The 56,334-nt window shown below is 39.5% G+C and overlaps 3 protein-coding genes across 4 annotated transcripts in view; 1 reads left to right on the forward strand and 2 right to left on the reverse strand.

Moving 5' to 3' along the window:
• Nucleotides 1–4,602: 4,602 nt before the first annotated feature.
• On the reverse strand, nucleotides 4,603–36,519 carry wu:fc17b08 (ligand-dependent corepressor). Of its 2 annotated transcripts, none has more exons than XM_050070501.1 (7): nucleotides 36,125–36,513; nucleotides 23,762–23,827; nucleotides 22,200–22,279; nucleotides 21,807–21,939; nucleotides 21,188–21,508; nucleotides 20,964–21,060; nucleotides 4,603–11,715 (listed from the first exon to the last, which is right to left on the reverse strand). In XM_050070501.1, the coding sequence occupies exons 1-7, from the start codon at nucleotides 36,219–36,221 to the stop codon at nucleotides 6,549–6,551; spliced, it is 5,961 nt and encodes a 1,986-aa protein (XP_049926458.1). In that variant the 5' UTR covers nucleotides 36,222–36,513; the 3' UTR covers nucleotides 4,603–6,548. The 2 variants fall into 2 exon arrangements, with proteins under 2 accessions (XP_049926458.1, XP_049926459.1); XM_050070502.1 differs by lacking the exon at nucleotides 4,603–11,715 and adding an exon at nucleotides 11,903–18,933 and having other exon boundaries at nucleotides 36,125–36,519.
• Nucleotides 36,520–43,289: 6,770 nt separating this feature from the next.
• The window catches only part of st3gal7 (ST3 beta-galactoside alpha-2,3-sialyltransferase 7), an 18,213-nt gene continuing 5,168 nt past the window's right edge, over nucleotides 43,290–56,334 (forward strand). Inside the window, exons 1-2 of the mRNA XM_050070932.1 lie at nucleotides 43,290–43,402; nucleotides 43,490–43,664. Of these exons, the coding sequence (XP_049926889.1) occupies nucleotides 43,508–43,664 (157 nt within the window). The 5' untranslated portion in view covers nucleotides 43,290–43,402; nucleotides 43,490–43,507. The remainder of the gene's footprint in view (nucleotides 43,403–43,489; nucleotides 43,665–56,334) is intronic.
• The window catches only part of ankrd2 (ankyrin repeat domain 2 (stretch responsive muscle)), a 9,917-nt gene continuing 2,927 nt past the window's right edge, over nucleotides 49,345–56,334 (reverse strand). The window contains exons 2-9 of the mRNA XM_050070934.1: nucleotides 54,613–54,683; nucleotides 52,883–53,029; nucleotides 52,673–52,780; nucleotides 52,493–52,591; nucleotides 52,255–52,353; nucleotides 52,021–52,119; nucleotides 51,831–51,929; nucleotides 49,345–50,356 (exon numbers count right to left, since the gene is read on the reverse strand). Coding sequence (XP_049926891.1) covers nucleotides 50,240–50,356; nucleotides 51,831–51,929; nucleotides 52,021–52,119; nucleotides 52,255–52,353; nucleotides 52,493–52,591; nucleotides 52,673–52,780; nucleotides 52,883–53,029; nucleotides 54,613–54,648 — 804 coding nt within the window. The 5' untranslated portion in view covers nucleotides 54,649–54,683 and the 3' untranslated portion in view covers nucleotides 49,345–50,239. The remainder of the gene's footprint in view (nucleotides 50,357–51,830; nucleotides 51,930–52,020; nucleotides 52,120–52,254; nucleotides 52,354–52,492; nucleotides 52,592–52,672; nucleotides 52,781–52,882; nucleotides 53,030–54,612; nucleotides 54,684–56,334) is intronic.

The following is a 56,334-nucleotide window of genomic DNA, read 5'->3' on the forward strand; positions in this document are numbered from 1 at the left end:
AAAACGCCATAGTATAGTATGGCATTCAAAATATCATAGAAACGGCATAGTATAGTATGGCATTCAAAATGTCATGAAAACGGCATAGTATAGTATGGCATTCAAAATATCATAAAAACGTCATAGTATAGTATGGCATTCAAAATGTCATTAAAACGCCATAGTATAGTATGGCATACAAAATATCATAGAAATGTCAAAGTATAGTATGGCATTCAAAATGTCATAAAAACGGCATAGTATAGTATGGCATTCAAAATGTCATGAAAACATCATAGTATAGTATGGCATAAAACATGTCATAAAAATGTCATAGTATAGTATGGCATTCAAAATATCATAAAAAACGGCATAGCATAGTATGGCATTCAAAATATCATAAAAAACGGCATAGCATAGTATGGCATTCAAAATGTAGTAAAAAACGGCATAGCATAGTATGGCATTCAAAATGTAGTAACAAAGGCATAGTATAGTATGGCATAAAAAATATCATAAAAACGTCATAGTATGGTATGGCATACAAAATATCATAAAAAACGGCATAGTATAGTATGGCATTCAAAATGTAGTAACAAAGACATAGTATAGTATGGCATACAAAATACCATAAAAACGGCATAGTATAGTATGGCATACAAAATACCATAAAAACGGCATAGTGTAGTATGACATTCAAAATGTCATGAAAACGCCATAGTATAGTATGGCATTCAAAATATCATAAAAACGTCATAGTATAGTATGGCATTCAAAATGTCATTAAAACGCCATAGTATAGTCTGGCATTCAAAATGTCATAAAAACGGCATAGTATAGTATGGCATACAAAATATCATAGAAATGTCATAGTATAGCATGGCGTGAAAAAATGCCAGAAAAGCGGTCAAAGTATAGTATGGCATTCAAAATGTCATAAAAACGGCATAATATAGTATGGCATTCAAAATGTCATGAAAACATCATAGTATAGTATGGCATAAAACATGTCATAAAAATGTCATAGTATAGTATGGCATAAAACATGTCATAAAAATATCATAGTATAGTATGGCATTAAAAAAAAGTCATAAAACCATCAGTATAGTATGGCATAAAAAATCATGATAAAAACAGCACTTTATAGTAAGGAACAAAAAATGTCATAAAAACGGTCATAGTATAGTATGGCATAAAAAATGTCATAGTCTAATATAAAATAAATAATGTGATAAAAAACTTAATAGTATAGTATGGCATTTAAAATGTCATAAAACCGCCATACTATAGTATGGTATTCAAAATGTCATGAAAACGGCATAGTATAGTATGGCATACAAAATGTCATAAAAACGTCAAAGTATAGTATGGCATTCAAAATACCATAAAAACAGTCATACTATAGTATGGCATTCAAAATACCATAAAAACCGTCATACTATAGTATGGCATTCAAAATGTCATGAAAATGGCATAGTATAGTATGGCATACAAAATACCATAAAAATGGCATTGTATAGTATGGCATTCAAAATACCATAAAAACCGTCATACTATAGTATGGCATTCAAAATGTCATGAAAATGGCATAGTATAGTATGGCATACAAAATACCATAGAAACGGCATAGCATAGTATGGCATACAAAATATAAAAACGGCATAGTATAGTATGGCATTAAAAAAGTCATGAAAACGGTCATAGTGTAATATGGCATGAAAAATAATGTCATAAAAATGTCATAGTATAGTATGCCATAAAATTTCATAAAACATTTGAGTACAGTCGGGTATGCAAAAAAAAAGTTTCTGAAAAAAACAAGTCATATAAATGTTCTACACACGCCATTAAAATTGTTAAAAAGGAAAAAAGAAAGAAAAAAATCCCAATATAGTATATCATAAAAAATGTCAAATTATATTTGTTAATATGGTACATCATAAAATTTGTCATAGTACAAATTCACACCAACTTTAATGTAGACATTCTCTTGACAAATATACATGTTGAAAATAACCAACAAAATGTAATACCTGGAAAATAACATTTAAGACTTTTACAAAAATATTTCTAAGGGCCTTAACTGTTGCTAAATTAATTTATCCACTTTTAATATTTTTAAACATCCTGCAGAAAAACAGTTTTTATCAGAATTTATCAGAGACAAGCCCCCACCAAAACTGAGTAATTCGCTTGACTGGGAATTTATTGTGTGTCCCTGAATCCTGGCTGATATTTGTCAAGAGAGAAAGAGTTCAGGGCGGCTGAGAAACAATTTCCTTGACCTTGACTGTGATAGTAAAGGCAAAATGTTTGGATTCGTGCTAATTCAGAGAGAATCTTGGCTGTTCTGCTCAGACAAATGGATGACACAGAGTAACCTCCATGTAATTATCCGCAACCGCAAATACTTGCCATTCAAGAACCAGTGGTTTCCTGTGTGTTTTAAGGAGGGGTGACATTACATAGTTCCACTGGGCCCCACATTCCATCTACTGCATCATCCCATCTGGAACAGACGTGTCCCATAGATGGTCCCTCAGCTGTGGGACAAACAGATTTTCCCCTTAAGTAGGACAAGCAGAAAAGGAAAATGTCTGAATCGATTTGACTTTAGGACTAGTGCTGAAGATGCCAACAAATTAGTTAGCAACAATTCCAAAGACAAATTGTTCCCGGTCATGTCATGTGTAACATCAGGGATGGAAAAGAAAAGCTGCAGCATACTGTATTCAAGAGGAGAAAGAGGGTTTTAAAATTACTGCCACCTCTCAAGAAATTACTTAAAGCAGTAACTGATTATGTTGATCACCTCGAGGCAACAAACAAGCTGTAAACACAACAATGATATATCTGATCTCCTTATAAGTTGTTGCGGTCATCTTTGTAGCTCTGCTTTTGTGTCCATCAACCCCTGAGAAAAAAATACCTGTCTCTTTAGCTCGCATGATAAATGTTTAACTACGTTCACCAGTGAGACACTAAATTTGTCTGTTTGCAGGTTGGTACTGGGCTTGAGTAATGTAGTCAAATCTGAACACTGACATGATATATTCATGTCTTGATTTAATGTTCGAACAATTTCAGGTAATATCATCACTTTCAATGTCTCTCGCTGCTGAAAGTCCACAAATCTGCTTAGAAATCATAGCGAAAAAAATGTCATACTACAGTGTGCCATAAAAACGGTCAATTATAAAAAATGTCATAATAGTATATCATAAAAAAAATATAAAACATCAAAAATTAATTAAAAGAATGTCGTTGAATATATAGTATGCCACTCATTTTTATTTAAAAAAGTTATACTTAAGTATGTAATAAAAAAATATTAAAAACTCATAAAAAAATGTCATAGTATAGTATGCCATTTAACTTTTTATTTAAAGTCAATAAAACAGTTATGACAATTTTAATAAAAAAGGTTAAAAAATATCAAAGTATAGTATGACATAAAAAAAGTCAAACTGATTAAAAAAAGTCCTATTATGCCATAAAACCTTAAGTAATTAAAAAAAAGTAGTTTAGCATGTTATATTAAAAAAAATCACTTAAAAGTATTTTTTTTAAATGTCATTGTATAGTTTGCCACAAAAAATTGTTTTTTGTCATTCAAAATATTGTTTAACTCTGAACCTTGTCTGACAATCATCACCTTTCTCAGTTTTCCTCAGCAGCAAAGCACTCCAGTGAGAGTGAAATATCTGTGCTTGCCATATGGGTACACTGTAGAGACACTTTGGAGGGTCACTGAACAGTCAGTGCCTCAGGTGGAAAACACCCCTCACCTCAGCTGGGTCTGATCTTATTCTTACAGCTCAGTGGCCACAGATAACACGTGTATCTACTGTACAAGGGCTCTGCCTGCTGATGTTACCGGTGAACAACTCTTGTGTCCAAGATGGTAACACTGACAGGTTTGCTCAGTTCAGATGCTCTCATGGGTTGGTCCATTGTCTATGTGAAATACGTGAATAGGGTTTTAAAAGTGGTTAAAGAAAAGGGGATTTACTGTATTTCTGTTCTCTTTCAAGTTTAACTTGGATACAGAACATTTGCATTTCACCATTGAGGTGAATAAATCACCGTTTTTATTAATGTCATATTGGTTTAGGTGATAAGTCATTCATTCACACTGTTTTCTGCAGGGCCTGAGGTGATGGAGGCAAACTGTTCACCAATCTGTCCCACAGTGGGAGCTTCCTGTGGTGCTCAGGACTCTTGCCCATGAGCCGTATGGCAGGTTATGGCAAGTTCCTGCTTTGTGAAATGCCTTCATTGGCTACAGCAAGGCATTTCACAAAGCTGGAAACAGTCCTAAGGTGCACTGGTGCATCAACTGCATAGTTTTATTTAATATTTGCGTGGCAGGTTATTAAGATGTCAGTGTGCTTCAAATTAGGTGTTTATAGGATCTTCAAATGATGCCTGAAGACAGCAGTGTCACATTCAAGCAGCATTTGGCCAGGTGTGTGGAGGTGAGACAGTTGGCAGGGTTTGAACTTCAAAGCTGTCCACTGCAGCCATTCAGAAACACTTTTGCATTCAAATGTACAACCTAGTCGATTTCAAGCATACAGAGCCAGAGTAACACAGCGGTATAAATGAGCCAACAAACAAAGATAAAATTCAAACATCTTTATATCAACTCCAGCAAAAATACAAAGTTCTCAACATAAAGATGTATCATTCTTGGGATTACCACAAATAAAGCAGTTATTTCTTTCTAATATACAAAATCAAAATCTTTTAAATAGCAACTGTAAAGAATAAACATGTTCAAGTCTGGTATTTGGTGGGCTGTTTCAGATCCGCTAAATTCATTAGCCTACATGGAGTTCTTAAATAACAATAAAAACGTGACAGACATGTTTTGCATTTACAGATGATTTACCCTCTAAAGAGAAATGACCATAATAATAATAATAATAATAAAAAATAACACTGTCCTAAAAATGACAATTGACAAAACACTAATGTAAGTTACTACTGTGGAAGTTAAGAAACTTCACATTAGGAGAACATCTGCCTCACAATAATAAAAAATAATAACATAAAACTGCAACATACTTGGATACACAACTCAGAAGTGTGACTATCTACCCCGTCATATCCAACTTGTGTATAATCAGGGAAGGAATTTATCGCCCTGTAATGTGCTACCAATGCTTACCTCATACATATTAACCGACCAGATGTACATACTTTCAGTCTTTTGTTATCAGGGAAAATTGTTGCCAAAGTTATACACAAGCTAGTATCCAAACGTCAACTCAGATAGTTTTTTGACGAGCACTAAATGTGCATACAAAGTCTCCAATGAGGTTAATATTTTCAAAGCTCAGGGGCATAAATATTTATTTCTGGGTTTCACTTCTAGGTAGACAACAGCTCTAGGTTGCTAAAACTGTAACCACGTTAACAAGACTTAACACATGCAGAAGCAGGTAAAATACTCAGAGTGAAGTCACTATTATGAGCAGATAACAATGGGTGCAATGGTCAGAAGTGACTGCAAAGATACACAGTGATGGAAACTGACCCCAAAACGACATAAAAAATACAAACGTTTGTCATGACACATACAGAGCACAGCTGTCTGTTTTAACAATTCAGACTTGTATTTGCTTTTACATCTAATACAACTATAGGAAGAACAATATTAAGTTAATGCTCTGGGAGAAAACGGAATATAAAAATAAACCTGTCAGGTAAGAGAAAATCAGAAGATCTGAATGCCTCAGTCAACATGAGAATATACAGATGACACACGAGGCACATACTGTGTGGAACGGAAACTATTTGCACACGTTCTGTGAAGCAAATGAATGTTGACTGCCTCTCCAGGAGCTGGAAGTTGTTATAACTAAAGGGCAGGAGTTTTCACATTTAGCGACACATTCTATTACTTTACACTTCATAAATAAGGCACCGGGTCACAACAGTCACATATTCACAATGTTGTGATTGGAAGACAGGCTGGAGATACAAACTGCCTACTTACTGTACGTAAAAACATTTTCAAAAGCAGGTGTCCCTTCTCACAGCAAGCTCTCAACAGTAAATGCAGTGCATGCTATCATCTAGAAAAACTATTATATACAAAATGGCAAATAAAAGAAACAAAACAGGATGGTGAGTGAATGTAATGTCACCTCGATAACTGCATCAAAGCTTGATGTTTGTTATCCCGACTTCTAAAATGAGGTTTTAATAGGCCATTGTTATCTCCAGCTGTGTCGTAGAGTGCTGAAACAGAAAGCCAAACAGCAACTACATCTGATAGACACAATGTAGGACTTGTCTGTACGGTCGTCCCTGAACACAGAGCAAATGCTCAGCAAATAATCCATCACATTTGTATTTTCACACAAAAGCTTTACAAAAGCAGAAAATCACTTTCAAAATCTGTTCCTTCTTCACATGTTTGCCTACTGAAAAAGGTGTCCTCTCAAGAGTTTGGTGAAGAGTAGAAAATAGATACTTCTGGTCCTTCTGAATATATTCCAGATAAAAAGAAAATCACAAAAGTCCTCTTAATAAAGACGATCTCTCTCTGCAGGTGCCTTTCATTTTGTGAGAGATGTCCTGGTGCGCTTAGCTGGGGTCTCTGAAAGCTCCCGAGCTCTCTTGGCTGCTGATTTTGTCATGCTGCGTGGCAAAGAGGCCGCCTGCTTTCTCTTTGCGGGAGACTTTAAAGCCCCTCTCCTCGTCTGCGTGGGTCCCTCAGCTTTCCTGACGGGTTTAGGAGATGCAGTTTGGGGTTTTATGGACTTTGCAGCCCTCTTTGAAGCATGACTGGGGCTACTACTTGCAGGGACTACTGCCTCCATTTTCCTCTGGGATCTTGTTAGTACCTGGTCAGGTGAGGTTGGAGCCTTGACATCCGTGTTCTGCTGTGGGGTTTCAACAGCATTCTCTGTACCTTTGATTTCGGCAACAGTACTTTGTGACGAATCCTTTGTTTGGGTTTTTGCAGCATTCACTTTATTCACAGCAGGTTTTTCCACCTCCACTTTCTCAGCTTCAGTCTGCTTTTTATTGTCAACCTTGCTTTTAGATGTGTCTACAGGGTTATGTTCAGATATTTTAGGAGACCCTAGTCGTTGAGAACATCTCTTTGGCAATTCTTCTTTTTTAGTTGCATCTCTTGAAGCTCTACTACTGCTCTGAGGCTTGACTGTCTTCTGTTGAACAGGATGCTTTGTAGTTTTCTTGCCAGCCAATGCTTTCCTTCTTTCCATTTTTGCCGCCGATGCTTTCATTTGTTTACTGACAGGTAGGGGTGACTTCTGTGCCTTCAGAGATCGTTTCAGATTTGACTTTGTGGCAGACTTTTTGGTGGCCAGTGTTTTCATATTGTTGGTTTTTAAGGATTTTGAGGCCTCTTTGAGTCTCACATTGGTTTGCTGAACCTGCATCTTCTCTCGAATATTAGAGTACTTCCTCAAGATCCTTGCACTAGCTGGATTCTTTGATTTACCAGAGGATTTCTGGGATTCACCTATTTGTGCACGGGCTTTGGCAGAGGACTGGGACTTAGTCAAAGTCTGAGTAGTACTGGGAAGTTCTCTTTTCTCTTTCCCTTTGACTGCATTTGCCTCTTGCTCCAGCGCTTTAGCAATTAGTTTCTGACTCTTAGGGTTGCTCTTTACAGGAGAGGCGATGGCAAACTTTTTCAAATGTTTCTTTAAGCGCTCTGCCTGTAGGCTTGGAAATACCCCCTGAGAGGTCCCTGAAGCACTAGATGAGCTGTGGAAGCACAGCTGAGTTTCTGACGGAAGACGTGTATTCACCTTCTTGACAATGACAAGGGACTTTGTTTCTGTTGTTTCAAGGAACCAGCGACAAATACTAGTGAGATTAAAACCTTTCATGAAAAGCATTTGGACCGGTGAGTATTTCTGGTGCTCTGAGGACTTTGACTTTCGTGCCCTGCGTTTACTTTTCCATATAGCTGCCTGCCTGTCTGCTTTGTTTTTGTATTTTGTTACTGGCTGACCCTCTTTGTCCATTTGCACCCAGCCTTTTTGCATTTTATCATACTTAATGTTCAAATTTGTAATTAGTTGTTGGTTTTCTTCTCCATTCAGAGTCTCAAAGAATTTGTTAGTTTGCTTTGGGGGCTCAGGTCTTGGTGTGATGACAGGGAAGGCTGAGCTGTGGGACTCAACAGACATGAAAGACAATGGAGGGGGCTTCAGCTGAGCTTTGGTTACTCGTTCTGTCATTATTCTGGCATGGGAAGCTACGTCACTGTGTCTTCCAGCTGCAGTAACAGCACTGGTAGAGGGTACAGCCAATCTTTGTGACCTCAAAGCTAATTTCTTGTTGTCCACTGGTGATGACTGAGTAACAGACTGGTGGGATGTTTCAGCCTTACTGCTCTCACTTCTTAATGGCATTCTTGTGGGTTTGTTTGGTATGGAAGAACTGATATCATCCCCACTTCCAAACCTGTCTTGTAAAGATGCTACATTTGGCTTTTGGGGCAAAGAGACATCACTTGCTTCTGTCTCCTTTCGGAGAACTCGCTTACTTCTTAATGGCATAATCTGTGTTTGCACTTCAGTCTTTATAGGATTTTGTTTTTCTAATGGACTTGACACGTCACTGCTAAGTTGCTGCTTCTCATTCTTACTGTCGTCTACGAAAGCCTTTGTAGATCTTAGTTTATGTTTGGGCTGTGATCTATTTTCTACTTGGTTTGTTTGAATTTCTTCAAAGGTTGTCTCTACTGGTTTTTGTATTTCCTCAGAGGCTGTCTCCACTGGTTTATGTATACCTTCAGAGGCTGCCTCTACTGGTTTTTGTATTTCCTCAGAGGCTGCCTCTACTGGTTTTTGTATTTCTTCAGAGGTTGTCTCTACTGGTTTTTGTGTTTCCTCAGAGGTTGTCTCTACTGTTTTTTGTATTTCCTCAGAGGTTGTCTCTACTGGTTTCTGTATTTCTTCAGAGGTTGTCTCTACTGGTTTTTGTGTTTCCTCAGAGGTTGTCTCTACTGGTATTTGTATTTCCTCAGAGGTTGTCTCTACTGGTATTTTTATTTCCTCACAGGTTGTCTCTACTGGTTTTTGTATTTCCTCACAGGTTGTCTCTACCGTTTTTTTTATTTCTTCAGAGGTTGTCTCTACCAGTTTTTGTATTTCTTCAGAGGTTGTCTCTACTGTCTGAGTGTTTTCAATGTTTATTTCCACAGTTGTCTCTGGGACTGTGGGCTGTTCAGAGGTTGCAGGGGAAGACGACCTGACTGGAGAAGGAGAAGTAACAGAGAACAAGGAAGGAAGGGGGAGGGAGGGAAGTTGCTCTGTAGATGGAGGAGCATGGTTAGCAGTAGGTTTTGCAGATGAACTAGAAGTGATAGCGTTTGATTTGGGCAGCGATACTGGAGTTCCAGCTGGTTTCTGGCTAGCTGATCGAAGTTGCCGCTGATCAGAGAGGACAGGCAAACTATCCCGATCTCTCTTAACTCTCTTTTGTTTCTGGGTTTGTTTGGTCGTTGAGGGAACTTTTGATGTTGGGCTTGGTGGTGTGGCAGAAGATGAATCATTCACCTGCTGAGTTACAGGAGTACTCTCAATCGATTTTACAGCTACCTCTGTTTCAGGTGGATCGTTCTCCACATTTTTGTTTGCAATAGTTGAATCAACAGTTGATTTAACAGGAGATTTGTTGGGGACATTCTGACTTGATTTCACTGGGGTTTTAATAGGTGATGGGGTGCTGTTACCTGATCTACGACGCAGACTTCTGTCAGAGGCTGATATGGGTCTACCATTGACAAAACCCACTACCACATTTTTTGTTTTTCTTAACCGCTTTGGCAACTGCACTTCAGTCCCTTTTTTTCTGCGCCAAGGGGGTAATTCATTCGAGAGCACATCAATTGACTTGTTATACACGTCATCTTCATCATCCTCATCAGCATCATCTTCGTCAGTCTCTACAGGCAGAACACTGTCAGCTGTTTTGGATGCTTTACTTTCTGGCTCTTCCACTATCAGCTGCTCTGCTGAACCTGTGGTGTTGGACTTTTCTGTCTCTTCAAAGTTGTCATGGTGCACCTGTGTCTCTGGTTGAACTTCCTGAGGTTGATCATCTTGTATTTCCTCCCTTTTATTTTCCTCCCTTTCACCAATTTCTTCCTGAATTTGATGCACCGGTGATGGGGTGCTAGTCCGCTGGGGAACAGGCTCACTGTTGTGCAGTTCATCTGATGAAAGCTGAGGCTCATCTTTTTCTATGGTAATATCCTCTAATGGTTCCACTACTGTTTCTATGACTATTTGAGCTGTACTTTCACATATATCCGTCTCTTCAGGCTCAGGCTCGTTGTCTTTTTCTGCTTCAATTGGAGTCTGAGCAACACTTTCCTCACTTCCTGGTGTTGTCCCTGAATCTGCAGCTATATGCTGTTCTACATCTGTTTCTTTGTTTTTCGTTGGGGACCTTTTCGGGGATGAAGGAGCAGACTGCACGTTGCTCTGACACTGATCTGTCTGACTAGTTTCAACTATAATATCTACTTCACTGGCTGCTACCTCCACCATATCTCCTGTTCCTGGTATCACACTCTCATCAGACTCCTCTGTGGACATCTGTTGATTCATTGTCTCCCTGCATGCTCCAGCAAAAAGCATATCCACAGGTGGTACACCTTCAGGCTTCGAAAGTATTTGTTTCGGGGTGACCAATGTGATCAGCTCAGGCATTGGATTAGGACAGTTGCCCCTCCCAGCCAATGTACGGACAGTTTTTAACTCCCAGATTTCATCTGAATACATATGTCCTCTAGTGCTTTTTCTGGCATTGCGACGGGGGAGCATGCTGCGCCGACGTTCCTTGAAACACTCTGTAATTGGTTTGTCAATAAAAACAATGTCACAGTGGCCGAGATCAGGGTCAGGCATTACCCTACAAGCCGAGTCCCTGATCCGATGATCAGAGGATGGCCTGATGGTCTTCCTGGCAGTCCGTGGAGAGTCTGAAGGAATGGTCATGTGGACTGAAAACAGTCTTGCTGAATTATCTTTGGCATGTCCGAGAGTCTCTTTCTGCCTAGCTTGATGTGCTTGACTAGCCTGACTGTGTCTCTTCACAGAGGAGCTGAGTCTAGCGCTATGAGTCTCTGTTCTGCTGGATGAATTTGAGTTACCCTGTCTGTCCTCCAAAGTGTCTGAATGAGATGAAAGAGAAGTGTTGAGGACACATGACAACTTCTTGCCAGCTGCAACATTGCTGGTCATGATTTTCATCTTAAGAGGAGCATGATCACCATGACGGTTGTTGTCTGCATCTACTGGATTAGCAGCAGGAGTGACCAGAGCTTGGTTACTCCCTGACACAGGGCTGCGTAGATCCAAGGCAGGGCCAGAAGATGTTTTCAGCGACACTGCATTCTCTGGGGCTTGTTTCATTGCACTGCTTGGGATAGAATAGGACATAACCTGGACTTCTGACTTGGGAGTGGATTCAAACCTTAGCTCAGGGCATGACTTCTCAGGGGTGACTGCGCTGGATTTCACAGTGGAACAAGGAGTTCCCTGGATCCCAGAGGTAGAGTTAGAGGCTTGTTGTGTATTGGAAGATGCCAGTGCTTTGACCTCCGTCTGTAGAAAACCTATGGCATTTACTATCTGTCTCTGGTGGTGTGGACAGAGTTTGGCCATGAACTGTTCCAGCGTGGAGGTGGACTGCAGGTCTTTTGCCTTTGCAATGGGCAAGTCTGGATACTCACTGAGGGGGGAAAAGAACAAAATAGATGTAAATGCACATTAGGAAGAAGCAACACTGGTTTGTACTAATGATTGGTATGTGACTGTTAGACCTAGGTCTCTTTATCCATACAAGTCCATTATAAAGTTGTCAAACAGTGGTGGAGCTAAATGTTTGTGTGAAATAATTCACAAATGTATAACAACGCTTATCATTGCATATTTATTAGAAGAATAGGTGATTTTAAAAGTGAATCTTTCGTCCAGTGAACTTGACCAATTACATTGTTACAGCTATTACATTTTCTTCTTTGCACAGTGGTGCCTTTTGTTACAGTATACATCAAGAAATTCTTACACATGCACAAGACATTTAGTAATGGTGGCCCACTTTGATTAAAACAAGTCAAACACATGTTTATCACTTGAAAGAGCAAATACATTGGAGGGAAATACAGAGTACATCATTTTTTGTCAAGTTTTCATGTAGTTAATAGCTAGTGCAAAGGGTGACATTTAGATACAAGTGCTCAACAACGTAAGACAAATTAACAAGTAAAAGAAAAATCAAGCGCGATTGAAAATATGCAGAGTTAGTTATTCTGTTACCTGTGAGGTTTTGTTTGTGCCAATACAAATCTAATGTAGTCAGTCAACTGAGGGGGGGCATGTTTCTGTATTTCTGGCTAGAGTTTTCTTCCAGTGAGGTAGGTCTATTACAAAATCTTCCAAGACCTTTGGAGCATTTATACCATCACATTATGCCAAAAATATATGTATCTTATAACTGTGAAAAGTTTATTTTCTTTGTAAAAAAAAAAAAAAAAAAGTCCTTCCAAAGCTACACTGTGGTCTTGTAAGAAGAAAATAAACAAATGAAACCACGTCTGGATTCCTGAGGTGACACGTCACAAGGCTATGCTGAGTAATGAATAAGAGAAATAGCTTCGCCCACAGCGTGTGTTGCTGAGCAAGAGGTGCTGGCAACTGTAAAATGAACATGTGGTTAGAAAAAAAATATATTCTAATGAACATTGTCTAAAATTTGCTTAAAACAGATACTTAAAAACTAATTGTATATTTGTATACAACTTTTACTGCTGCATTGCCAAATATGCTACTGATAGTTTTATTTTGAAAATGTGAAGCTGAAATCTATAACCTTTCACATGTTGTCACCTTTAAAGCTACCGCAAGAATCATGAATATCTAGTGTTAAGCTTTCTGGGTAGCCTCTACTCGGTGCTAGTTTCCAGCTATATAAAAAAAGTGGCAAAGTTAAATTTGGATTTTTATAATTACTTTTTTGAACTGTCAAACACACAGGCAAATGTAGCTGTGTGTTTTAGTTTAAGTATACTCCAGGAGATGCATGGACAAACAGTGATTAAAAGCATTATAGATTTCAGCTTTTAAACCGCAAAGTTAACAATACAACCTTTGAAGTGGGCGGTGTGAATGCCCCTAATACAGTACATGAGAAGAGACTTAGGACTTTTTGTTGGCATGTTCAAAAATGCAGTTTCATGGTGTTACATTTACACTTTTTTTTAATAAATATGTGCTGTTTGAGGCACTGACCAGGAAAGAAACTTGTTAATTAAATATCCATTGGTCAACATCTTACCTACACTGAGGTTGTATTGACATTCATTGTGTGATAAAATATAAAAATAATAAAACAGTGAAAAGGTGTACTATGGGTTTTTTGGCTCCAAACACAAAATGATGATTTGTACAGCATGCCAAAATATCTCAGTTGTATTTTTTAGAGATTAAAAAATAAATTTTAGAGATTAAAAAATATAACATTTGCTGGAACTGGAACCTGACCAATTTTTTTTGCTAAGTTCATTAACTTCACATCCCTGCATACAAGGCATAAGGAGTAAAGTGGAGTACCTGAATAACAAGTGGTAAGTGTTTTGTCCCTGAGGGTTTTACTCTCTGTTTCACTTAGCGTTGCAGTAAGGAACTGACACAAAGCACATGCCTTTTTCTTCCAGAGGAATAAAATAACCAATCTAATAAGCAGAAGCAAACCAAACTCATTTCCACAATATTTCACAAGCACACAAACATGGATGTGTTAACTTATCCACAATGTTCATATACTGCACATTAGGGATATAAATAATCTGGCAACTACGAACTACTATATGTTATCAAACATCTTCAGTGAACCACTAACCAGATTTTGAACTGGTTACAGGATATTTCACGTTCACAGTTAATCTAGCCTATCAATACATTGTTGACTTGACGGTAAACACACCAACACTCGAGTATTTTCAATAAAACATCCTCAAAGATAAACTTCACCATTTACAACTAACTTCCCACTGACACATATAATTTAATCCAATCATGCAAAATATACCCAGTGTCATTCCTTTATACATTGTTAATGTTAAATCAAATATACACAATCTGTACATATCTTTATGGACAGGGGTACTCTTAAGTCATTTAGACTTGTATCCTCATACATTATATTAAATGAGCAAAAGATACCCAACTTATGTCAGAATAAAGTGGGACAATCTTAAATGTTATCCCTATACATCTATTATGTAAGACAGTTAAATATACCTTTTAATCGTTATCTACGTCTATAAACACTTATGTGAATAGATTTTTGTTTGATTAAAGCAGTCTACATTCATGGTTACTTAAGTGGTGATAAAACCATTAATTAATAAATACTGATTAATAAATACTGCATTAACAAAATAACTCCAAACATATCATAAGTTTGAGAAGGAACTTAAGGGGACATAAACTCTTTCCCCACTTTGGGAACATTAAGGTTTCTCCGTAGCAGGAGATCATCAAAAATGCTTTTGTCGCAACTGTCTGAACAACATCCCCACCCCAAAAAAGAAAAAAAAGTATTGAGACAAAGAAAACATTAAATAGATCAGGCTGCAATTAACTACAAGGATACACTGAAATATTTACATACAGTTGAACTTGACAGATTTTCTACTGTCCTTTATAACTTTCTGACAGCTTTTTTTTGTAAACTATTTGCCTTTGCTCGAAGAATTTTACAATAAACTGTGTTGTGTGCATGAGAAATTGCTACATTAAACAGCTATGAGAACAGTAGACTGTGATATGGGTTTTCCAGATGAGGTAGTCGACCATTAGATTTGCTACAATAGACAATAAGCACAAAAAATGTTTAACCTGTCAAACCCAAAGCGCTTGTTTATCTTATATATATTAATTAAAAATGCATTTAAAATGCATTTCTCTGAACGAGAGAGCTAAGAGTGACTTTTAATGCTGGATGATTGTCAATGCAAGAATAACTGAATTAATGAAAGTGAATCAGTGACTAGATTTTACTTAATTGTACTTAAAGTAACTGCTTTGTTTTACTTTTTCAACCGAGGCAAAGTTATTCAGACATTATGTGAATACATATAAAAATCATGAAATTTAGAGTGCTTGATTAGTTAAATATAATGAAGATTTTTACCTTGAAGTGAGAGGAAATGCAAATTGTAACAACAAATCAATGAAACAACAACAAATCAATGAAATCAAAGAATTTGGAGATAGTATACAAATACAACTAAGAATAAGAGAAGCCCAAAAAGTTAGGAAGTTTACCATCTAACATAAAGTTATTCTATTATTACAGTGCTTTTAACATACAAGTGTGCAAGTCCCTGAACTATACGTTATTGTTGAACCAACTCTCATTTAAGAATGTTTACAATCCAGACGATTTTATGTCATATATGCCAGCAAATATAATATCTGAGTTAAATGCTTGTAGTGAAGCTCCGATCATCAAAACATCGACTTTCTTCTAAGCAACATTGTGTACATCAAAAATCCTGAAGAATTCGCAACAAATAATAACCGAGATTTGCTAGAGCTGTGTATCGACCTGATAAAAGAATAATGGGTCATGATCCCATATTCTGGAATGTCCTGAGGTATTAGTGATAATGCACGATGAGGTGTCCTGATAGAGCAAGATAACGGACAAGACAGAGTCAAAAACATGGAGTTCTCTCTGCCGAGTCCACCAGGCAAAAATTCAATGAAAACGGCATATAATGGCAACACCGGACAGGCCTTATTTTAAGATTTTTAATACTAACCTTTATGTATGTAACAGCACCATGACCCAACCAAATCTATAATACTAATTTTAAGGAAATAGCATCAACCTGAGGTGTATTATAGCCAGGTAAAACAGAATTATCTCAAGGAAATGGCAGAGGAAAAGTGTTAACCCACACTCTTACATGGTGCTTCAAGATGCAGTTTTCCCCCCCAATTAAAAAATTGCTATAAATCCATAAAGCATAGTTGTGGGAGCAGTAATGACCTGTTAATAATCTGGGCTTGTTTATGACTAGTAATTAGAACCAATAAAAGGTTAATCAAATCTAAGTAAGTGTTTTGCAGTATGAGATAATTAAGATTATCACTTTTCCTCTCCACTGTGATGAGACATTTTCATTGAATTTTTGCGTTAGTAACATCAGAAATAGGTGGGTGTGGTTTGAGGCATGATTGTAACAGTAGCTAACTTGGCTAGCCAGCAAATGTAAGTAAGCTAGCACCGTCAGCCGGTACATTAGGCTCGAGCTGTTAATATTGCTTGATTAAAGTTTTGTTTTTTAATGACTTTGAGCTAAGAGCTGCTAAAAATGACAAAACTGCTCCTAGATTTTATTTAGACTCACACGAACACAGGACTGATGTTGTTTTCTACTTTACCTGAAGTTAACATTTTAAGATGTACCTGAATGTATTTCAGAGAGTTAGGAGTTGTCTGATACCAAGAGTTTGTTGTGACTGCGAATAAGTCGGGCACGTTAACACAGTTCCATTCACACAAACCAGGCGAGTGTTATTAAATGACCTGAAGAGACAATTCTTTATCATGTGCCATGGGCAAGCAAGATGTGTGTGTATGGTATGTACAGTATTTGTATAACATGTTCATACATAAATATGTACGAAATATTAATTATATATTTGCATTATTTTGGTGGTAAAAGAAAAAAAACCTGCCATTCTCATGACTTGGAGAAAGACATTCCCAGAGAAAATACCTGAAATCTGACAAACAAGCCCTGAATCACAAAAAACTGAAATGCCCCGAAGGTTCACACTGGCACTGAAATGCTACTGATAACTATTTAAGGTAGGTTGTGAAGACATCTGAGAGTAAAACACATACTTGTCAGTAAGACATCCTGAAATGTTACCTCAAAAGGGGGATTTGAGCGTGTTATCCTTCCCCGCTAGAGGTGACTCACATGAGGCAATGGTTTAGTTAAGCATATCTTTAGCTGAGGTATATTTATGCGTGTACAGTGATCTGTTATCTGATAGAGATATTATCTTTGACTGACAAGTACTGCATCCCAATCTGAAGTGATCCTGAGTGCAGTGAAGGCAATGAAAATAATAACACCGTTCACGTAGGACAGCAAGACACAGAGAAAAAAATAAAGGTGGAAAACATGTGTCATGCTCGTGAAGATAAACTTAATTTGGATTTAAAAAGGAGAGTGGAATCTGGATGACACATCATGCTATTCCAACAAACTAGAATAATAAATAAATATTTTGGATATAGTGTTTGGAATTAATATATACTCTGAATATATTAGTGTTTTATTTTCTTACATCTCCAGTGTCCATTTCAGTCACAGATGTGCATTTGCAAAACAATGACAGAAGCCTTCGCTGTCATCCATCTGGGCATACATATTAACTATACATATATTCATTTTGAACATATAGCCTAGTGCTCTAGACAGTACTGAGAAAAGACACTGAGGGGCGCCATGTCCTCAGACATGATTCAATCTGGCTGTGTGTGTAGAGAATACATTTTAAGAGCCAGGAATGATTATTTTCTAAACATAACCTAAATAAATAAAGTGAAATTAATAAAAAATTAATTAACATGTTAGAATTCATAAATAGCAAGCATGCCTTTCAGGCACAATATGTAGGGCAGGGAGACACTTAAGTGTTTAGCTTCGATGGCCAAACATATTTATGTATTATTGACCAAAAGTGAGGGGGCAGATTAAATAAGTTAAGAATATTTCATTTTAAATGTTACACACAGATATTAATGTTCTATGGAAAAACAAATCAGCTACTACCACTGTCTAGCAAATGCAACATCTGTCATGTTAAAAAGTACATCATCATTAGTACTCTGCGGATATATCACTCATTTGACGAGAGGCTTCCCTCATGGAAATCATTTCCATTTTCGTCAGATGCACTCTCTCTTTTCTCAGAAACAATGAGCACAGAGTGTTTGAGGTCCTTTCTCTCAGGGGACCGTGAAACACCCTGCTCCTCCAACTTTATCAGCTTCAGTTTCTTTTTCGGGGGATGTTTCAAGGTCCCCAGTCGCTCTTTAACTTTGTATTCCAGGGTGCTGTGTGGAATGCCATAGATCGTTTGGGCTTTAGACACACTCATTTTCCCACCCATGACCACTTCGATAGCCTCTTCAAGCAGGTCGGTGTTGTACTGCCGATATCGCCCGCGCTTCTTCCTTGGCTGCTTGTTACCTAGGTCTGACTCTGAATCCAGGGGGTAGCTTCCCCCCACGGTTTTGCGGTCAGTGTCGTAAGGCCAGTATTCCTTCTCTGAACCTGAGCTACTAATACCTCCGCTGCTCTTTTTCTGGATCTGCCTGGGTAAAATAGACCGAAGTGCCTTTCCCAGACCGTTCTCACAAGCTGATCCTGAATACACTGGGGACAAAGAATCCCAAGACGAGTCGGTTCCTGTTGCCAAAACTCGCACCTGGGGAATCTTGAGGTCAAAAGATGATGAATGAGAAAGGGAGAGGCTGTGGTCCCTGCAGGCCTCCTGGAGGTTTCCTTTCTCATAGGCAAGTGACTTTGTCCAAAGTCCAGCAGCTTCCAACAACCTGGGTATGTCTTTAAGGTGCTCACTAGCCTCACTGTTGGTTTTGAGTTTGAGGAGGGCCCCAAAATGACTTTTAGAATTCCAGGAAGCAGATCCATTTTTGAAAAGGTCAGTAGGTCTGGAGCTGTGGCTGAGAGGTGACTCTGGGTCGCTCTCCAGATCGGGCTCCTCTTTGATGTGCAGCGAGTATGCAAGAGATGAGGAAGGCTTATAGCGGGTGGAGTGGCCGATATTCTCCCTCCTCCTCCCATCCTGTAGGCTCCTCATAAACAGCCCGACCTGCCCGTCCGCTCTCAAGGATCGCCTGATTGGATGGAAGGAAATTGGGTGTAAGCAGAGCTTGCACAGTGCCTTTTTTCTCTTTTCTAAAGGAGGATGGGTTGGGGAGGGGAGGATGTTGGCCACTCCTTTATTATATGACCTTGCTTTGGTAACATCACTATCTTTTAAAATAACTGACTGCGTGGTTGTGTGTGTGACTTTTAAGAACAAAAAAGGCTCAAGTTTGACAATTTTTTATTTGCTTGCTGTGATGACTGTTTACAAAATGTGCATCAACAAAAGAAATAAGAAACAAAAGGAAAAGAAAGGGCAAAGCAACAATAAAAATAAAAGCAAACATAAGGGCATTTCTGGAGTACAAAAAAGGTCTCTCAAAAAAGCATAGCCAGAGGGAGGCATTTTTTGTCATTGCAGTAAGGCAGCTTTGCACGTAGCTGTTAAGCAGGGCACACTATGTCATACAAAATGGCTAATGCAAATAAAGCTCTTGACATTTTGTGTGTGACGTTACCACTGAACAAGCGCAGAAATAAAAGAGTAAGCCAGCAGAGGGTTGTGTGTGTCAGAGTCAAAACCTAACTGAATGACAGAAGTGTGATCACATTAGAGGAAAACAACTGCACTATTCATTAGGAAGAAAAACTTATCTGGTAGTTAGATTGAAATTATTATTATTATTTTCCTTTTAAATGCAAAATTGAATTAATCTCCAGAGCTGTCATTGTATGGACATTATTTAGGGGTCAAATTACACAACAATCCTAACCATTTCAAACGCCGACATAGCTTAACTTAGGTTTTCTAAAAGTATTACTCGATAGGCCTTTAGTGTATGTAGCTTTAATATATATTATAGCTATTTTCATCGAACTGAGAACAGTGTGCATGTTATCCGTCTTATTAAAAATCAGAGGCAGCTCTATTCTGCTAGGAATGAGCATCACTTTTAGATCCTATCAGCTCTCAAAGCAGCAGAAGAGGAGCATGCAAAGCCACTGGTGCTTAATTAATCCAAATAAAAGTTTAAACATAGACACATTCAAGTCCAGATGGGTATAACAGTATCAAGAGGCTTTGCTCTCAAGAAAAACAGAACAAAACAAAACAGAACAAAACTAAACAATAACATAAATAATATTAAAATAAAGATATCGTCTCAAATGTTTGAAAACTACTCGTGTTACCAGCATGGCAATAGGCATACAAGCAATGCTTACGTTTTTGAGATTAAAACAACTGCATGCAATCTTTTCTTGGACAAGTAACATGGTGTGCAAGTGTGGATTAATTTAAACACCTCTACTAGAGCATTACCTTATCACTGGGAATCGTTTAAGTCTCTGAGGACTGTGTTTAAATGACAGCATATATCTACTGTCTACTGCATTTGTGAAGGGTTTTAGTCCTCAAGGAGCAGTTTCTCCTGGCTTTATTTATCCTGGAATCTGTTACTGATCTCTTTTTTTGGACAAAAGGTGTTGCAAGATGCAAGAAAATAATATCATCAAGGCTGCAAGTCCTGTAGTAAATCATCACTATCAAGCCAGCCGGTGCCTTGCCAGACAATAATGAACAGAAACCAAAAACAAGGCCGAGCTAACAGAGTCCTTTTAAGCCACAGTAGTTCACAAACTAACAAGATGTTGCCCTTCAGTCCCTGGCTGGCTATACCAGTGACAGGTCAGACAAAAAATGAGGACCGGGCAGCTGCAATAATTTTAAGTCTGAAAGGTCATATATTTTTAATGGCAGCATGATACACACTGCATCCACGAGGAGGTACTAGAATGTTTCTTTGTGGCTTAAATCCCTTCTGTTAGCACAGCCCAGTTTGTTGCTGTTCATTTTCATCATGCCACCAACCGGCTGAGTGATCTCCAATTTCAGAATTCAAATTTCAGGCCCAAGCCAACGCCAATGCATTGATGTCACTACATGTAACCGTTCGTTACAAATTCATATTGTGAGTCATCCTAAAATACAGTGTAACATAACCTCAAAAACATTACTGCTTACGGACTGAAAACTAAAAAGAAAAGAAATATAGCTTACCCTTTGAGCGTTGATGTAACTGGAGAAAGGCAGGGACTGCGGACAGGCAGGCTGCTGCTATTACGATTCTTTTTGATAGATAAGTCAAGAACTCCATCTGTTACAAAAAGACAGGAAAAAACTCCATTTAGATTCAATGTTAAGATCAGACTGGCCCGTCACCAGTGCACTAGCTCAGTCACGAACAAGCTGGCCTGTTACTGATGTATTCAAGTTCACACTACCTTGTTCGGTAGGCACAGCCGGGGGTCTCTTGATAGTGAGGTCAAGAGGAGCATCCTGGTCAGCCATGAGGAGCTTGCTGAGGACGGGGTTCTGGTTGTGCGCAGGCCCAGTCAGGGTGGCAGCAGGGCTGGTAGAAGGACGAGCCCCTGAGAGCAAGGGCGGGGTCGGCAGGCTTTGGTCAGAGCGAGGCTGCAAGTCAGAGCCACTGTCCTGAGTGGAGCTGGTTTTTGAGGTATATTCGGCAGCAAACTGTCGGATCATTCTCTGGAGGATCTCTCGAGCCACTACTGGAATGTGTGGGTCCGAGAAATTTGGCACATCTGACAGGGGAAAAAATGAATTGTATGAATATTTTAAGAATAACGGCAGGTTTGGTATGCAGCCTTCCTAACAACCCCAAAAAACATACATGCTAAAGTAATTTCCCAAAATCCTTAAGAGCTGTTTAATTCATGCATAGAACATTAACATGTATAATTTAAAATAAAAGTGTATTAAGCTATGGCATACACCATCCTGTCTGCAGGCCGGTTCTCTGTACTAAGCACATTAGTGTCATAACAATGTAAAAATACTATTGCACTAAGCTCACTGCATCACTGAGACATAAAGACTTACCTTTTCTGCAGAGGACTGCATTGAGAAATTCCTCGGCTTGCTTCTCTAGTCTGCTGATGGTGGTCTGATCTTTAACCAGGAGAGGTTTGGGTGTGTCTTCAAGCCCCTCGTTGCTTAAGCTTATTAAGTGTTCCTGTCAAATGACAAAACTGGTAAGTCAGTGGTCTTCAGACATTTAACAGGATACATATACTATATATTGAACAACAGATGAGGAGATAGACCCTGGAGGTATAGCCAGGGTTTCCTGACAGTATAAGAGTATAGCCACTTTTAATACAATCCTAACTTTCATCCATCCATCAACTTCTTTTTGTTTTTCCTTCAAAACAAAATGAAATTCTGAGAGACACACCACCACAATGTAAAGAAAGAAATAGAAAAAAATCTTACCTTTACTTTGTCTCGTCTCAAACAGCAGAATAGACAATTTTCATCAAATGACCAGTCAGACACTGCTATTGGTTCCAAGTCTACAGACACAAAACAGATGACAGGCACTGTGAGATAAAATCTTTGTTTTCGTTTTGTTTTCGTTTTTCTGAGCAATGTGTATTTTTCGGTGAAGGAACTTAAGGCTCAAATCAGTGCCTCAACCGATAGGACAACCAAGGGAGGAGTTGGCACACAGTTACAGTAAGAGCCTTTCATAAGGTGCAACACCAAATGTTATGACATAAAACATGTCTTCAGAGTAAGAACAGGCAGTGGGGGTGCTGACGTTTAATAACTGTCCATTTCTCACAGGATGACCAGACTGCGGTCATTTCTTACATATAGCCAATGCTATACTGTCAAAGCAAATAAAAATATATATTATAAAAATGTAAGAGAAACTATCAAACTTTTTAGGAAACATCAAAGATCAATCACACAGAACATTAAATAAAAAACAGACAAATTAATTCCATGCTTTAATTTATATGGTTCAATAGTATTCTGTGTACAAATACAGCATCTTCCTCTGTGCAACACTTCGTTTAAGTCTCCTCCCCTGGGGGATGAGGAAATCTTTTCAGTTTCAAAGAATTTCAGGGTAGAGGCCGATCCATGGTTTGCAACTATGCTGTGAAAATATGGCATTGGCTAACGCCCAGAATTTGTAAACTACGAGCTGGGTGCAGGAATTTTTCACATCAGTGCCCCCACTGCCTCTTCTAACTCATCCTTCAAGATTGTGTATTTCTACTTAGCAAGTGAGTTCAACAACTAATTGACAGTTATTGGTTAATTTCAGAAAAAACAAAATCAAAAAAATATATAAAAGTTCCTCCGATGCTTGACTGACCAGCATATAATACATTTTGTGTTGAGGTTCCTTCTCTTCCTTCATCACCAACACAACAACAGTACTGTCTAGCCACATGTAGGATGAGTCATAAAAATGGTTCTGTTTGAAACATACAGTGTCCTATATTCAGTATGTAATATTCTTCAGATGAACTCAATGACAAGACTCAATAACATAAACGTATGAATGAAATGAATGAGTAGGCCGAAATGAAAGCGTTTACATTTGTTTTAGTGAGACTGAGTGAGTCTAGAGTAGACTGATTCAGCAGGCTTCGTGCCCAACTGCTGTTGCAGAAAGTCTACTTAGACTTTCACAGTCCTCTCACTATACATGTAATGAAAACCTAAATAATGCCCACTATTGTCTCACTTGCATCATGCATTGTAAAAATGTCTGTAGGACACTGTAGACTTTTACACTGGCCCCACGCCATCCAAAACACCAACTTTGTAGGAAAAACAAGGCATCTTCTCTTCTGCAGCCAGAGGGGCTGTCTTGTCGAGTGAATGTAGAGGGGTACCAGATGGTACAATGCAGCAGCATTGTCGTAATGAGCAGATAACAGATTATGTCTGGACCACAAAATTCTCAGTCATGTCATTCATACACTTGTATGATCATGGCCACTATTATGATAATGAAAATGGTCTGACATTCTTACCCTTAAATAATTTTAGGTCTTCTACCAGCTCTGGATCGAACAGACCTTCGAGAATGCTCTCAAAACCTGAGGAAAGAAAAGAAATTCAATAAATATACAGCTGCAAACTGAGCATATACATTTGATGCAACATTTGTTTAGATTTAGTCCTAATTAAGGCTTCGTGCTGAAACCAACAGCAGCAGTGCAGAGACTCAAAATGAATCACTGTTTAAGATAAATGCCCAAGGGCCCAAATTAATTTGTTGAACTCAAGGGAAAAAAACTAGTTAGAGCCTGGGCTGCTGTACATCACTGACACTTCACGTGATGATGCTTTATCCATTCACTCAGGCTCGTCTTTGCCTTTCCATTTCATCTTGACAACCCCTGTAAGCAACCCCCTGCCTCTGTTAAAACACACATTATCAGCTTTCACCCCAGGTTTTTACTTCAACAGTAAATACATGCACTCCATCCCCCTGTTGCCAAGCAACGAAAGCACCTACAGAGTTGGGAGTGACTGCATGCTGTAACATTAAAAAGAAACAGCCAGAAACAAGACTGCTATGTGATGGTTTCAGTATCACTGATACGACAACTTACAAAACACTAGCAAAACATCCTAACTTACATATACAGGCTAAGAAAAAAATCTTACATGCATCACTGATGAGATGGTGGTATCCTATAGTCCCAGCTGTTTGAAATATATAGTACGTTACACTGCACAGGACTTCGCTTAACAGTGCATTAACCCAATATGCAATGTCTGCTTACTGCCGCAGGGTCAGTGTAACCAATCCAAAACCACTGCATGCATTAAATCAAGCCCTAAAGAGGTCAGAGGTAACATCTGTCTACTGAACTGGATCTTAAATGAGACAGAATGTTATTCCAAATGTGCAAGGCATTACCAAGCCAAAAAGTCACGAATCAAACCATTCTGACACAAAATAACATAAAACATGTTTGTTGTAAAGCAAAGTAAAACACATATGCATTTGCTGCACTGAAATTAACAGCATTTAGACATATCTTTAAATGAAAATGACAAATTAAATTAACATAATGTGTTGGACATCTAACACAAAATAATAAAGGCCTACTTACAGTATGTCCTCACAGATAACAAGTGAGAAAATTATCAGCCCTTCCCATCCACTCTCGTCCTAAACTCACAGTGAATTCAATAAAAGCTGTCATCTGTTAAAATGCCCTCGCTCTGCTTCCTTACAAATTCCCACCCACTTTTCAACAGCCAAACATAAAGAGGGGAGGGGAGGGGGGGCGAGGTGGTGAAACACAGCCTTGCCTATAGCTGCAGCGTGAGTCTGTTTCTGGGTTAGTGCACAGGACTTCAGCTGAAGCTATCCAATCCTATTTCTGAAATATTTCAGAGGCAGGGGGAGAAAAGTAGGTCATCCACTTTCGTTTGACAGAGCAGCACCATGACATCAAACTACTCTTCAGGAATTCGGTTTAGGGCATTTTAAAATGTGTCATACTGTAAACCATGACTTTGAGGCAATATTAACACATTCCTACTGGCAGAGCACAGTGTGTCGTAGGGACTGATGAAAAGAGCCTCTCTGCACAAACCTTTATAAAACAAATCCTGCAACTTAAATTTAGAAGAGCAGGCTCCCTACATGTGCAAGAGATAAAATATTGATAGTGTCTATAGCTGTCATGGAAGCTTTACAAAATAAATGAGTTATAAAAACAGTGGATAATGGCCACAGTTATGCACAATAAACGATATAAAAACACCAACATGTCACTGTAATGGGTGCCCTACACTTGACTACAGTTGCCATCAGTTAGGCACTTCTGGTTGTAGAACTTACAACATCAAGCTTTTAAGGTGTATTTCCTATTAGAGGGAACATTCACCAATTAATTTACAGAACAGGGAATTAGGCCACCATTTGGCTGCTACTACACATCTGGTTCGGTGTACAGCGATCAGCCCCCAGATACAATAATAAGCACAGGGTATAGAGGTAAAAAGTGATAATGAGAAAAAGATAAAGGAGCCCGGTATTATTTGCCACTGGGCATAACACCTAATTATATTAAAATTTATTGAAGCCTAATGAAAATGACAGCCAGGACAACGATATCAGGTTAATGAGGTTAGAAATATGAAACATACGTCTGTAGGCCTAATTGCATTGACAACATGTCATTCAACCTTATTAGAAGATAAAGTCTTTCATCCAGAATTGTTAGGTTGTTTTTTTTACTGAGGTTGTTACTCATTTATGTCAGTCATTTTGCTCTATAAAAGGAGAATGATGATTCAAGACCAGTTTTCTATTTCCAACCGTTGTCAGCTTGTTTTGTTTTTTTATTTACTCCAAATACATACAGTACTGTGGCTTGCCTCCAGACAATTTATGGCTGAGTGGAGCCACAGCTTAATTTTCACAGAGGTATGCTGAAATGGAAAATTAAATCAACTTTGTTCTGGAGATGAGAGCAGCAACTTTTTAGCAACAAAATACACATTATTTCTAAAAATAAATCTCCCTTTTTAACCATGAAATAGGGAATAAATAATAAGAAGCTGACATTGCAGACCCTTACATCAAACCCACTGTGATTTCACTATTGGTCCACTGAGAATAGGAAATAAAAACAGCATGCTTACTAGTATTATATTATTGCAATATTATTAGGCAACTACTTTTTATTTATTTTAAGGAAATGTTTCAAACCAAACAATATCTCATGATGAGCGTATAAATAAATATGTACAGATGAATGCAGCTTTTCTTTTTTCATTCATACAACAATGCTGTTTATTTTACTCATTACTCTTCTACAACCAGGGACCACAAGTATGACATTTAACTGTACTGAAGCAAATTTTGAATGAAGAGAAAATACTCTTCCGACGGAATTTTTACATACCTAGTCTGTAATTCATCTGCAGAGGGCTTGGCTACAGATAGACTATGGGATTATGCTTATATGCACTTAAGAAACCTGCAATATGTGTGGACATCTCTGCAAAAGATTAGCTTTCAACCAAGCTTCTACATGCAGGAAACATGTCGACAGTAAAGGAATTCCTCTTGGCAATGTTACATTTTTAGATTTACTAATACAGATTAAATTCTGACAAAACAGCAGTTTGGTTGCAATGTATAAACATCTCATCAATACATGTATGAGTGATCATTTTGTCAATAACAAAGAGGAGCCTCAAAACTACTAAGTATGACCAACAGCAAAACCAATCACATAAAGAGGAAAAAGCAAGGAAATAACTTTTGTGAAACTGTGAGCAGCTATGTTTGAAATTGAGATTTGATAGATGACTCAAGCATCAGCAACAAACCATAAAGGTTCTGGATATGAGAATTTAAAAATTAATATAGCATAAAACAACCATTTTTGAAGATATAGTGGAGTAATTGTGTCCTATGCAGAGAATGAAGTCACGCTAACTCTGTGTTTGTTGTAATCCGAGTGTCTCTGTTCTTTGTTTTGATAGCCACGCCATCCGCACACTGGTTAGATAAATGCTCCTGCTCTGCACTGTACTCATACGGCGGTTATGACTGGTTACTGTCCACCACCGTGGTTCGGGACAGCGTCTTCGCAGAAGCGTAATGCCCACCTAGTTCCAACTCCCTAAGATTAAACACTGTTAGCTCTGTCGGCACTACTGCCATTGATAGCACTGTTAGTAGCATCATTAGCTTGGCTAGCACTGTTAGCTACCGCCATTTTGGCTCAGCCACCTCCATGTTTGATTGTGAGGTCAGAGATGACAGCCATGTGCAGGCAATCGGAGCCCAGACTCTGAATGTTGTATACAGCACTTAACAATGAAACTTTCTAGGAGGGCTTTTCATGGGGTGTTTGTATGCTTAGTGAGCAACAACTCTGCCCGATCTGCCTAAACCTTGATCGTAATACAGGACGGATACAGACAGCAAGCGCATGTATGCTTCTATAGATATGACTTGGGTATGCATACACAGACGTGGTCCCCAAATGCAGAGGGCCTACAACAAAACACGATAGCATTTGTCTGAACAACCTCATTAAGTCAAAAGAAAGAAAATAGCATGTGCGCCCACTTCACAAGAATAGGACCATCGATGGAGAATGCTATACATTAAGTGTACGAAATAAGCCTCCATTTTACTTTTCTAGCACATGCTCAGTGGACACACTTGAAGGATTGATGGTCTACACGGGCAAAAAGTTTGGGCTGCATGGAGACATCCGCACAGGGGTCCACGTGGGTTCTCGTGGACTTGGGCAGATGACGAAACGTATATCACACGGACGCAGAAACCATGAATTGGCCTTAAGCCATTTCCTGACCTACATCTGTTGCCAATCGGAGAGGAAGAGAGGGACGATTAGAAGTGTGCGACAACCTTCCCACCAGCACTTAGAAAGCAAAATCCCACAGATCTACGATCAGCTTAACCTCCCTAAATCCTGACCTTAACCTATGCTGTACATCAGTGTGAACTGAACATAATGTGAGATAAGACCCCTCTTTACTAACGCTGGCACTATGTGTGTTAGTAATGTAGCCAAAAGGTCAATTTTCAGCCGATACACAAAATCGCTAAGCAACCTCTAGTCAACTATGTAGTCCAGTGCAACCTGCATAACTCAGTGCATGTTCGTTACAATGTGATAAATTCAATACTGTAAAACAATTGAAATCGACAAATATGTGATTCAAAACATACTCCAAAAAAAATCTAGTTTCACATGTCACCTAATTTTCCATACATATGACTGAATACTGTCTACACCCATTGTGCTGTTGGGGAATTTAATACCATACCTGAAGTGACAGCAGGATACTACATTGAGAAGGAGGTAAAGCAGGCAGAGCTGGTGTTTCCATAACTACTTTCAACACCACAATCACTCTTAGCTCATGTTGCTTCATGGTTTCAGAAGTATTTTCTTCACACTGTACATCGGCAGTGGAAGATTATTTTTGATGATAACCTCAACCGTACTGCTCCTAACTTTTACACAGAGGATTCCTCCAGTTAATTAAGCAATGCTATAGGGTTGTTGTGTGGACTTTGCTTGTATGTCGCAATTGTTCAACTAATTTCTGAGAAATCTTGTATAAGTGACACAACACTGCAGTATGCTGCATCAGCCTCATCGGCAGTTGCTATAAGGAAAGGAATCCCAAAATCTCCATAGTTTAATAATATTCAGAAGGCTTTGTCAGGAACAAAACACGACATCATAGTTCAAGATTTAATCCAAATAAATGCAAAACAAAAGTGATTCAACTAAGGAAATGTCATGTCCTGCTATGTGTTAAAACAAATCTCAAACAACAAGCTATGCACCAATGTGTACGGACAACATTTATGTTGTTTTTCTTCCACAACCTGGCCAACAGAGGTAATGGTGTCCATTATCCACGATGTACCTGTCCACTTACAAGTAACATTTATAAATTAGGTAAACATTTTCACTTAATAAACCAAAAATGTTTTTCCAGCTTGCCACAAATATTTTACCTCATCCAACAATAGAAAGCCGGTAGCATCCCTGGTGGGCAGCAGGAAGACTGTGTGTACATTTCAAAACACTTGTATGAGGGATTTGAACATGACTTTCTTTTATGTCTCTCATACCTACAACCGGCCAAATTTAAAATTTGTACTTGCTCATTTCATGATTTACTTATCACCAAAAAAACTGCTGCTAAAATGCTAACATTTATTCTCATACTGGGACTGCAGTGCTCTTTCCAGTGTATGACCCACCCTTTGCTCAGCCGCTCTACTGCTGAGGGTGTACAGTGCTGCATCCCCCACTCAGCCCATCCCCCAACTGTAACTACTGTACACATGCTATCTCAGGAGTGACCACGAGCTTGAAGAACAGAAGCTTACCTAAGCTCAGTCAGTGCACAGCCAAAATAAACCTCGCTAAATCTGGCATCTTTGGCCACAGCCTTTGTAAATACTAGAGGAGGTGATCATGAATAAATTATTTTATCTTTTAACTCTGCATTATGTTTTAAAAATAATACCAATGCTCAGTTTGCAATTCTCGCCACTGTAATTTTGTATGAAGAGGGTCACTGATATCCTTGAGCAATCCTCTGTGAAGATGTAAGATGGGGCTGGGGGCTGAAGATGAGTGCATAGATGACAAACTTGCACAAATTAGTCGAGCTACAGTACATGACTATTTTCATCCCAAGTCAGCCCATCACACTGAGACCCAAGCCTAATCATGCCTAACCATCTAAAAAGCATTTACTGATGCTTGCTGTGCTATCCACAAAAAAAGCAACTCACTGTGGGTCAACAGACAAGCTCAGACATTACATGGGCATTAGCAAAGAAGTGCTTGAAATGTCACTCGGCTACACATAGTGTTCATTACAAGCAATATACAGTAGTTGGATCAGGCTATACAGCAGGCAATGAGGTGGCAGCTCTGAGCAGCATCTACAGCGAAAAACACTCCGTGAATACTTAACATGATATGATGCAAACTGACAGTCAAATGGTGTAATGCTGCACAAAGCCTAACTTTGAATAACAAATATGAGACCAGCATGATTTTAGGCAAAAGGGTACATGCACACACATGAACGTCTAAGCACACACACACACACACACACACTCACACACACAGAAGAAACACACAGTTTAAGTTAGTGCATTTCATATGAAACCATTAAAGCTCGTGGTCATGTTTCGCAAAATGTCAACAAACGTCAGCCAGCTCTTTTAGCAATTTAGGAAAATGTAGGCCAAAAGCCCATCAGAGGGTGCATGCTGGAGCAGAAAATGGGCCATGCTAAAGTTTAAATAATAAACAAGGCAATCTGCCTGATGTCAATATTTGCTTGTTATTTGTTTGCGCACATCCTTAATCCCACTCACCCACATGTCCAATGCAAGCATGAATAACTGTCATTCCTTGCATTTTCAAGTGTTGCTGTTCTAATCTAAATGTTCCAAAATCCAGACGGAACACATAGTTTCAGCCACACAGTTTTCATCTGGGGGCAGATTGACCATGAACACATGTATAGGCAACATACAGACAATTGTAGCTGCTGTTCTATGGGACAATTGCCCTTGTCTCTGCCCTGCAGTTTTACTGCTCACATTAAATACACAAAGACAAAATGTCCATTTCAGCGTCAGCAGGGTGGTGGTGGCGTGCAGCCCTCTCCACCAAAAAGCCAAACAAAAGTATGGCCTTGTTGTCATGGACAGAATATGCCATTCTGCAGCAAGCAGACTGATGCTGTTGTCATGTACTCTGCAGCTTTACAATTATGCCCAAACACAAGGCACATTTGTCAATCATAAAGGCGGAACTGACTAACTGAGCAGTCCTGAGTCTGGAGCTAGTGACTAGTTAGAAAGCTGTTATTCTCACTCTGTTTTCTTTTCAGTGATGAGCACACAGTCCACCTAATATTGTAGCCTCAGCTGGAAGAAGTTTGTTTGGGATACGTCCAAAAACACTAATCTAGTTATAATTAAAACTGATAATACACACTAAAAACACAATTTCAAATACATAGTGTAACAACAATAATCTGTGCAGTTATAGCCCTACTATTACTACAAATTATGTGTTGTGCATTCAAATATGATGCTTAAAAACATCATACAAAGTTCTGGACCTAAGGTTTGGTTAATCTGGTCTATGACTAACAATTAAGAGCAAGAGGCTGACAGCTATGTAAAATGTTTTGCTGCACTTGCTCTTTCTTATCATGAAATAAGCATCTAACCTACCATACAGTATATAAGCCAAGAGCTGAAAATGTTTAGCATGCAACACCAGAGAACTCTTAATTGAGGGGAAAACAAAGGGACAGTTCATCCCAAAATCAAAAAAAACATATTTTTCCTCTCTTACCTGTAGTGCTATTTGTCAGTCTAGATTATTTTGATGTGAGTTGATATTGGCTGCAGAGATGTCTGCATTCTCTTGAATATAATGGAACTAGATGGCACGTAGCTTATAGTGCTCAAAGCCCCCAAAAAATACATCTGAAAAACCATGAAATCATGACCAGGATACTCAAATTAATTAAGATCTTGTGATCACTTTCGTGTAGGAACCATTTTCTTTCTACCAAACTACACCCACCAACAGCATCACTGTACAAAAGGAAGTGTACATGTACTTCTAGCTTACCTAGAACCATTGAGCTAGCTAACGTTACAGCAAAAAAAACATATTGCCTTTAGTTTGACTGGGAATGGTGGTTTTTGCACTTCATTTTTGCCAAAAAAAAATATCTGATGATGATGTGATTCTTTCTGGGGTCTTTACTGTCACAGCACACTGTCCTATGGGCTGTCCTGCATGGCTCTTCAGGCTAGTTGGGTTGGGCTTACCTAGGTGTAGAGCCCATGTTCAGTTGAAAGGGGGCATGTCGAAGTATTTAAAGCTGTTTTGCACAAAGATCGCACAATAGGGCTGCTATAAAGTCCCATTTTTATGCCGCCCCTGCATTTTTACACAGAACCAAACAACGGCAGCATCGTGCAGCTCCAATGTGTGATTTAGGATAGCAACAACAGCATCAGCCTCTAGTGTGATATGTAACAGATGTGTCGGCAGCACTTTATTAACTATAACAATGGAATTAACAGGGCAATAACAATAATTTACAATCCTTGTTATATGGCGGCTGATCTTGTCCTCTTCCCAGAGGGTAAGAAGCTCCTGGACTGCATTGTTTTCCCAATTTGCAGACATTTTCGGCTGCTGTCCTTCTTCTACGAGTTATCTGCTAACTGCTATCAGCTATGTTTTTAATCTCCTGCAGTGTGTTGCTCAATAACACATTGTCAAATTGTCACACTCATGCCTCCCATGATTCTGTCCGGCCAACTGTCCCTTTAATACAGACATCATTACAGTGTTGTTACTACCTCTGATGCTGGCTTTAAGGTGAGACACCTCTGTCCCCCCATTCCACGATTGTACCTTTTATACAAAATTGTGAGCCAGTGTAACAGCAGGAAATTCCCGCTTTCGGGGTGCCCAAGAGCTCACCTGGTAGAGCAGGTGCCCCATGTACAAACACTATGTCCTTGCCTCAACAGTCATAGGTTTGATTCCAACCTACAGCCCTTTGCGGCATGTCTTCCCCCTATCTCCCCCTTTTACTCTAAGGCTGTCCTGTCAGATAAAGCCAAAGCCCAAAAACCTGTTAATGCAACAGTACTGACACTAAGCAGTGTCGAACCACGGAGAGCAAGCTAACCAAGTGACGGCCATCAATTCAGTGCCAGGACAGCCAGGCTACAGGTAGACCCACATCTCTTACCTTTAGCCTGGCAGCTGAACCCTCACTCTCTGGTAATAGATGTACAGCCAAGCCCTGGGAGCCCTAGACGGGTGTTTCACATCAGTAATAATACTGAGTACCCAGGGTTATGTTTGTCGTAACGGTATGATTTGTAGAGCAGGGTATCTTTGTAGCACCACAACGCTTTATCTTTAAAGGTTTGTTGTGACACATCTACCTTTATCAAAATATTGTAGCACCTGCGATTTGGATGTTGCCGTCAGCCATATTGTGATTTCGCTAATATTTCAATTGATTGTGCAGAGGTTAGAGGTTGCCATTAATGTTTACATATCATGCTGTAATAAGTCTCTCATCAGCAGGTAGTACTACACTTCGTTAAGTGCGGCGATGCAGTTAGCAGGTGTAGTAGAAAGTAAATTGTTCCTACATAAAACTGCTCATAACAAGGTCTGCGAAATATCTTGAGTAACCTGTGGTCACTTGAAGGAGGCATTGCTTTTGGCATTTTTCACTTTTTTTCTTTTTGGTGCTTTGTGAACCACAGGCAGAGTGCCATTTGGTTCCATTATATTTGAGAGAAGGCAGACATCTCTACGGCCGATACCTCAAACATTCGGCAACTCATACCAAAACAATCTAGATTGATAAACAGGTAAAAGGGAAAATATGTATTTTTGAGTTTGGGGTAGATTGTCCCTTTAATATGATATTACTGTCAGATTTACTGTTATTCTTTCCCGAAATGTCACATAACTACTATTTTGACTCATGTCAAGAATTTAGTGCGTGCACACAGGACATGCCTTGTACATATATTACACATTTCAATAAGACCTATACATAGAGGCCACTTTAAGTAAGATTGATTCAATGTGACATTTTGAGATCAGCAGCGTCAGAAGTAGTGTTCTGGGTTTTGAATTAGTTTTTGCCTCCTGTGGTTTAAATGCCATTTCATATTCTGCCAAAACTCACGAGGAAAAATACTGCATATGCATGTTTAGGCATTAAATGTGTACGATATATTGCATGATATATCACAGATACCCTCACTAAAGACCTGGACAGATAATTTTATCTATGGGCGGATATGTTTTTATCCTCATGATTAAAGTTTGCAAGTTCTATTATATCAATCTAACAGCAGGCAGTCCTATGTAATATGGAGATTGTCCGTTAATGAGGCATGCTGCATTAATGACTCAATGTAGGAAATAATTTGTTTCATATTTCCCATTGAGACTGATATAACTGAATAAGAACTATGATCAAGCCAGTAAAAAAACACAGAAGCTGATTTAATTTGAACATTAGGGTCACCAAGCAACTCTCTGCTCCTCATTTGCTTTATCAATCCGTGTATGATGGTGCCGAACGTCCACATAGGCTGTTGCTATGTTACCGAGTCAAAAGAAGGAGGTTGGCAAAGCACGGATTTAAAAATGGCCTCTCTCTCTCTCTTCTTCAAGCCCTCCTGTCAAACGGTGTCAAACTACTAATGTAAATTTGAGCCATCTGTCAATATGAGTGGAACAGAATTATGAGAAGATGGATTAAAGAACTTCATAATAATCATGGAGGAATATGTTTATTAATCAAGGTTTTCAATTTAAAAAAGGCAGAAATCTGAAATGTCTTATACTGAAGCAGCAATGTCAAATTATTTTTAAATTTCTTTTGCTTCAAGATTCAAGATTATTTGTCACTAGGGAAATTTGTCTTGGACACAAAGGCTGCCACATAAAAATACATTAAGAGTGCAGAAACAGACATAAAGGGCATAGCACATACAAGTGCAGATATAAAGGGCATTCAGTCATTCATTGACACAAGGATGAAAGAGTTATTATACCTATTTAAGTATCCTCCTGTGTTTAATGGGAACCCTACAGTGTCTACCTGATGAAAGCCGTTCGTATTATGAACTATGAATTATGAATGCAGGTAATTTTCCTAGCCTTTTCAACAGTCTTTTAAACTTAAACCAGAGCAAAAGCATGTTAATCCAAGTACTTTAACACACAATCAACACATTAAATACAAATGTAAACCAATCATTTGTAAACACATGAAAGAAGAGAATGATTAGTTTGAAAAGTCAGGGGACCACCCGCAGAATATGTGACCTGGGAACAATGAATGTTTGTGCCATAGCAATCCTTCTGTGACAAGAAACCTACATTTCACTATAGGACCAATTATGTAAAGCTGCTGGTGGTGGGCTAGGGGAAAATATCTCAGTCTGGACCCACCTACAGACAGATTATAAAGCCATACCACTAGCACAGCTAAAGGTCTCCTGGCCCTCATTACTGCAGGTTATGTCCTATTTTGCTAGCTCATGCTAATGATATTGCTTTAGCTATATTACAAAATAACAGCTTAGCTTCAACTACACCCTAAAACGGATATATACACAATGCAAAGTGCTTTCAACCCCTTAAGTCAACAATGCATTTTAATGATTAGCTTAAAAGGGGCCAGGGGAAGTAACTAGCTAACGTTAGAGAAGTTTATCAGTGTAACGTCGTCGAAAATGGCAACTCCCCCAAAGGGGTCACTTCCTCAATGCAGCAGTGCGCGCTCGCAGGGGGTGATTTGAGAAAAGCAAGTAAGCTAAATGTTAACTGAGAAAACATCCACCATGGGGATGTGTCGCCCTCCCCCATCCAAAATACAGTATCATCACACGGGGACGCGCATTAGCAAAAGGGGTTTTATAGTCGACGCAACGCATTGAGACACTCCCTCTAAAACAAGCACGGTGCCCTTTAAACAAACTAACGTTACGCCTGATACGTTAGATAGCTAAACTCTGTAGTTTGTCTTTAAAAACAGTAAAAATAACAGCAAGGAAACCCCATAAGCAGTGCGACACTGCTACAAACTGCCACATCTAGGTAACTGCTCAGGCAAGCTGCCGTGAGAAGGAAACAGTTGAAGAACAAAAAGTAGCTCCGAGATGCCCCGAGTGAGTCCGGTAATAGAGGGTTATTTACATCGATAACGGTCGCACAGAGGCGGAATTCAACCGGTAAAATAGTACACCGTGTAACTGGCATCTTCCTTACCTACACAGTGAATGAGTTTGTGTCGCCACGAGTCAAGTTCCTGACGAAAGCCGCGCCTGTCGATAGTGCATTGCTGCAGTTTACATGGGCTCGCCATTTTCTACCGTTCGTCTCCGGCGGGCACGAGCACGGGAAGTGGAAGCGCTCTGCTATGTGAGCGCGCGCTGCTGTGTGTCAGGAGGAAATCACTCCAGGGGGGAGATGAAGGCCATGTTTCAGTCAAACACAGCAACCAAACTGAGTCATTAAATCAGTAGGATAAATAAGTAAGTATATAAATAGATGACTAGGCTAAAATACTGCATTGTGTCCACCAATGTAAACAACAACTGTAGGATTTCCCTTAAAGGTCCAGTGTGTAGGATTTAAGGGCATCCATCCAACTCCCCCCATGATCCCTTGCGCGAAATATGTGCGCGACTTCCGGCGTTGAACCGAAACCAGCGATTTCCAATGGTAACATTTGTTTACAGTACTCTATTCTTCTTTCCAAGATCAACTGGGAAACGTGGAACACACCACCTGTTTTGGCTCAAACAGGATTATGTGACCATACCTCTGCCATCTCTGACTGCCATCTCAAAGCACTGTTGTCTTTTTTCCATTAAACCAGGCACTGTAGCAATTAGCTTGCCTTACTCCGTTAAAATATTGTTAACTTTAACATGTCCCGAGCTAGCTTAGCTGCTCCTAAGATTTCTGATGACTTATTAAGAGATACTAACACATTCGGCAAACATTTAACATAATTCAGTATTAACTGTAGCTCCATGTAAAGTAAATAAATGTGATGTTTCCCAGTGAATCCTCTGCTCATCTGCGTTAACAACGCAGTGTACACATTTTTTTAACTACTGATTTATTAAAAACTCTTCTGAGCAAAACATGATGCTGAATTTAGCAGCAGACTTCAGTAATGGTAATATAAAGTAGTAATAATAGAAATAGCTTTTTACATTCATTTTTTTTATATGATATAAAGGAAGTATGGTAAATCAGTGACACATTGTCAGCCCTAATGACTAAATACATATTTCAAGGTATGTTGCTGAGTTTATTTTATAATGATCAATTTTCTAATGTAGGTTGAGAATGAAGTCAGACGGGGAAAGGCAGGGATATCACATACTGACATTCTCTTCTGCTAATTCTGATTTAATACATTTTCACTAAGTCTCGTGAAACTGTTGTGGTTTTATTTCTCATATCAATGGTACATTTGGCAACAGGAACAATCCCTTTTTGTTCTGGTTACATGTTCAACACACAGTTGCTGAAGACAAAAACTTAGCTCAGACTGGTTGTTAGTCGTTACAGACAGGGCAACAGGTACCAGTTCCGCAAAGACATTTTAGAAAATGCTAAGTTAACATTTGTTAAATATTTGTTAAAAAATAAATTAGTATTTGCTAAACTGAAGGTAAAGTACTTTCAAAGAGAACCAGCGTTGGCGCTTATCCACAAAGAGTAGCCACCGGGACTAACCACAGACACTATGGGACTAACTAGCATACTGCTACTTCCGCTATCTCACAGGAGGTAGCGCACATAATCATTTCTACAGTAGTGCCCACAGGAATAAGGTGGATAGGTAGAAATAGTACATATCCCAATAATTACATGTTAGCGAACTGGGGTATCTTGCTAATAAGAAAGAAGCAAATAAATTAACTTTGAATTTGAAGCTGCTCTTTAGATAATAGTAGGAAACCTTTTTATTTCACTTTCTACTAACGACAAAAGTAGGATGTCACTAACCACATGCACAACTTAACTCACGGTGCAATATGTCACAACATTGACCAAAACCCATTACAACTATTATGAGATGCATTAATTACTTAGTACTTATTACTTATATCACTGCGTACTAGCTATGTTGTAGTTCCACTGTTTGGCCACTACAAAAATTGGCTCACTTCCAGTCTCCCACTTCCTGGGGGGACAGGAAGTGAGTCATTTTCCACTGAGTCAGTCATGTTTTTTCCACAGTAGCTCAGAATGAACAAACCAAACACTGGCTCTAAATTGGGCCAATCCTGATTTCACATTTCTGCATCGAACAGTGTCGTTCTAAATGCTTGGGACATGGGAGAGGTGTCCCTTTTGCAGCTTCACTGCTAGATGCCACTAAATCCCAAAATATTAATGTGGGGTTTAGGTTAATACCTTGGGCTGTCTATATCAAATCAAATGTGAGGTATTTTCCACTTGAAAGATCAGTAACTGTTTAGTATAGGCTAGACTTTACCCAAGGCTGGATTGCCAACCAGGATTGCCAACCAGGCAAAAACTAAAATAAAATGGTTTGGTCTCAAGGCATATCCTGCATTTTTAACCAAAGCTTTTGGGGTGGCTCTAGAGATGGTTGGTCCACCACTTTGGCTCAGAGTGAAATATCTCAAGCATTACTCAATAGATCTGCATTAAATTTTGCATGGTCTCCAGTGGATCAAACCTACTAACTTTGGTGATTCTCTTACCTTCTCTCTGTGCCACAACATAATTTACATTTTTGGCTATTAGTGAAATATTTTCACAACTACTTGAGGGATTAGTATTCATTTTTGTACAGATATTCATGGTTCCCAGAGGATCAGTCTAAGAACTTTGGTGATTCATTTACTTTACCTAATGTTCCACCAGCAAGTCAAAGTTTTCACTCATCCTGTGAAATACCAGTATCTCAGCATCTTCAGGTCTGGTTGGCATGGAACATATACAGACATTGATGGTTTACAGACAATATACGATACTGAATTTAGGGATCCCCTGACCTTTCCTCTGTGGCCACCATTAGTTTGACTTTTCTTTTAAGATTGCTTGGATGAATTGAATGGATTGCTGTGAAATGGTACAAACATTCATGTTCCCCATAGGTTCAGTTGTTCTCATTTTATCCCCTGACCCCTGATTTTCATTTTGTTTAAAACTGTGGTTTATGACCAAACATCTGCATACATAACATTCCCATCATCTTAAGCTGTACTTCATGTTTAATGCGGATTAGCAAGGGTTAGCGTGCTAACACACTAAACTAAGATGGTGAACATAAACACTATACAGCTCTAGACTCTTGTTACCTAATGCCCTGGGTAGTACAGAGGCCGTGTTTAATTTTTTAATACCATTAATGCCATAGTTGTGTTTGGCTACTTAAAAGCAAAATCTGTTTGGAAACAAAGTGGGTTGATAATAGCACACAGCTCATTTTGGCTCATTTTTGATTTAGATGGTGTCTTAATTGGATTTTCAGGAACAGAAAGAATCTATAGTTGCTTTTCAGAGGCCAGTACCTATTTACACAGTTGAATAAATGCTATCCTGGCTAGTAACTTAAATGCAGTTGTGTTTGAGGGGAACAAAAACGTAATGTCTATGCAGTTAGCTTGTGAGAAACATTATCTGAATCCCTACACTACAGACCGCATAAGTCTGTTTTCTGTAGAATACATTATTAATAGTAATAATAATAATATATTATAGTCATGACTGTTGTTAATTAGTAATAAGTAGTAGTAGATGTGGTGGATATTGAAGTAGTGGTGTTAATAATATAATGCTCACATCTTTATTCACAGTTCACTAGAGTCTGTACACTATATGTAGTCTATGGCCTTCATGTTAAACATTATGTCAACTACACTACAGCCACTTAAACTGTAGTGTTGTGTGCTTCAACTATCTTCAGCAAAATGCCCAGGGAGCCTTTTATAAAAATGTCTGCCACAGTCTCTAAACTGTAGCACACACCAGGCCAATCAGAGAAAGTTTTAATGAGAGCCAACAGCCGTCATGCAATGGAACAGCGCGGCGGTCAGGCTGCGATGATGCTGTTGGAGTGCTACCTTCATGTGCTGTCGGAATTATTGCAATTCTGAGCTGAACGTCGGCACGAACACGAAAACAAAAGTAAACACAGCTTGTAGAGAGGAAATAGGTTCATATAGAAGTTACTCAGTTGAATCCTTATGAGTAGAGCATATTATGCATGTCAAAATACGAGACGTTTTTATTAAGCCTGTATAAGAAGACATTTCACTATTTTCATGCAGCTGCTGTAACACAACCGTTCATCTCAATTTCTAAAATAAACAACAAACAATACAACACCTTTACTGTAGATTCGCTCACTTTGTGCTATCGTATGTGACGCAAATGTAAACGTCATTTAAGACGCTTCATGTGTGATGTAGGAGTTTACGAGGATCACCTGAATGCGGCATACGTTTCTCAGCCGGTGTTTTCATATTTTTACGCCCCTCGGCTCTTGTACGGTGGTTTCCATGCTTCAGAGACGACAAACGTAGCGGACAGGTAAACGATAGCGTTTATAGGTGTTGTCGCTTTTCGCATGTAGTTGTGTTGCCATAGGTTACAGTTATTTACGTACGCTTGACACTATAAGCGATAGCCTATGGAGCAATATGTATGCAAAGGCTTCACTGACTGAAACACACTGGCAGCCTGATTCAGATATTTACAGTAACGTTAGTGTGTTTCAGTCACGGTGTGGACTGAATTATTCAATGGCGACAGCATGTGTAAAACTACACCTGACTGCCATTCTGGACCACACTGACATTTGTTTTAAACAATAGGCTGTTTGAAATGGTCACCATGGGAGAAGCTTTTGTTTATATCTGCAGTCATACAGTCACGTTTTCCAGCCTGGTTCGTTACAGAGGGCGTTTCACCACCAAGTGTGTTTTTCAACTGGGGTCAGACCAGCATCACCACCACCAACATGCACCGGGCATTAAACAGACTTCTTAGGTTGACAGTTATAGGATCTGGTGTGACCTGTCTTTATCCTTTGATCCGACCCACACTTAAAGTTCAACTGCAGGAACATGCACTGACACTGAGGCTTTGTCCCACAGCAATCCTCACTATAATTTCCACCCTATTTAGAAAACACAAAAACTGCTTCAGGTATTTAATTGTAATTTATTCATGGTGTTTAGTACTCTAACTAAAGACTAGTCACACTGCACGAGGCTGTATGTTAAAGTCTATTGAATGCTTTTCTGTCTTTATTTATTTAATTGATTAAAGGTAATGCCAAATTGCAGTATGTTTGGGAAGCTTGTGACACTGGCACCCAGCTGGACTTGAGAATTACATGAGCAAAAGTAATCCCATTAGGGAACATTTCTTTTTCGCTTCCCTCTACAGAAGTCAGAGGTCGTGGTCAGTTAAAGAAACAGCCTCTTAGAGCTGTTAGAGACTCACAGATGCCCCTCTGACTCTGGAAACCATTCAAAGTGCAGTGCTTTTCTATTAAATGTATAGCTGCTGGTCAGCAAATTATATGTGTACTTTATCTGTGCTGCTAATGAATGTGTTTGTGTGTTGAAACCAGGGGTGACATGACTCTGACCAGAGGATCTTTCACCTACGCCAGTGGGGAAGAGTACCACGGCGAGTGGAAAGAAGGCAAGACAGCCCTGCTTCTCGGTTTTAAATTAAGTTTGTGTGCGAGTGTCACTGACTTAGCTACAGAGATGAGACAAGCTTTCACTTGCACCTTCTGTACGGTACATCTGGTCCTCGTAATGTCTCTCTGAGGCATTGCTGTGTTAGTTATCAGCCGAGTGAAAGGGAACGGTGAGACACTGACAGACTGGGGAAATGCATTCAGTGTTTGTTATGTAAAGTTTGAAATTAGCACAAGTATTCTGGTATGCAGGTGCCCAATTTGCAAAAACTGAACACGTTACCTATATTCCCCCAAAATATTAATATCAGTAATTGTTATTTTGGCACATTTTTACTGTTTTAAATGATCTAATCTTTTCCACACATACCCATTCAGCTGTGTTCAGCTCAACTCACACGGTATATTTATAGTATTTTTAAAAAAAAGCAGAATGGCATGCAAATGGAATAAAGAGCGCTGTCGATTAGCCCCGAGTACAGCTTGTGACATTAGTCAGATTTATTTCTCATCACATTAGCTAAGGTAGCAGCACTCTGCCTCAGTAAAGGCTTGATGCTCATTAAATCATCAGTATATGTAATGTCATGATATTACAGAGAAGCAAGCAGGAACAAACGCTACCAGTGGCGGCAAATATTCTCACCTGTGGCAAAGATTACGAGGATGCTTTAACTCTCTTGCACACACATGCAGTGATGTTAGTGACATGCAAGCTCAAGCCGTTTAATCAAATCCCAATTAGCTAGCATTGGCAACCCATGACGAACAAGACAGATTTACCAGCTCTGGCTTTGTCAAATCTACTGGATTAGACTTTAGACCTGTTTGGGAAATCTTGGAGAGTCCTCTGTCAGCTGCTGCCGAGAAACCAAATCAATCGGAACACCAGGAACAGGACCATCCAGGGGTTTTTGTTTTGTCTCAGCATCCAGTCATGGTTTCAGGTCAATGCAAACACTGTCCATGTTAGTTTAAGTGGTGTATTCCTTCAACCTCCAGAAACTCATAGGTGTGTGCCCTCTGACATGATTATAGGCATCAATAGTGGATCATGTGCTACCAGGAGGGGGATGCAACTACATTCCTGGATCCTAAAGTCAAAATCCCTGCTAAAAAATCTGATGGATTAGAGTTGTGTAATTCCCACCACACAGGAGGCAGATGGGACTCCTAATTCAGTAGTAAACCTTTAGCTGATGGGGGGGGGGTACTTAAATCCAAGCACGTACTGACTCGTGACATATGTAGTGGCTCTCCAATACCAAGTGAATATAAAACCCTGAGCTGCATTGCAAGTTCAAATGTCATGCTTAGTTGGTCGTCTCTTACAGTATGTTACGCACTATTACTAAAGAGTAATCCATTAGAGGCTAAGTGGTCAGATGAGGCGGGATGACACCCATGTAGATAAAATGAATCGACAAATGGTCCCAAGGTCGTTTGCCTTGACAGGATTTCTTGTGTTTCCATCATCCGTTTGAAGCTTGAGCCATTGCTCACCCTGATGTGTGATTTTCCAGGTCGGAGGCATGGTGTGGGCCAGCTCAAGTTTCAGGATGGAACCTGCTTCTCCGGCCAGTTCGAGAATGGACTCTTTCACGGCTCTGGTGTGCTGCTCTTTACAGATGGATCCAGGTGTGTGTGCCAAAGAGTGAGACAAAAAGAAAGCAAGTTTTGTCCTCGATGAAAAGTTACAAATGATGCCCTGCTCTTTTCACTTGTCAGGTACGAAGGAGAATTTGCACATGGGAAGTTTCAAGGCACAGGAGTCTTCAGTAGATACGACGGCATGAAGTTTGAAGGAGAATTCACAGATGGACGTGTTGAGGGATATGGTAAGTTTGATACGCTGCTGGAACAGTTTGTCCATCAGTAGTATTTCTCTGTGGTTTGGTCACAGTGTCCTGGGTCTCTGCCTTCAGGGCTATTGACTTTCCCAGATGGAGCTCATGGTGTCCCGCGAAACGAGGGCCTGTTTCAAAACCACAAGCTGCAGAAGAGAGAGAAGTGTCCAGGAGTGGTGCAGCGTGCGCAGGCTTCAGCCTCCAGCGCCCGCACTCTGGCGCTTTGACTGTCATGGACCTCAGAGGAGACACGGTCAGGGTTCCAGCAACTTCCAGGAGGGCCTCAGGGATGTGTACTCGTATACTCCCCTCCAGCTCTTCTCTCTGTGTCTTTCTCTCTTTTTTTCACCATCACTTTCTTTTTCTGCATCTTCCTCGCTTAGCCGTCACAGTGGCTTGGAATGCACATGCAATTTGACCAAACAATGGCTTTCTGTATGACTGACTTGAAATGCACAACACCATGAAGCACACCTTTAACTTCACAAGTCATGTTAACACCAAATGCTGCTGTTTTGTTCCTTGTACTCATAAACAATGTCTTAGTGGTTTCTCTAGAATAGTTAGCTTCATATATCAGACAGTGGAATATAGGAGACCTCTTTTTACCATGCAATTGCACATCTGGTACTTTAAAGGTCCAGTGTGTAGGATTTAGGGGGATATATTGGCAGAAATGGAATATAATATAATAATTATGTTCCATTAAGTACTTGTCATGTTTTATTACCTTAGAATGAGCAGTTAATATCTTCATAGGGAGCAGATCCTTGTCCATAGAGATCGCCATGTTGCACTACCATGTTTCTACAGAAGCCCAGAAAGAACAAACCAAATACTGACTCTTGATAGGGCCATTTGTGTTTTTGCATCGACCACCGTAGTTAGCAGCCCCTCCACGATGAAAGCATCAGAAAAACAGATTTTTTTTTAAATGTGAAACTGCTTTATTTAGTGTTTTTACCAGTTTAAAATAATCAATCTGTTTGTTCTGGAGAGGAAGAGACCGCTGCAGATAATTTAGCCCCCGATAAAAAACGCCTGAACATCTGGATCTTAAGTAAAAAGGTGAGCACACATTAGCAGGCGCTAGGCTAGTGGCTGAGCCAAACAGCATCGGAGAAACACTAATTTGTAATGTGACATTGCTTTATTCAGTGTTTTTTACCAGTTTAAATTACTGAGAACGTTTGTTTTGGAGAGGAGGAGACCTCTGCAGATAATTCGGCTACCTGTAAAAACCTCCTGAACGTCTGGAATTTAAGTAATCCGAGAAGAAAGGTGAGCACTGATAAGCAGATGCTAGGTTAGTGGCCTGTTTTTGATGAGCCAAACAGCATTGGAGAAACACAAATTTATAAGGTGACATTGCTTTATTCAGTGTTTTAACTGGTTTAGATCCCAGGTGCGTTTGACCTCTGCGGATAATTCGGCTACCTGTAAAAAAAACCTTGAATGTCTGGATCAGAAAAAAGGTGAGCACACGTAATGTTATCAGTGAAGAAAGGCGAGCATACATTAGTAGGTGCTGGGCTAACAGCCTGTTTCTGACGAGCCAAACAGCATAGGAGAAACACTGATTTGTAACGTGAAACTGCTTTAATACAGTGTCTTTACCAGTTTGAGTCACCAACTCTGTTTGTTTGGGAGAGGTGGAGACCTCTGCGGATGATTCAGCTACCGGTAAAAATGTCCTGAACGATGAACATTAAAGAAATCAAACTGGGAGAAGTGTCAGCTAATTGCAATCTGCAATCCTCACCAATAGATTCCACTAAATTCCCCTAAATCTTACACACTGGACACTCAAGGAGGGTTTTTTTCCTCCTGCATTAGGAAAAGGTGTAAAATTAAGTCTGTATGTCAAAGACTTCAGACACTAATTAGATCAGTTCACTTTAAAATTGCTGCAATCCATTAAAACAGAGTGTTACTTAAAGGTCCCCTGTGGAGACCTCTAGTACTGCAAGATAGCAAACGTGGATCTAAATAATGCACAGTTTAAAATGTTGGAAAAAAAGGCTTTACAGATGCTTTATGAGGAAGGAAATGCATTCAACACGTTTGTCAGACAAGACTTGAAAACAGTGAATGTAGACATAACTTTAGTTTATTCAAAAAAACACTCCACGGGGCACCTTTAAAATCTCATCCCAATTAACAGTGCTGCTGCCATCTTTATCTTTCAAGGAATGCATTTCGTCACCGGTGTTTCTCCTTCTAGAGGATCAGTATTCACATTGCCTTAAAGACATTTTGGTACAAGAGTGTAGTTCCAGGGTGTCCATCTGAAAATGAGATGACGCACACTTCCCTCTCCTTCCCATCTCCTCTGCATCATTTCCCCTAAGGTGTCTGTCATCCGAATGAATTTGAGGCCTGTTTGAAGATTGCCTTCACTCTGAGGGACATGTTGCTAAGCTGGTGCTGAGTCTCAGCCCCCATCACTCACAAGTCCAGCAGCTCTCCTCACTTCAATAAACCTCCGTCTCCCAGTGGAAATCATGGGAGAGGAGATTTAACTCCGCTGGATAATTCTCTCACGTTTTCCCCTTTATAACCTGAAAGACTTGGACGACTGGACATCATCAGAGTTGTTAGATAATCATAATTTTATGCATTGAATTAAGGACACAGATCATAATTGAGGCAGCTGAATGAAAGTATTTATATATATTTAAGAAAATGTAATTATGTGTTTTTCTGTGAAGTGTTCACACATTCATTGTCACTGATTGTGTTTGTTCTGACCTTTCAAATGAATGAAGAGAAAATTCTTTGATTGGTCAGGTAGAAAACGATGTTACTAAATTATTTAAGACAGTGTGGTGAGTATTTTGAGGAATATATTAACCTTTATAGCCAATCGCAGCTATTCTGTGATTACGGATGAGTTCAGTGTACTTGAACAGTTAATACGAAGCCTTACGAAGCATTTGTAGACGTGGCTTGTTGTCTAAGGTTGCCTACATAGAAATTCAACCAAAGACAATCAAATGATATTATAGGTGAGGAGGCCAGGAGCAGTCGACAGGATTTACATGTGTTATTTCTCACAGCTGGATTGTAAAGACAAATCAATAAGGACAAATCCACCTGGGGCTGCAGTGCACAGGAAAAACAAAAGGACCGAAGATTAAACAGGGAATTGATATGAGATTTTGTTGTAAATATTCTCGGAGTCTCTCGCCTGGATTATTGCAGTTTCTGGTTTTTATTGTTGTTATATTCTTTGAGGGGAAAAACAATCAATACTCAATATCATGAACCCATACTGCTGCTTCGTTGAGACCCCCTTTGGTGTGGCAGTGTGCTGCAGAGTACAATCAGAAAGATTGAAGGTAACATTAGACACAGAGAAGCAGTCCAGAGCATGCGTCAGTACCACTATCTCCAAGCACACAATGATATGTTGTTTTGCTGTATGTGTAATGTCCCGCATTTCAGATCATGTAACGGCATTTTTCCTTCCTGCTATTTCGGAGATGGCGCCTGCTCTCAAGCCTTCTTTGCCTCCACACGCCTGCCTGAGTGGAATTGAATTCACAAAAATTCCACATCTATTTCCAACTGGAAAACAAATGGTGCTTTAAAAGCGTGCCTGTCCAGACTCTCACCTGCCTGGAAAATATCATTGCCATGGTTACCTTTTTTTTCCAGTAACAATATAATGTTGCTTTGAGTGCTCTTAGATAAAAACTACTGCACAGTACCCCCTCATTCTCCTGGAATAGGTCTGTGTATCACATAGGCAGTAATGTGTTCAATAAAGCCTTGTGTTGAGAAAAGATGTGCGTTTTTCCCTGTGTTTGGACACATGACAAAGTCGTTCCTTATCAGGTGATTATGGAGCCATTTCCGATGTTTTTACCACAAAGAATGTCAGAAATCTGCAGCTATGGGGAGGAACTTTAACCGTTTCATGGATAAACAGGTTCCTCTGGTCTTTGGCTGCTGCACAGCTCCAAGCAGAAGCCAGTTTTCCCATCCCCCTCCTCATTCTACACCACTCCAGCCCTTAGCAACAGCACCGCATACAGTTTGTAGCTCACATGAACAGAATTAAAGCTGTAAAACATATATGAGTCCAACAGATTTAATCTTATGCATAAACTATAACACAGGCATAGATTTCAGGGGAATGCAGGAGGATCCTCTCCTTAACATTTGGAGCATGTGCATTTGTCCCTGATTATAGAAAGACACAAGTAGCACAGGACTTTTATTTTGACAGCATTTAAATCACACTGGTAACAATAGTGACTACAAAAAAAGGTTTTCAGTTATAAGGCTCTAAAAATGTTACCGAATGATGTATAAATGCATATCCAGCAAATTTTGTTTAGTTTATTGTAAATTGCCACATGACCAGAACTGTTTACTTCCTGGTTGCACCATGAGACAAGGATGGCTGCATCAAAGCTCCCAAACAAATGGTTAGTCAAGTGTGTTAACATAAAGATAGGACAGAGAGTTTTGGTATACATTATCTTTAAGGTGTCTCGCATCGATATTTGCAGTTGTAATTGCTCAACTTTGTTCAGAAGGGTCACAGAATTAGTGAACATGTTGACATCAACAATAGTGACCGGTGGGATAACACATCTAAAAGTACATAGTTCTTGATCTGCCTAACCTTCTACTCTTCTTTTGAGTGAAGTTTTGGATATGTGGGGTCTAGGTGACAGCCCAGACAATGCATACAACCTTACAGTTGTCCCTCAAAATCAAAAAGATTGCTGTCTTCAGTGATTGTGATAGCGATGTGTCAGATATATACTGTGAGGTTTGAATTCATATGCTGAACTGATGCAAACAGATCATGATAGGAACATCTTAAACAGTGATTATCGCCTCCCCCTCCTGCCCGTTCTCATTCCGAAGTCGTCGAATACCACTGCTTTGAAAAAGATTTTCAAAGAGCCACCTTTCGTGGTAGTAGGTAACAGGGTCGGACGTAACCTTTGGTGTTGTTATGATATGGCTGGATGGCACCTACAGGGGCGGTACGATACCCTGCTGGAAATGACATAATGTAAGGAGCAGGAAAGTCTGTACAGATTGGGTAGGTTGGGTGGTGAATAGGTTCCACAAACCCTGGACTTTCACCCAGGAGCCGAGTGTTTGCTTCCCGAATGCCAAATGTTGTTTTCTAAACCCAACCATGTGCTTTTGTTGACGTCCCAGTATTGGTAGGGCGTACTGGAACGTCACAGCAGATGCAGAGGGATACCTTGCACATCATATGTGAGCGTAAAAGGCCACTGACAAAGAGGCAATATGTATGTGTGAGAATTTTTGATATGTAGAGTAGTCACTCTAGAATGTGATGGAGCTTTCTAGTGGAAATGCTGGGGACTGCCAGTGACAGAGTTTTAAATGTGTTAATAACTGAGCTGGGATATACAAGGATTTTGATGACTGCATAAGAGAATATGTTGATTTGGTCAATGAATGGTGGATACAACACATTATCCCACTGGTCAGAATTGTGACTGACCATAAAAAACACTTTTTCACCTACTTTTCCATGAAAATTTGAAAAATAATGATTGATTACTTTAAAGGGTTATCAGACAGATGATTTGGAGAGTTTTATGTTTATGAAAAATTTGGGATTACATGGGTTAAAGGCATTTACACCTTAAATTGATGCAGAAAAGGTACAAATTAGTGCAGAAAATTTCACCAGGATGCAGAAATTAAGTGATGCTCAAAATTTGCTAGCAGAGGACGTCCAAAACCTCCAAAATCCTCTTTCAAATGTTGAAACAAAATTCACGCCCTTGAACAAATGATGTACTGTAATATCTCTGTTAGTGTCACGTTGACCAAATAAATGACAACACTGTCTCATAGTTTGCGTAACCTTGTATGGTGTATCTCCACAGAAGTCCCTGACAGTTAAACAGCCTTGCTTGGAACAGGAAATACTGTGTGTGGCTGATAATGTATCTGACGAGTTGTCTACAGTGAACACATTGAATTTTTTAACAGAAGACAGTAGCTACGCTTTTCAAAACAGCGTTTTACATTCACATTATGAAAAATGCAGCAGTGGCACAATATTTGTGGAACAAAATGTGCTCACGTAATGAATGGCTGTGTGTGTACTGACTAACTGCACAAACAACTACATTACAAGCAGTGAAGCAAGCTGTTGGTTTCCCCAGTGTGAATGACCAACCTCCCTCAGGAACATTTGAGCCACTGATGGTAGAAGGAAAATATGCCCACTGAGCTCCCCTCGAATCCCTGACTTTAGTGGGGGCATACCAGCCATCTCTGCTATCGTCAGCTGACGTCTCAAACACAGTGCTACTGTGTGCTCTGGCCTTGTCTGCCGCCTCAATAAAACAAGGACTTCTTGATGTATATTCAAACAGCTTCTGCACAGCACTATATCTATTAATATTATTCAGCTTCCAAAGGCATCACAAATCAGATATGAAACATCCATGAGAGTGCTCCTCAGATCATGAAGCGCTTTAGATGTGAACATCAAAAGCCAAAACTTGGCAGTAAGGTTTTGATAAAAATTCAGCTTTGCTTCCTCATTCAGATGTTTTTGTCTCCATATTCAAGATAAGCAGATCATTTTGAATCCTTCACACCCAAGTTGACATTTACCAGTGTCAGAGTTCAGACTAATCTCAGAGGTTTTAACGCCATGCCCTGGAAAAGCTGATTTTGTCACATACGTACACTCAGTCTCAGACATGATGTACACAGACCTACAGCAGAATTACAGAATGTGTTTTGAACCTGAGACAGAAAGTGATAAAAAGAGAAGTCATAGAGAATATACTGAGTAGATATACATGCTGTTCACTCCTCTCTCAAGGTGTTTTCAGGTCCCACCTCCCTCGGCTTCTCCAGGCTCTGCAGGGTCTCCATGATGTCAGACTGCCATTGTTTTACCTGCTGTACTGCGGTTACTCCCTCCTGTAACACAGGTCATACTGTCAGTTTGTTAGTGAGGGGTTGTATTGCATTTACAGTGTTGCGATATGAGCCACGGTATGTTAGGTTCTTGCATGCAATCAATATGTGTCCTTTAAGGGAACAGTTTGAGAATAATGTGTATTCACTTTCTTGGACGGGAAGATTCATACCACTCTCATATCTATAGCCCCGTTTCCACCAAACACTTTCAGTATGGTACCTATGGAAGAAGTACCCCTCAGACATGGTACCTAGACCATAGTGCCCTAGTGCCAGTGACCAATTACAACCATATAACTTGTTTATTTAATCTGTACATGAACCTCAAGTTTAAAGGTGCCAGAAATCCCAAAAATAAAAGCTACTTTTGTTTATTTAACTTAGTTCCCAGAATGAAAAGTCTTTCTTTAGAAGTCATTAAAAATCCTGATTTTTATATGATTTTATATGATTTATGCATTCTCTGATAAATTGAGCAATATGATAAGGAAATCTGAGAAGTAGGCAGGCAGGCAGTCGCTGAACTCCAACTCTAGAGTGTGTATTTTTGGAGCAGTGTTTTCGGGCTAATTTGCGGCTTTAACAGGCTGACAAACTGTGGGCTTTTGGTCCAATAGGACATGAACTATTGGACCTTCCAACCAATGGGCACTCTCTGGTTTAACAACACCAGTTTGCCATTCTGCAGTGAGCTCTGTGCTGGACTATTTCTCATTAAAGGCTAATCACCACCAACTACTAGAGATTTGAGGAAGTTACTGTGCCTGGCCAAGAAAAAGTCCAGCACATACTCCCTCATAAATCAGCTGCTGCTTTATGTTTTGATTTTGGTTTGGATTTTTTAAAAAAAGGGAAACTATATGACATGCGCTCTGCTGACCTCGTAACTGAAGCGGCAACTAGAGGCTAGAAAGCTGAGGTGCGACTGAGCGAGGTGGGTTGCAGAGGCTTCTTTGCTAGATCCACCACTAGGCTCCTCAAGGAAATTGGGATTAATGGGCACGCCCAGAGGAAAGTGGTCAAAGATCTGGCCAGTACAGCTGAGAGGTGCAGTCACTGGTTATGTCTGAAGAGAGAGGATCAGCGTCTGGCCCCCAGGTGACCACAGAGGAGCCAACCTTCTGACACACTCCCAGGCCTGATCAGCCTGTGGTCGGCCTGCCTCAATGGAGGGGGTCTTGTGATAAAGGCTGAAACACCCAATAATGTTGAGGTACACAACTGATGATTTGTTGAGGGGTAACACCAAGTCCTAACTGATCAATCTGATGAATCTGAGCTTTTCTGATTATATCTGATTGCAGTCTTTATGCTAATCTAATCATACTGTCCGTAGCATCATGTTTTACATAGAGATAGGACAGTGGTATCTTTACATATAATATATGTAAGTGTATTCCCCAAAATGTCAAACTATTCCTGTTAAATTATGTTCAAGTTAAACCGGACATGCACAACAGGTGTAAAAACTCACATGATTTTTTATTTTCGTGTCAGGCCCTGCAGCTATGAGCAGCTTCACTATCTTGTATCTGTTGAGACGCACGGCATCATGCAGGGCTGTGTCCCCTTCCTGAGGGAAGAGAAAAATTAATCAATGGCAGAAGGGAATTATAGCGATGATGAAACACTGAAGTGAAACACTGTGTTGAGCTGCTGCCTACCCTGTCCCTGGAGTTGATTTTGGCACCACAGGCCAGGAGGTACTCCACGATGGCTGTGTGGCCCGTTCTAGTGGCCACATGCAGAGGAGTGCTGTACAGCTGTAATGTGGACATTGACATGCACTGTGACTGTGACCAGCACATAAAGCACCAACTGTACATTAGCATTAGACCTCAAGTATGTTCAGTATGAGTCCAGGTAAAAATTCATGCACAAATAAAATGCACATTTACCTTATCCCTAACATTCAGGTCAGCCCCGTGGCTCTGCAGGGCTTTGACAACTCCCAGGCTTCCCCCTCTGCAGGCCCAATGTATGGCCCTGGAGCCCAGCTGAAACACAGTAGCATGGCTCTGTTCTATTAATAGCACTCACTTGAGGCCACTGGAGGCTGGAGCTTTAGTGAGTGAAGATAATCTGAACCAATCTCATCATCATCTTTACAAACAGCCATGTGCCCGCACGTCTTACTTGATCTTTAAAGTTGATATCGGCTCCTTTTTCTAAAAGCGTTTGGACAACTGCCGTGTGTCCGTCCAGAGAGGCCCGGTGCAGCGCTGTCCTCTTCAACTGGAGGGTTTAAATATATCATATTTATGTTGCTGTATGTTGTACATGTGTCTGTGTTCCTACCACACAGTGAGAGCATACCTCATCATGGACATTTGGGTTCCCACCATCAACCAGATACTTGTCTATTACAGTCAGTTTGCCTTGACTTGCTGCGTTCATGAATTCTGCAGTATCCATGGGCCCCGTCTTTCCACACACAAACACAAAGGGACAGAAGGGACACAGAGATTCAATTTTCATATCTCTGTTGTGCACATGAAGATAAGGTTTCTGAAAGTTGTAGCTCACCACAGGGATTTCCACAGACACCCTGGGCGAATATGTTTTCTTGATCTTCTTTTTCCTTTTGCACAGCTCTGTGATATTCTCTCCACCACTCAGGTCCAAAATCTCACAGTGCAGCTCTGAGGAGATCCTCCTCACTCGCTCCTCTGCCTGGAAACCAACAGAAACGCAGATAGCAATGTAGAAAACGCTACTAGAAAATCTAGATGAGAGAGATACGATTGGCTTGTAAAGCAGATGTGCCAAGCAGGCTAAGGGTGTTGAGAGCTGGGAATGGTGGTGTTAATTTCAAAATAAATTCACAGCATAGTGCAAGCTGGGCTTGGCCATAACAAAAGTAGTATTCACAATAAATTGCCTCTCGTATGCTGTTCAATTGTTTTTACATTATTTATCACTGATACAGAATTCAAAGGAACATGTCTTTGTGTGCATGTGAGCCTTTATGTGCCCTGCATGCTTGTTTTATTCCAATTATTTTTAAAAAGTAAAATAATATTTCATTCGTTAATTGATGAGAGGTTCGTGTTTGTTGGTTCTTTTGTCTAGTCTGAATAAAAGCCCTTTGATTGCCAAAAACATATATATATATTTTTAACACATTTTCACTGAATTAACCTGGGAAGATAATTTGAATTAGAGTAATTAGAATATACATGAAGTTAATGTCACCAAATATTGATCATAATGACCTCTTTTTTTTAACAAGGTCTTTTAACAAGTTTTTTTTTAATGAATATTAAAAAACGGACAACTTGAACACAGAATAATGAAATCAAATCCCTGTATACCCCCCATCCCCCACGTACTGCACCATCAGTAAGCGTACGTTCATAGAAATAAATACATGAATTAATAATTAAATTTAAATAAACATATACATTCACAGTTTCACATATACATAAATTAAGAAAAATAAAATAAATTTAAAAAAAAATGCCAGATAGAGAAAAGTGAAATGCAGATAGCAATATTTTAAAAATAATATAACATTTTTTAAAAACTAATTAAATAAATGGCTGCCAGGTGGTATCAAAATTTTCTGGTGGACCCCCTAAAAGTATATCTAATTTTTTCTCGGTGGATGTGACACATAACCTCTCTAATCCATCGGCCAGTAATGACCTCTTTTGCTGACAGTTCATTATGTTGTTTAGTGCACATAAAAGGAATTAAAATAACTCTTAATACGTTGCAAGAAATACAGTGGTTTTCAGAAATAAAGGACTGAAGTCAGTTTATATTGTGTCAGGAAATTAAACATTCAGTTTTGATTACTTTTCCAAAATGTATTTGGATGGTAAAGGTATGATCAGTTAATTAAACTTTAAGAATAAAACCCCCTGACTAAAACAGGCTTTACTAAAACTCTGGAAAAGAAAATGATCCAACTGCAAGCAATTTCATCATATCTAGTAACATAGTTATCTATAATTTATAAGTATGTGTTTTCCAGTGTGTCTGCAAATGATCGTTGAAGCAGGCTGACAGACATTTTATCCTCTTGTTTGGGACTTAACGTCAACGCTGACATGTTTTCTAGGATATCGCAGCTCATTAATACATCAGTCTTTACATATTATAGCTGTTCATGTTTCCACAAATCAGGGCTTTGAAAATTGTGATACAGCAGTATTAGTAACATGAATTATTTTTAAGAAACAGAATCCCCGAAGTGGTGAGTTGCTAATGATCATTTCAAGGAGCAACATTAGTATTTCTCTCACACCTACCTGAGCTTTCTTTTCTATTCCTGTTGTATGGTCCATCACACTGGCTGCCCACTGCACAACCTCCTACATCTCTGTTTGATACAGCAAAAGATAAAACAGCCAATAAAGTAATTTTGAACAGTTGAAGCTTTCTAACTCATAATCTGGAGTAAAATCTGACGAGCTGTGTGTCACTTTATACAGAAGCGCTGCAAGCCCAGTGGCTCGCTGGCTGGAATGCCGGGTTCATGGTGGGACATTGTGTCACCCCATCAAACAGGTGTGTGTGCACTTTGGAGTGTGTGTATGCATGTATGTTTGTGTGTATTCCCCAGCATTACAATCTCCCTCCCTCTTTTCCTCTCTGCCACACACACACACACACACACATTCATATACAAGTACATCCAACCCTTCAGGCATGTCATGCCCCGGGTCATGAGCTGAGGGGACATTCATTCCACAAGCTCCTGGTTTTACTCACTCCCGTTGCTGCAACTGTCCGTGCTCCTCTTTTACAGGAGTGCAACCCCCATAAACACACCGTTTTGGGGGATTATGTTATTTATAAAGTTTTCATTACTGCCAAGTGATACCTCGTAAATATCTGATTGCACACCAAACAATCAATCACGGTCCAGACCTTTGCTTTGGTATTTTTTCCATCCATTTTTATAGTTGTATCAAACTGAACACACATACATGCAGTGTTTTTGTTTTGGTGCATCTAAGCTTTGAGGCAAGGGTGTCAAACATACAGTGCATGTGCCAGAACCGGCCCACCACAGGGTCCAATCTGACCCACTGGATGACTTGTACTTGACTTTGCACACCTAATAGTGACAAACTTGTGAAGGTTAAGAGGTGCCAGATTTCAGTAGTATGTTTAACAGTGAGTAGCATTCTCATCCCCAGGGCGTCAAATACTGACGCTTTGTCACGCCCCTTGTCACGCCCCTTGGCGTATGATATCGACACCAAAGGCATCCTTAATATGTTTAAGAGATGCAGCAGGCTTTTAACTAACTCCAGTGTAAACCTATCCACTGCAATACTTGACGCTGAGAGCAACTGATGTGTAAAGACCAAGAAAGTCTGCGTAGGTTGAGAGGGAGGGAGGTGGAGGATGAATCAAACAAAACATAACGTTACATAATTGTCATGTGCTGACATCATTACCTCACTTCACATTATTATTGCACCACAAACACACTTCTTTTAACCCAAAAACATGATCTTTTTTCTAAACCTCAAGTAGTTTTGCTGCCTAAACCTCACCACAACTGTTTCACCACCACACTAACCATATATTACAATGTGTGTCAGCTGTGCGTCACATAGAGATGATAATGGGCGCCCTGTGTGTTGCTGCACTGGTATTTGATGATGTGGGAAATGAGAGCAGACTGAAAATGCTGCTTTAGAGGTTCTTCAGAATTCTGGAAAAAACACAATGAATATTTATTGTGGTCATATTTAAAGATATTAAACATTCTGCAAAGTTTTGTCAATCAGAAGCTTCAGTACAAGAGAATCTGTATCAAATTTCTATATCGTACTATCTTACTATATAATGACGAAAACTCTGTCTGTGGGTGTGTCTGTGTCTCTGTTCCACGTTTTTCTCCTCACTGACTTGGTCAATCCATGTGAAATGTGGCACAGTGGTAGAGGGTCATGGGAGGATGCAAATGAAGCAATATTACATCAATTGGCCAAAGGGGGGCGCTATAGCAACCAATT

Source organism: Epinephelus moara, chromosome 19 (genome assembly GCF_006386435.1).
Source record: "Epinephelus moara isolate mb chromosome 19, YSFRI_EMoa_1.0, whole genome shotgun sequence".
NCBI classification, from domain to species: Eukaryota; Metazoa; Chordata; class Actinopteri; order Perciformes; family Serranidae; genus Epinephelus; species Epinephelus moara.

Coding starts and splice junctions, on each gene's coding strand:
- wu:fc17b08 (XM_050070501.1), bottom strand. CDS start 36,221: ATGGCGAGCCCATGTAAACTGCAGCAATGCACTATCGACAGGCGCGGC. Junction 22,280..23,761: donor AGACCTAAAATTATTTAAGG/GTAAGAATGTCA, acceptor TTGTGTCTGTAG/ACTTGGAACCAATAGCAGTG. Junction 21,940..22,199: donor TGAGACGAGACAAAGTAAAG/GTAAGATTTTTT, acceptor GTCATTTGACAG/GAACACTTAATAAGCTTAAG.